This window comes from Dipteris shenzhenensis, chromosome 14 (assembly GCF_047967505.1).
Source record: "Dipteris shenzhenensis isolate YYH24624 ecotype China chromosome 14, Dip_SZ_1.0, whole genome shotgun sequence".
Taxonomy (NCBI): Eukaryota; Viridiplantae; Streptophyta; class Polypodiopsida; order Gleicheniales; family Dipteridaceae; genus Dipteris; species Dipteris shenzhenensis.
In genome coordinates this window covers 33,651,045-33,723,133 of record NC_141609.1, presented here as the reverse complement: position 1 = coordinate 33,723,133, position 72,089 = coordinate 33,651,045, and the positions used below count along the sequence as shown (strand labels likewise).

Below are 72,089 nucleotides of genomic sequence, written 5' to 3'. Positions count from 1 at the left end.
GTTTGACAATTCAAAAGAGATATGTAATGCATTCCTAACAATATAAGCAAATGTTCTTTGGGATCCATTTCTATCTTTGTTGACCAAGTGTTACATCCAATTTGTTTGTCATTGCACACAAAATGGACTTGTCCTTTGAAAAACAACTTCTAGAAAATCTTGATGCATTTGATCTTTATGCTAACATGAATTTTCTATGAAGGTACCCTCAAAATACAGACATTATCAAATGCTTAGTTGATCTAATTCCTTCACACTCATACTCATCATTCTTGCAAATCCTTACACAAGGCATTGAAGAAAGTGCAAACTCGAGAAATTGCCCTTGGAATGTACTTCATAATGCTAACATTGATTGGACAGATGACATTGCTCATCCCAAAGAAGTTGCACACATGGCAGGCACCCTTTCGACATCATGATCTTTATTATATAGTTGCTTGACAAAGACAAAGATCTTTATTTTGTCTAACAACAACAAATGCACAAAGCCCTTCATGTTTGCTACCTTGGTAGTATTGGCTTCTACACCATTTTGCTTGATGAAACAACTATTCCGATGCAAATTTCTCCTTTACTTGAAATTCCATGTAAACATGTATATGTGTATACTTGAAATTCCATGCAAATGTTCAAAGAGTTAATACATTGAGTATGCAACATACAATAGCTACCATAGAGCATGCTATACAAATAGAAAATTCGATTGCTAAGGTACCTACAATGGTACATTCACATGAACAAACACAATCAAGAAAGAGAAAGTTTATTTGCAATAATGCTTGCGCTACGTATTTAAAAATAATACAAGATTCTCCTCGACATGCTTGCAAATGTTGCAACACTTTAATGTTTCTCTCAAAGCTAAAAATGGTAACACCATAGATGACTACCTTGTTTCTTCAAAATCATATCATTGAAGGTGAAGTGCCTTCAAAAGAAAAAAGTTTGTGCTCAATTTGTTACAAACATATTAAGAAGAAAGTAGTAACAACCTTCTGCCATAAAAACATGCCCCTTTCAAAGAAAATAAAGTACACAAGTACAACAAATGATATCGAAGCATGTCTTCTTTCAATACGAATCCCTTTTGCTCAAATATGTGAATTAAGCTTTGACGTTCAATACAGTCTCAAGGAGAGCATGTTGAACGTGTTTTCGGATATTGACAAAGCTCAACATGTGCTCCCAATGAACTTTTACTTACCCTATTATACAAGCAGGAATGTGTGATGTTAAACAACACATGGGCCCAGCACATTGATGCACTCCAAAAAGAGCAATTGCAAGAGCACTCACCAACAACAACATTATATAACGATGGGAATGATGACATAGAGACCGACACACTAGTACATGGAATTTACAGTAGCCAACAAGTCATTGACTTTGAAGACAAAATAATAGTTATGGCTCCTTCTGAAGGCTTTTCACCTCTTAGCATCTTCAAGGACAAGCACTACAAAGGACTTGCATTCCCTAGGCTCTTCTTTGGTCACCCATGCATGTATAACATCCCAGGCTGTACTTCGTACCAAGAGATTACACAATGGGAACTCACAAACAAAGATTGCCAGTTTGCATTCTCCATAGAAAACCTTTTCTTCAAAACCATGAAAGGATTAGTGTGCCAAGTTTTATCCTGAACTTGGGTTCGCATGCGTAAAGCACAATTTTGTGGACAAACATTAAAAGAAAACGATGCACTACAAAACACAGATGTAGAACATTTTCTTCATTGAAACATTGGCTAGCATGACTTTGCTTCCATGGGCACATCATCAGACTACAAGATGAAACTACAAAAAAATCTATTCGCCATGGTAAGGCAACTTGGCCCTCCAACTTTCTTCATCACTTTCTCAGTAGTAGTAACTGAAAGACTATGGAAACCTTTGCTTGAATGCTTGGAAGCCCTTACAATAGAATTGATAGGCGATACCCATGCTTCTTTTGCTACAAAAACATGAAACTTAATCTGCAAAGATCCGCTAACATCAGCTCAATATTACATGCATAGATTCCAAGCTTTTAAACGATTATTTAAACAAGATTCATCTTATCATAAGAAAAGTGCTCGAAAAGTGATGGACTTTTTCTTTGTCTCACTAAGTTTCAAAATCGTGGTATTCAACATGACCATGGGTTAATTTGGATCAAAGGGTCACCTACTTATGGTACATAAACAATTATAGAATTAGAAGAATTTGTGGATAAATACATTTGGTGTGACATGTCAAAGCTTGAACTTCCTAACCCAAACATCCAATCCCATAAGCATAGAAAAACTTGCAAACAAAGGGGTAAAAAATGCCATTTTGGATTCCCTCGTCCACCCATTTGTACTACAAGACTCTTAACTCCTATAAATAGAGAAGACATTGAAAGTACTTCGAAAGGACAAATGAAAAGTATCACCATGCTCTTAGAAAAGCCATCAACACTTGAACTAACATTTGATGAGTACCCCATTGAACTTAAACTCATCAGTGAAGAACAATATACTTTCGCATTACACTCAAGTATTAGCCAACCTACAATGTCCCTAAAACATGAACCAAAGGATGTCTTCACTAACAACTTCAACCCAACAATATTGAAGTTATGGGAGGCTAATACTGACCTTCAATTAATTTTCAATCCATATGGACCGGCATCATATTGCATATTGTACATGACTAAGATGGACAAAAACACTATTGAAGCAATTCGAAAGCATTCACTGAGTGCATGCAAACAAATAGACCTACAAATGAATGAATACGCAAAGTTGGCGATGCAATACTCAACACACAACATATAAGCGATCAACAAGCTGTATACTTATGCTTATCCTTGCTGCTAACCTCCAGTACTAGCAAATTCTCCCACATTAACACCAACCTTGCTGAGATGAGAGGACCTTGCTCCTTAAACGAAGAGAAGAGTTGCAAAGGTTAGACCATGAGAGTAATGACATCTTCTTTTTAGATGTAATCACAAAGTACTTACAATGAAATGCAAGTATGCAAAATGTCTGATTAGCGTCATTTGTTAGTAACTACGGCAGCAACAAAAATGCCACAAGAAAACGCGAACGAATAATCCATTTCAATAACTATAATAAGAATAAGGATCTCCAGAAACACTATAGAGAATTGTGTCTGCTCTATATGCCTTTCTCTAATAACGAGCTTTCTCTCGATGAAAACATAACAACATGGTACAATCTCTATGAATACAATAAAGAATCAATAGATGCGATTAGAGCTCTATTCAACAAACTAATGGCATTTAATGCAACAATTTTAATTTCCGCTACAATGACATCATAACTCAAAATTTCAATGACCATAGCAAAACCCAAGAATTCGACTCAAAAGTTGAGCTTCCTTCAACAATGAAGCAGAAACAATACATTGGCAATGCACACTTCACTTAAAAAATGCAAGCCAATGAACAATACCACATGTCAATTTGAACATTGAATTCGGATCAACCTGCAATAGTAGAGGACATTTTGCTAAAGAAACATCTAGGGCCACCAACCCCCTTACACTTCTTTCTATCAGGCAATGCAGGCACAGGGAAAATATTCACATTGCTTGTGTTAATCTAGGCATTGCTAAGGCACTATGAAGGCCTCATCAAGTGCTTCAACTACTCCATTGGTAAGGTACGTGAGGAGATGACCCGCATGGTTGATGCCAAGACCTCGCCAAGAGTAGCCATCGTAGACTGCTACACCCTTGCTGAGGCTTTAGTGAGATGCCAACGATTGGCCATAGCGGCCCTTAACATCTTATCTGAAAAAGCTCACCAGAATGGTGGAAATGGCCTAAAAGCTTGCCACAATGGTGACAATGGCCCCTAAAAGCTCACCGCGCTTGAAAAAGCTCTCCTAAAATAGGCCTCCAAAAAAATGTTCCCATTTTGTATTGCAATACTTCAGCAGATTTGCCATTTTGAACTTCGGCACTTTTGCCATTTTGTAGTGTAAATCATTTTTTAGTCCTCTTTTGTAACATTGTAACATGATTTTGATGTATTACCTCCATTTCTAACATGTTATACTATAATTCTAATTAAAAGCCAAATTGTGCGGTAGAATGGGGCTGAAACAATCCTGGCCCACAAAAATAATTTTAATATTCGATAAAAGCATCGTTATATACCAAAAATTATAGTGCTGGTATATACCAACGCTAATACCGACACAAAAAAAACTCAATTACTGATGCCTGCACTGACTGCTACGAATGCATCCATTGCGATGCACACCCCGAGGACATTCTGATGCTTTCGACTTGTTTGAAAAAAATCCTTTGTATTTAGCATTGGTATTAGTGTCGAAAAGTGGCCCATGTCTTGTAGTCTCTCTCTCTCTCTCTCTCTCTCTCTCTCTCTCTCTCTCTCTCTCCCCCCCTCTCTCTCCCCCAAATGGACCACTGACTTATCTGTTGCCTTAAAGCACCAAAGTAGCTGAGACACCCATTCACACGAAGCCGAGGTGGGATATTATTTTTCATGTTCATGTTGATACTTTTGGTTATTCCATTGGTATCATATCGGCTTAGCCAAATGGGAATTTAGATTACCCTCTTTATTAATCAAACAGATTGATGACTCAACCCAAGTGCAACTAGAACACAAGTGAGCGTGAAGCTCTTGGTATGGTGTATTGTGCCCATAAGTTTAGACACTATTTACTCAAGAATTAGTTTGTTTGATATGTGCAATGTACATGATGAATGTGATTGCCCACAAGTTCAAAGAAAAAATGTTGTTGAGTAAAATGTTGATGCCACACAAGAGGAATTGTGACAGAAAAGAGAGAAAAAAAGAAAAAAAGAGGAGTAAGGTGACTAAGGAAAGGGACAGGGGCGGGGTGTGTATGGTGAGAAAGATTAAAAAATAAAATTAATAAAGGAAAGTGGTGTTAATAAAATTAATAAAGGAGAGCGGTATGAAAAAAAAGAATGAGGGGGGTAGGGTGGAAAAAAGGAAAGGGGATAAAATGAAGAGGTGATAGGGGGTGATGTAATGGGTGAGGGGGGGGGGGGAGAAGGGAAAGGGGGTAACTTAAGGACGACAAAAGAAAAAAGAAAAAGGAAAAATGAGGGAGACTCCTTGGGGACTCTATGGACCCTATTTCTTTGTTTCTAACTAAATCATTACTTCCCCACGCAAAAGGATCAATGTTCTCAAAAGAAAACTTCTCTTTGCATCCATTTAGGTGACCCAGCACTTGAACAATACACTTCATAAAATTTCACGTAAATTGAGCATTAATTATATGCATCTAATTTGAGATAAGAATTATAGGTTATATCTTTTTTAGATCCTTCATCATTTTGAAGATCAGATAAATCATAAAATGTTTCCCACATTATCATTACTATGGGAAGAATGTGGTTTTCATAATCAAGATCCTTTCAACCTTTATGATTTGGAAAACAAAATTACCTGCCTAAGTGCAAGCCTTATATTTCTTCACTATTATAAAAAAGGGTTTTCCATTACATTAAACATTTTAAATTTTAACCTTTCTAGCATTTCAAACATTGCCATGAGTCATGAATGGCTAATAAGGAATCCCTTTTTATAGTTGAAGCTAAGTTTTCCTTCAGTGATCCTATGAGAGACCTCATTAGCTAATGAAGTAGCACTAGTCATTGTCCAAATATTTGAAGCTAAGTTTTCTTCCAGTGGTCCTATGAGAGACCTCATTAGCTAATGAAGTAGCACTAGTCATAGTGGTCTGTCCAAATAAATAAGGATCACACAAGTAAATTTCATTTATGCTATAAGGTACAACATGCACAAAGTAGCAACACATTCTCAAAGGATTAGTTTTGCTTGTATCTTTGAATGCGCAAAAAGCACATGGCAAAAATCACATCAAATATGATCAAACAAGGGACCCAGCTTAGGTTCATATGCTTGAGCAAGATGGAAGAGATTAAGCTCTAATTGCATGTTGACATCATGGAAGTAAATGTAATGACTAACAATGAATATTGCCTAAGTGAATGATGTATTCATAGCGATGATATTATTGAGATAGAGGTGGGAATCGCCATATTTGGCAACATTTGTTACCATAGATCCACCCTAATATGATATTGGACATGTGAACACCCTAAATCCGTGATAATTTAATTGGTTTGAGGAAGGAATCAGGAAAGAAGAGCACCAGAATGTGCATCCAAATGTTCACTTGATCGGATCTAGCAAGCAATATTGCAAATAAATATAGGAAGGATGGCAGTTCCATCCAACTAACTATACTTTGAAGGCTGGGACAAACCAGAAATCATACCATTGTGTTATATAATTGAAGTTTGCAAGAGTTTCATTAGGCCACTCATTATGGTGCGTGCCGAATCATTGTAGCATCTAATTTGTTAGCAATTTTGTTGTTTTAGTGTTCAAAAGTTGAGAAGAATAGGACCTAGAGAATGGATCCTCGACTGCTGACGTAGAGTCTCTACATTGAGAAGATTCAGCACTCATAGAAGTTGAAATAGTTGAAATTCCATAGCTGTACGAGTAAGGGAAGTGCTCCATCCCCTTGATTTTACACTAGTCCTGTGCAAAGGATTAGTTATAATACTCGAAAGAAGATGGTCACCATGTACGAGCGTGCAGCAATGAACAAAGGTCCAATAGTAAAGAACAACATGATTCTGCTGGAAGGATTGACACTTCAAAAAGTCTTGCAAGAGTCAATCAACATAGAGGCCATCAGGAACAACTTTGACACCATGTTGAACTTACAGGAAAGCAATGTATCGAGATCCAGTGTTGCATAATTGGCAGGACATACCTTCTCCACCACATCTCATTTGGAGCTAGTTGGAACGTTGGGTGGCTTCTAAAACTTGGGAAAGCTTGTTCCCAGGGCTTTCAAGAGAGCATGTTAGCATCATGATTGTTCCCAGCGTAGAGGAGCACTGTTTGTAGAGCCTCATGCCCAAGGGATCCAAACACTCGTTGCATAAGAGAAAGCCTACCAATTCATTCTATCCTCTCTCCTACCAATTCTCTCTTCCTCCCAATGCTTAAGAAGCTCAGTTCTTTTGGGACTCAGGCAACGGCCACTCCCCCTACTAGCTTCATTGTGGCCTAGGATTTCAAGTGACCTGATCTGCTCAACTCTAGTCCAAGTCGGTTGGCAATTACGATGCCCACTACAACTTCAGTAACTATATCGATTTGATTGGCCTCTTTGTTTTTGGAAAGATCTTCACTTGCCCAGAAGTTCAATCCAACTCCAATTATCATGGGGCCTATTCCAAAGAGTGAGAGACTCGATGGTGGAATGGCTAAGAAAAATAAGGCCCTAGAGGCCACTGAATTTGAGCAACTATTGAAACAAGATCATGACACACATGACATAGTGTCAGAGGCAACAACATGTGATCAAGCTTACGAACAAGTAGGAGGAGCCAGAATTGTAAATTTAAAATTATTTCTTCAACTTTCATGTCTTCTGGGTCTTTTACAGAAATTTGGGCTTCAGCAAGATCTGACTAAATTAGTTTCGTCTATTGTGTTTAGCTTGACCAATCCTATAGAAATGTAAGCATCTGCTCATCAGATTAAAAAGCAATTGTGGAGAATAAAAAGCTCTTTGTCCAGGAAGCAAATGGTTGAGCTTATGATTGAATGCACGCAAGAGGATCCATAACAATTTAATCTTAGGATTGCTTCCCAGAGCTTTCCCAACTCACCAAGCTACACTTCCTATAATTCTGCATGGTTCTAAGATACTTTCATATAAATTTTTAACTACCACTTACATTCAAGGGTAAATATATCTTCTTAAAGGGAGCTTAAAGGCTAGTGTATAATTTGAGAGAAGTGAGAACCATCTTTTAATTCATGGAAGGTAGCTCTTATGAATCTAACCAATGTCGGAAGTTAATCTCACCTCTGGGACTCCAAAGTAGTTCTTGAATGAGAACATTCTCAGGGATGTGAGTAACTTCCTAGATTTATAGGATCGGTTTATTCTTTTGAGAAATGGAACTTGCTTAAAGGCCTTTTGAAGTTTGACCCCTGCCAATCTCTATAGTACATTCGACAACATCCACGCTAAATACAAAGTGCCATAAAGCAGTACCAGAGAAGTCAACTTGGATACAAATTACAATGGCTCCCTTCAAAAAAATATTCTTGATGAGAATACTTGAAGACAAAGTTTTTCGATTAGACAGTACTAAAGGAGCAAGAAAAGATGCTGCACCATGTGGTCACTATTGATTTTATGGCCATCAAGGCCCATCACCATCATATCATGGATTACGTTCCTATCCTAAAATATGCCACAAGATCAAGTGCCAACAACTCCAAAAGTCAACAATAAATTGTCTCTAAAAGGGTTCCTTCTAGCAAGGCCATTTTTTAGTTTAATAGGAAACATATCGTTCAAGTTTTGGCTTTGAATCCAATGATCCACATACGAACTTAAATCTAAAGTATTGATAAAAGCTAAGTTTTGCAAGTCCTTTGCCAAATTTGAATTTTAGCACCCTCATATGCTTTGCTCGTTTTCTATTTGTGGACGCAAGCTAACATGGGAGTCGTTATACAACCAATATGCAAAAATACGATTATAATTTACGACTATTGACATCCAAGTAATATGCCAGTATCTTATCTGTTCACGAGACTTATTCACGGCACTTATATTCTTGGCGTTTATATTCTCGACACACGGGAAAGGGCTTGTTCCCTCGGATTATAAGAGGATTATAACTTTTTGGGAAAGGAAACGCGCTGCCTCCCTAGCCACACTTTGTGTGGTTATAATAATTATATAATATACATTATCATACAAATATTTTCAATTGCTCGTCCATTCAAAATTGCTTGTTTTTAATCCGAATTCTAACAATATTCATCTCTTTTGATGCATGTTCTCGATGCGAGGGAGCAAGGAAAGCCAAGCTGGATGCAAGATTGAAAGATATCAAGAACGATTGTAGTCCATGTGACAATATTGTATAGACTGTAATGAGGATAATTATGAGCTCGAGTGTCGCCTTATTCATGTATTTGTTGGGCTTCAACTCCTAAAATGCACAAACAATATAAACATCTTTGCACGTCAATAGTAAATCACCACCCTTGACATTTGCAAGGAGGAGCAGGTCCTAACAGACCCTGTGCCTTGTCTCATGTTCACATTTTTACTCAATTTCTTTTTCCCTTTAAAAATTTGACAAAATGCTAGGATTGAGGCTCAATTTTTGAGTTAGTAGTTACATGCTCCATGACGGAAGGGCTACCTACCGCAATTCTAGTTAATATATTAGGTAATTGTGGAGGCAAACTATAGTGTTGCTATGCTTTTATCCATGCATCCTAGAATTGCATTCCATCCTAAATAGTCGATGTCATGCATAGGAAGGATTAAAAATTGTCCATTCTTGTCAATCACTTTTGGCTTTATAAGACATTCTTCAACTTAATTCAGCCCTAAAACTACTCTTGTACCCTATTATCCATCCTAAATACTTGATGATATGAAGGATTAAGTTGTCTATTCTTGTCAATCACTTTTGGTCCTATAAGACATTCTCCAACTTAATTTATCCCTAGAACTACTCTTGTACTCTATTATCCATGAAATTTACTTCTCCTCTTGAGGAGGTAATAGCCAATTATAAAGACAAAATTACAAGCCACTTTTACATAATTGGTTGGCACCACGTTTTTAGCAATGGAACCAACCTATCAAGGTTGTGCACAATTAGCCATGGAGTAAGAGAAGTATGTCCTATAAATCCTAAGTGAAAGTACACCAATTGTTCTATACATTTCATGATCTTAAACTTAACAATCTCTTTCAATCATAAAAGACACTTCTTAAGTGTTTGATATCCACATGTAACAATTAGGTCATGAAAACCAAATAAAATATCATAACATAGCTCACACAAACTAAATTCATCATAATCAACTATTGTCAATTTTAATTGCTATCTTTTTTAGCACAACTTAATGGTACACATGACTCGGGGGGTCTCTACCCACACCACATTTAGACAAGATAGCATAATTGCGTGTTGGCATTGCTTCCTACTATAGTAGTAAAGCAAATGCTTTTGGATGCAAAAGAGAAAGCAAACGATCTAAGTGCTTTTGGATGCAAAAGAGAAAGTAAATGATCTTTTAAAGGGTGTTGGGCTATTAAAAGGTAATTTTTCTCCATAAATGGCAATTTGAAACACAACTTAATTATTATTATTTAAATATTACTAGTGGAAATTCAACTACCTCTAAGGCTCCACCCTTGGTGAAGCAAAAAAGCAAGATCTAACACATTAGGTCGGATTGGTGGCGGTATTTCACGTTTGCCCACGGACACTTGTCCAAGGCTCAATGTCCAGCATCCCAACCAGTGCACGCGAGGTGTGTTGGGGGACTTGGACCAATGTCGCGCGTGACAAAATCGCCTAGTTGGAACCGTGGATTGCGCCAGACCACCTCACAATTGGTAGCCATTTTGTCACCTAGTTGGAACCTGTATGGCGCCAGACCGGTAACCAATTAAATATCGTTCATAGTCAATTGGAACGCCTTGGTGGGAGGACGTGTGTGAAGCCACGCTAAAGGCACAAAAGATCATCCATCGTCAATTGGAACGCCTTGGTGGGAGGACGTGTGTGAAGACACCGTAAAGGCACAAAAGCAAACCTGAGAAACTTTCATGGTGCATGGAATAAGAACCTTTCGTGCTTTCATGGTGCATGTAGCTCTTCTCGTCGGAGGCAAAAGCGCAGTGGAAACATGGCCAAGAGAGCTTTCAGAGCCTTTGGAGAGGTTCTCGACGCCAATCGCGATGAAATTCGGGAAACTAAGCGTCGACGTCCAAGGTCCACACGAGTCTTCGACTGTGGAAAGAGGGCTTTGTCCGGACCAGAGGTCGAAGACTCCCCTCCGGCAGAAAGAACGTTTCTCATGCTCGAAGCTGTCGACGAGGCCGCGCGAATTAACAAGCTCGAACAGAAGGTAGAGAAGCTTCAGGAAGAGATAGAGATTCTGAAAAACCGGAATAGTGTATTATATGATCAGCTTTTGTGTACTCGGGAGGTGGTGATTGTCAGCATGCTGAAACGAACTGCCTACAACCTCAACACGCATCTCAACCAGGCCTTGGAAGAGATGGCGAACAGATTGCGCAACAAAAAGTCTAAAAACGAATTTTACAAGATGTTTGATGTCTGCCGGGACGAGGAGGTGCTGCGCTACAGAAGTCACAGTTATATTCGTCTTGTGAGGGCATTGATTTACACTGAATCGCAAACAAAAAGAAGAACCTACCTTGATGCATTGAAAAAAGCAAACGAAAGTTTCCTGGAAACATATCAACACGAAGGGATACAAACACAGGAATGCACTTCGGACGACATCCTAAACGGCATCAGCGTTTACGTTAAGGTCAAGAGAATTCGGGATACGGGCTGTCATCTCTTCGACACAGGCGAGCCGGATCAGCGAGTCGATGCTGACCTATTAAACGAAGTGTTGATAGATTTGAACAATGCAATTGAAAACAAGTGGTTTCTGCCTCGCTTTTCCGGATGCGAGCCACTAGTAGGACTCGAAGTCCATAAGCTACTTCTTGACCATGCAGGTAGTCTTTAAAGCGATCATTTCAAGTGTTTTTCAAAGTTCTTTCATCGTATCAAGCGATCTCATCGTCTATTGCAGGGTAGCAGCTTTGGAGCTCCTCGGGCCTTGATCTGTGGCTGCTTTGATGTGTATTTCGTCTCTGTTTCTGCTTTCTTCTCCTCGAACATTGTAAGTCATCCAGTTGAGAACACATATGGTCAACTAATTTTTGGCCAGTCTCCTGGAATATCCCTTTCGTTCTCGCTTACTTGTTCTCCGTGGGACTATATACATTGACTCGTCTCCTGTTATTTGATAAACCTGATGGCAATGTCTTGCGGTTCGGAATCGATTCATGTTCAGGTTAAAAATGGAGGAAATTCCTTTAACGATCGTCTGTATTATACTTTTCGCTTTGCTGTTTTCTGTTGCCAATTGCAACGTGTGTTTATACTTGTTCTCCGTGGGACTATATACATTGACTCGTCTCCTGTTATTTGATAAACCTGATGGCAATGTCTTGCGGTTCGGAATCGATTCATGTTCAGGTTAAAAATGGAGGAAATTCCTTTAACGATCGTCTGTATTATACTTTTCGCTTTGCTGTTTTCTGTTGCCAATTGCAACGTGTGTTTATACTTGTTCTCCGTGGGACTATATACATTGACTCGTCTCCTGTTATTTGATAAACCTGATGGCAATGTCTTGCGGTTCGGAATCGATTCATGTTCAGGTTAAAAATGGAGGAAATTCCTTTAACGATCGTCTGTATTATACTTTTCGCTTTGCTGTTTTCTGTTGCCAATTGCAACGTGTGTTTATGAAAGGATCACTTGGATAATCCAGGCACAGGTTTGAGACCGAGATGAGCATTGCATTTTCTTCGCTTATCCGTGCCTTCTTTTTATTGTCTGGCTGAAACATCTTCGAGAGAACACCAGACAGAACACCAAACAAAAACATAGGCACATGGTTAGAGATATGTTCCTGTGGGCAGCCATGCAGCGTCTGCTTTGCTGAGATACTTTTGAAGTTTGCAGTTTCTTTGTGGTCTGGAAGAAACAACGCATAGCACATGGAAATTTTCAGCGCAGAAGGAAATATTTTTTAGCAAATGTATTTTCCTTCGTTGCATCATGCACGAAATCGGGGGTGGGAAGCAAGAACAAACATCTAAGAATGGGAACTGTAACAGGCAGAGGGTTTGTCTTGTGTTGTGCATTAATAAAATCGCCAAACGAATTGACCTTACAGGGGTGGGAATGAAAACACATGGGATGAAAGCCCCTGATTGTAGACCTCATTGTGAAGGAACCTTAGGTCTTCTTTGAAAAAAAAAAGGAACCTTAGGTGTTTGATGCTCCACTTCCTCCATCACTTCATATTGCTCTCGTTGTTGTTGGGGATGCCACTATAATATCACCTTAAGAGCGTTCGTATATGCTAAATAGAAGAAGAGGAAAGCCATGCAAGCGGAAAAAGGGAAGGAAATAGTCATCATAAAATTGGATCAAAAGAGGAGATATCCATCTTGTCATCAAGAGTGATTGATGAGTGTAAAACTTAGCTTTGTGAGATTATTTCCTCAACTATTTGTTCATTGCCTCGACATACAATCACATGATTCCAATTAATGAAGCTATTGGAATCTTTCCCCATTGGGGATATCTCGAAATGTTGAGACTTGTGGTGTTTTGGTTAACCATACATGTCCCTAGCCTTCTTATTAGCTCATAGGATTGGTTTCTCAAGGTTAAGCTTGCTTGGATGAAATTAAGAGCTCCCTTCAGCAATGTTTTGGAAGGAAACTCTGCAATAATCTCCTTGAGTAAATCTACCCACATCACCACACCCTCGAAAGATGCCTTCAACAAATTAATTGCAAAGGCACTTAATCATTAGTGCGTATTAAGAACCTCTTTCAAGTATTCTTCAGATATTGAGAAGTATTTCTTGTGTTCTTGACGAATGACAAAGGGAAGGTGCTTGAGCCCGCTACGTCCCATGTAGTTCCACAGGCCTCCTCAATAGAACTCCATGGACATTAGGCACCAGGCATTGAAGAAGATGAACTAGAATAGTAATTGACTTTGGTGGTCCACATATGTCCATGTGCGGTGGGCCATAGTGATGAGATGGTATTCATCCCAAAGTAAGTGGCCCCTTTATCAAGTTAGGCACAACCACTAGTGAAGGAAATGAGTGGAAAGAAAGAACACTACCAATTTCATTTTAATTTTTTTATCATGAAATTGCAACTTGTATACACTCTCCAATCATGCACTACATGAGCTATATCCAACCATTTTCTACTCATTGTCTACCTAGCAATATGCATGCAAGAAAGCTCCCTCTCGATAGATGATATGACCTCTACACACACACACACACACACATGCATGCACCCCTAACCCTAGCTAGTGGGTTAAGTTTGTGTGTGTGTGTGGCTTAATCCTAGTTGGGTGGCCATACTAGGGCTTTGTCATGCTGACAACCCTTGTATGCTTCATTCTTCATTTTGCACACTATTTATTTTTCTAGATATAGTCCAAAAATAGTATAAAATGCTAGAATAGTCTCATGAATAAATATTCAAGACAATGGTTTGATGGAAGCTATGTGCAAACGCAAGAATGATGAAGATTTGGTGTACAAGTTATGTGTTAGTGACAAGATGTTCTTCTTGAAGGCTGTACCAGTACCAGATTAAGTGTGATGATATCCAAAATTACTTCATGCCTTGGGATCTTTGAGAAAAATATAGGATGCATTACCGAGTGTTTTTGTAGTACCTATAGTAAGTGTGCCACTAGTACCATCTCGTTCCAGGGTTGTACTCCCCACAACATCTCCGGCTATAACTACAAGAACACCACCTTTAGCTGTAACTACAAGAACATGAAGGAGTCGTTCTAGGACATGTTTGACTTGTATAGCTATTCTGACAAAGAAACCCAAAACAACTCGAGCTCCACATGTAGGCCATTTGAGTGCAGCTTATTTACAAAATGCAAGGATTTTGATAGTGATGAAGAGAATGCAAATGAAGAAGATGCAATTGTGAATTTTTATTTAAGCATGGCAGACTTACATCCTCTTTGAAGAGGAGGGATACATTGGGAAATTGTCATCTTAATTGTACCAGAACAGATATGGGAGTGAAACCGACAAGAGATATATGATGGCAAAGAGCAGGTTCTTGGACAGATGCAAGTTTGAGCGCATTGATGGGCAGCATTTTTGTGAAGCTTGCAGGATCACCCTTGATGAGGGATGAAAAGGAAACTTACCACAGGTTGAGTGGATAGAAAGGTTTCAATGAGTCATTTGTTATATATGCCTATTTAAGAACAATTAAAGTACATTCTTGAGTCATATTGGTTGAATTTGGTTCATTTTCAATGAAGAAAAGCTCAACCCTTTATGAGACCTAACATCTATAATATCTTGTTATCAAAGGATGATACAAAATCTGCACACATCAATGGCATTGATACAGAGTGCTTCATGGCAATGACCACTGGTGCTTGGGAGAAGCATGTGTGTTTTTCATGGATGAGTTATAGGATCTTGGAGTATCGGGGATAGTTGATCTTGTATAGTTTATCATACAAGGTCCTTTGGCAGACAAGAAAATATCACGTTGGTCCTCTTTGTGACAAAAGCACAAAGGGATCCCTTGTATGCTAGTTTGACAGTTGTAATTGGGTATCCAATTTCAAAAGTATATCATGGTATAGTTCATCATCATCCCATGAACATCTTAAAAGGCACGGCCACTCAAGTCTTGTAGCCTTTCTTGGTTTGTTTCTTAAAAAGGCGTTTTGGTCCTCTAATTTAAATTCCTATAAAGGTTGTGGAGCTCATTTACTTTGAGTCAAAAAAGGTAGACTTGGATGCGGCAATGGTGGACTATCGAAAGCCAATGGAACCCAACTTGACTAAGGAGATGCTAGGAAACTTACTGAAGGATGGATGGGTGGTAGCACTATACCGAATGGGTTTCGCTCTACTCGAAAATTTCTATGGAAGGGTGTAAATGTAAATGTCATTGATACCCCCCATCAAACCTAGTATTTTGACACGTATTACAATCACACTACGTTCTTTGAAGGTAAAAGTGCCAAAGAAGAGAGAGAGAGAGAGAGAGAGAGAGAGAGAGAGAGAGAGAGAGAGGATAAAGCAACTAGAGTGGCTCAGAGACTGATGACTCTAAGAAGTATTCCATCACGTCACAAGAAAAGGGAAACCTATAAAAGTGGAAAAATAAGAGAAATTTAAACCTAGTAAGCCACCCAACATCTCATTTGAAGGACAGGGAAGTGAAGAAGGTGGGGCAAGCAATGTGCCAGAACCTCAAAGCTTGAAGATTGATGTAAAGCATACTCCAGAGCAGCTTTGTAATTAGGACCCTAATCCTCTAGAGTAGCCAATATACCACCCTACTAGTCAAACCTTGGTGTTAGTCAAGATCCATTGAAGAGCTTGGTACCCAGGAATGTGGTAGTCAAGAGCTTTGAACTTCAATTTAAAAGAATATTGGAATCAAGCAATCTATTTTGGCTCTCATTAATATGTATGATCAAGTACTTTGTTTTTCATTTGTTTTGATGTCTTTACTCTTATTAGTGTGTATAGTAATTGTTTAAATTTAATTGATTTTATACTTAAGGGTGTATTTTAACACCAAGAACGTGTATATGTGCATCACTTTTCTAAGAGGATTGGTCATCTATTGATGTTCTTAAGAAATGATAGAAACTACAATTGATGTTCATGGAAATTTTTTGACTTGTATCATTATTGGTTAATCTTAAAAATTATTTGTTTAATCTTAAAAAATCATATCAAATATTTGGTTAATCTTTAAAACTTGGATTAGCACACTATTCATCATTAGCACAATATTCATCATAGAAAGTATTTTCATAATCTCAACAAGTATTTAGTTTTCTCACTAAACTTTGGTTTTAAAAGTTAGATTTAAAAGCGTCATTAGTAGTGTATTCGTGAATTTTAGACTTTTCCTTAGTCTAGTTTTAAAATTGGACCTTACACAAGTCCAAATATTTTGAATAGTGTGTTTATAACAAAAGAAATGTCTAAAGAGCCATCAATAAAGCCAGAGCACGGAAACATTGGAAAAAGTAAGTATAATCCTAGTTATCACACACCACTCAAACCCATATCAAATTACAAGAGAAAAATGATGGGGCAAGTATCACTCTAGAGATAGAAGCATAAAAATAAAGCTTACAACCCAAGGGAAGTAGGGAGACCTGTGTGGAGAGAAATTTACAGAGTGCTAGTGTTTTTGTTGGCTTCATGTCAGAGGGCGGACAAACTGGGGGGGCAGAGACTCTGGCCGCACAAGGCCATCACAGGGTCCACCATGTGGACGACTAGCCACAAGACGAGGCCAACCTTGACAATGGAACCCCGCCAAGTCAAGAAAAGCCTTGGCCATGTGCTGACAGCCCTTCCAAGTGATCTTGCCGACGATGAACACCATACCAAGAAACACACCATCATCCTTCCCCTGCAAATTCACTAATAGCCTCCTCACATTGCTCCATGCAAATCTTTGTAGACTCTTTCTTTGCAACAATATTCATGGTGACTTTCTTCATATCAGTGTTAGTTTAATATAACAGCAGTCATGCCCGAGGGCATAAGAGGCATTGGGCATGTGGTGGAAGCAAGCTACAGCTTGCTCTAATACTAAATGTGACAAAATGGAAGCAAGAAGGAAGCTAAAGGAGGAGGAAGGAAGCTAAATGCATTAAAAGTAAATTTCAAAATAAAATATTTTTAAACTAACTACATGAATATTTCTTTATTTGCTTAGCAATGTTGTTTTAAAAAGAATTTAGATTTAATTATAGAGTTGGTTTAAAAGTAAGATTAACATCCATCATTAAAGTTGCCCTTGCCATGAGCTACTGCCATCACTTGGATACCCAGATCGCCGCCCTCACCTCGTACCATTGCCGCCGCCGATTGCCATTGGAGAGAGAGAGAGAGAGAGAGAGAGAGAGGGGGGGGGGCGGGGGGGGGAGGGGGAGAGGGGGAGGGAGAGGGGGAGAGAGAGAGAGAGAGAGAGAGAGAGAGAGGGGGGGGGGGAGGGAGGGAGCGGCCAAGGGATGGGAGAGGGGGAGGGGAGGGGAGGAGGTGGTGATAGAGAGGAGGAGGGGGAGAGAGAGAGAAGGGATAATCTATGAGGAGGAGGAGGATGCCGCAAACGAAGGAGAAGGAGGAGGATTTGAAAATTAGGAGAACGAGATTGAGAGAGTATGTCCCCCCATACATTGAAAAATGGGAAATTCCTTTTAATTAGTTGTGGAGAAGAGAACATGGGTGAAAAGGAAGAGGGAAAGGGCATGATTACACTAAGGGATAAAGGGGGGAGGGAGGAGGGAGGAGTTTTAATTAAGAGGGACCACTTAAGATGGGGGCATTAAAGAAGAAGGCACCTACTAAAAGGAGAGGGGAAATAGGGACCATTTGAAGGGGGCCTTAAAGAAGAAGGCACGTACTAAAGGGGGAGGGGGAAGAGGGACCATTTATAATATTTTAGTTAGCACTAGGTATGCTTTTCCACTCTATAGCTTAGTGGTAGGGCTCACACGTGCAAAAGATAACACCATGGGTTCGAATCCTTCCCTCTTGAATAATGTGAACTACTCTTAGACATAGCTTAAAATAAATTAATTAACCCAAATAGATAAATTAATCCATGGACAAACATAAGTTAATTAGCCTCCATGGTCCAAAACAAAGGGAATAAAATAAAGTTGAGCGAGTATGTCCCCTCATACATTGGTTAACTATAAGTGGCGTAACCTTCACTCCCTCCTTCATTCCACACCTCATTCTTCAATCCTCTTGGTTCTCTCTTCATCTGAGGCTGTTGCATGAATTGGAAAAATTTTTGAAATGATGCAACAGGTGAATTGTTTTCCAACCTATTGAATATGCAACAACTTCTAGCCTATTAAGATTTTATTTTATTTTAATCAAAGATGTCAATTCTCTCTCCCAACCTATTGTATACGCAACAACTTCAAGAAGATTGCTTTGGTTTTCATTTTTGAAACGTTTCAAGATTTCTCAAGAAACTCTCCAAACTTATTGCGTACACAATAGGTTCAAGAAGGTTGCTTTTGTTTGCACTTTTTGAAACTTTTCAGGATTTCTCAAAAAACTCTCCCAACCTATTGCATACGCAACAACTTCAAGAAGCTTGCTTTTGTTTGCACTTTTTGAAACTTTTTAAGATTCTGCAACATCAAATCTCTCTCAAACTATTCCATACCCAAGTGCTTTGCTTAGCGCTTTATTAATATGATACATGTGTTAAGCTCCATCAGACGTCTGGATCCATTATTTATGTATTTTATAAATGTTTAGTGTTAGCACCAGACATTTCTGAGGTGCAGAGTTCCCCAACTCCATGAAAGGCTCTGATGTCTTTCATGTCCCATTTAGTCAATAAAAACCCATTTCTACTCTCCCCTGTTTGTGGGATTACTTACAAAACGTGTGGTAGAGGTGAGATAGGGGAGGCATTGATCTCCATCCCATGCTCTTCATGCCTCCATGTACAATTCATCTTATCCACCCTCCTAACATTTCCTTTAATTCTCTGGTATATCTCATTTCCTTCGAGGTCATGTTGCCCAATTAAATGCCATACTTTGCATATTGTCCTGCATACTGGCTAATTCTGATGGTGGTTGTTTTGTCCATATTAATTAGTGTCTATTCAAATCTCCTCCTGGATAGAGGCACCCTCATAACAAGGGTTTTGCAGTGATTATCATGGTTTCTTCTATTATCTCATATTTTCTCGTATCCATAATGCCACATAGGGTCGTCTCACCCCCCTTTTTAATCTCGGTTACTCTACGGTGTCTCATCACAGTGCCACATGTCTATATAATATTTGTATTCCCCATAGATTTTGTTCCTTATGGGGGTGTCATGTATCAATTACTTACATCCCTCTTTATATATAATATTTCTACCCATTCAAATTTATCCCAACACAATTGAAAGTGGGGACCTGGGGGGCCCTAATGTTGCTCATACACATTCCAACATTTATTTCAATTATTGTTGATATCCTCGAGCTGCATGTGGGCTGACCACCCACATTTTCCAATGCGATCAGTAATGAGGTGGAAGGAGTTGCATTTTCCAATGCAATCAATGGACCCTTCTTCTCAAAGCCAATGGGCACGTAACCACTTCCTTCTCCATCCCCAAGTACCAAACTTTCACCCTCTCCATTACACGCCATCCAGGCGTATTTATTACTCAGCTTGTAATACAAAAGTGATAAGAGTACATGTCCTTAATTGTAGACATGGGCCACTTAGTCCTTCTCATGCCATTGCAAAAGACCTCCACAAGTGTCCAATAAACCACTCCCAAAACTCATCCTTGCAAATCTTGCTTGTAAACATATAGAGGTCCATAGCATGATGGTCCACCAACCCAATAATGAAGCCTCCACCATTACCTAGTTGTCCAATACCTACTAGTGCACTCCATGAATCAATTTACTTGTAAATTCAAGTCCAAAATGCTTGTATAACATCATCATATCTCCACAATATCAAGGATCATAATGCATTTCTTAGAGAATTATCATAAATAATTCAAGACCAAATGAGTCCTATACATCCCTGTGCCATCCATTAAATAAGTGTCATGGCCTTAATTTTAGCCCTTTAGTAAAAACATATACCAAGTAGATCCAACCTATTACGGGTAAGAGATGTTGAATCCAGTAAACTTAGACAGACATTTACTCCCTCATCGGGTCGTCAATGTGTGTGCAAAATTAGGTGTATATAAACACACCAGAGAACGTAAATTAAAATATATCAATGCCCATTTGAGTTATACCCCTAGAAGGCAGGGTTTTCAAAGGGGAGTGTAACTTGCCTCCAATGGGAATCTTTCCTATAACCTTGGGGGGACAGTTCACTATAATGCTTAGGCTAACTATGTCCCAAGGAAAATCATTGCAGAAGGAAGGGTACATGGTCTTGCCCCTCTTCTCAAACATAGAAAATTATAGTATAAGTGGGGGAAGTTCTTCTCTATTGCCGGTCTAGAACTAGACATGGTTCCCACACAATCTCAGAGGCAAGTGAGCATGGCTCAGAGGCTAGTGAGCATAACATAGAAATCTCATGTAGCATGGCTCACAGGCTCATCATGCAAGCTCGGAGTCTGCACCTGGTCGCCGTTCGAATGCCCTTCAGACACACAGTTCTGTGTAATGCTAACCTCTCCCCCGTGCCCATCAGTTCTCCTATCGGTACTCCCCCCCCTTCACGATGATGCCCCCCCAGGTTCTTCCTGCTCAGATGGCTGACTGGTCCCTCTTTCAACCCCCTCACACTAGCTTTGGTTCTCTTGCCTTACCAATGTCAACAACTCCCTCCCCTCCACAGGGCCCCCAGCCTTTTCCTCTTTTCAAAAGGCTGACTTTGCTTTGGGATTTTTAGAAGCTCCCATGAGACATAATATAGTCTTCTCTTTCCATCCTCTTCAGCCCAAAGAAAAGACCTACATTTTCTCACTTTCTCCCTAATGCGATTTTTTAAAATTCCAAATGGTAGCTATATATGTAGTCATAGCTAAAAGAATATGATGGGTAATCAAAACTCGTGCATTTCACCCTAGTGGTAAGCCACTTCAATAACCTAGCTTCTATTTAAGCTTCTCTTTCATCCAATTACATCTCTATCTAATGGAGAGACTGTCTGAGGGGGGGGTTTCCTAACACTTTCGGAAGTATTACCGGAGGCCTAGGGCCACTGGTGCGAGAAGCGAGTAAGACGTGCCATAAGTGTCACTGATGGTACGTAGGTGAGTGCTTGTCGATGGTGTCAACTATGTGCAAGCGGTAGATGGTGTCAACTATGTGCAAGCAGTACAAGTGCTGAAGTGATGTGAACAAGAAGAAGACCAAAGCGGAACAACATCATGAAAGCCATCCCTCGACATGAACAGCAAGGAACTTCAACCACATGACACAGGTCCGTTGTACCAGGTGAAGGGAGAGGAGGGGAGGAGAACACAACGAAAAGAGATTTTGGAGTAGCGAGCAGAGATGGGAAGTAGCATAACTCATTAGAAAGCAAGATGACTGATACACTCCCCGAAGATACACACGAGGCGAGCTCTTGACTCTAGCCTCTCACTCCTTCACTCCCGCCTCTCGCCCCTGCCAGAATGTCCTTCTCCCTTTCCCCTTTCCCCCTCTTCACCTTCTCCTCCTCTGCTCCACCCCCCGCTACCCATCTCCTCTCCTTCTCCCTATTGGATGTCTTCTTGCACCCTTAGCCATCCTTAGCCATTCCACCGTTTGTGGGCCGCTCTGTCCTTGATGGCTTCCGCAACACTCCAGCCTGTCCTGTGTCAGTGAATCCTGTGCTCCATGTGTTCTCCTGTCTATTCCATGCACTCCTAACACTAGTTGGTTGAGAGGGTTGGTGCACCACCTATGCCTCTTAATTGTTGGACTGCTTCCCATGTGCACCAACAGGTGTATCCCGTGTACCATTGCGCCAGTACTTCCCTCTGATTGACTTTGACCATGGTGAGTCGAGGTTGAGGTTTGGCACTCTTCGGTCATGTATTGCTTCCGTCATACCCAAGTCATGTCCAGGTCAAGTCATGTCCAAGTCATGTCCATGTCATGTCCATGTCAAGTCATGTCCAAGTCTGCTGTTCCATGTCAAGTCATGTCCAAGTCTGTTCCATGTGTCCAAGATGTGAACATATGTGAACATGCTGCGACTAGGTATGACCAAGGTCTAACAACTTGGCATGTTGCTGAGGTGACCATGACGTGACCCAGGTGTGACTCTTGGTGGGTCGCCATAAACTTTGAGTACAACAGATCCCCCGCCACTATGATTCACCATCCCGGTGAATGACTGAGGATCTGTGTGAGAGAAAGTTAAGTATAAATTACAAATAAGAAAGTGACCTTGTGGCTGATATCCCAAAACTGAAAAGAAAGGGCTCATGGCCTTACAACTGTAAAACTGAAAAAAAAACTGGCTCATGGCCATACAACTCCAAAATTCCTTATTTACATGAGACTGCAGAATCCAAATGGACAGAGCTCGCAAAAAGAAATGCCGAACTAAAAGATCTAGGAGCTACTGCTTGCTGGATGAAGGTCAGGGAGGGGGAGGGGATGGGTGTGGTGGGTGTGCTGATGTTCCGGGGCTGGTCCTTGCCTCTTCCTCGACTGTGTCCATGAGGTTGCGGATGTCCTCGTATTTGGATTTATACCTGTGGTAGCCAGACCTGTAATGTTCACATCGAGATTTGAGAGCAGCATTTTCATCTTGCAGCTCATGGAAGTTGTCCTGCAACTTGGAATGTGAAACTTGGAGATGGTCTTTCGCCTCGCGATTCTGCTTCATTTGACTCTACACCACCTCCACCTGTTGATCCACAGTAAGCTTATCCGCAGCCAGTAAGGTGTATCTGTCCTGTAGGGCAGCAAGCTCCCGCTGAATTTGAGCCTGTTGGGCTGAATGGTGGTCCTCCAAAACTTTCTTGGTGGCTGTCCACTCTGCCTCCTTTGCTACAAGACTTTGCTGAAACTCGTCGTGCTGAGTTTTCCACGCAGCCTCCCTTGCCTGTAGAATTGCTCCCCACTCCGATTTTTTCATTTGCAATGTTGTATCCCATTCTTTATGCATGCTGGCTACCTGCTTCTCATGTTCCAAGCGGAGGTGTTGCTTCTGTGACAGAAGCTTGCAAACCTGACCCGTAGTATTAAAGAGGGAGGCACCCATCTGAATGAAGCTGTCATCTATAATGCGCTGAGCCATATGAAGGGACCTTTTAACCCATGCATACCTGTCCCGATAGGTCATTCGGCCAGCCATGTCAATAAGTTCGCCATATTCCTCGAAGGCCGCTTTCATCCCCTCTTGCTTTGGGTCCTCAAGAGCTGCCACTAGAGCCAGTGTGTCGATGTCTAGGTAACAGCTTGGAGCTTGGGATACCTTCTTGTTGGAAGCGATTGTCTCTTGCAAGGGAAGTGTGAAAATTTGGTCCAGGTCCTCCTCCTCCATGCAAACAGGAGACCGCTTCCGCTTTAATGCATACAGTAGCCGTTTGTGTTCCTGGCTCTGTTCCTCTATCTGGGCCTCATGGGTGAATAGATCTCCCGAGGAGGTTGCGAAGTAGGTATCCAACATATCATTTTGAGGAAGTGGAGGACAATCCGCTGGAAAAGGTATCTTACCCCCAGCAAAAATAACCTCGCCAGGTCGAGTTTCCAGTAAGTCCTGTCCAGCAGCCTCCATACTTGGTTCAGGGGTCAGTCGTCGAGACACTCGGGGTGGTGTCTTCGCATCACTAGTGGCTCTCAAAGTAAGATTCAAGTTCAATAACCTGTGTCGTTCTGATGCCTCTCCATCAAGAGATTCCAAGGCAGAGGTGCCTGCTGCCGTAACGGTGCCTGCTGCCGTAACGGCTGTCGAGGGATCCCCCTGAGTTGGGGGATTAATGTGCATATCTTTGCACCCTACTGACCCTGATGAGATGATCGGAGGGGAAATGGTCATGACTGCAGGTGAGGTAAGTGGTAATGTCCTGCCATGGTGGGTGAGACCTGAGGAGGGCAGGGGAGTGACCGGAAGAACATCATCAGGGAAATCACAATCTGCCTCAAAGGGGATGGATGGAGAGGCGACTCCTGCATGAGCAACTGATGGCAAAGCTCCAGAGGCTGGCCCAAGAGGGAATGGCTCAGAAACCTGTTGTACAGATGTGGGTGGAGCAAGAGTGGGAATGGGGATTGGAGATGCAGATGTGGGGGGAGCAAGAGTGGGAACGGGGACTGGAGATGCTGATGTGGGGGGAGCAAGAGTGGGAATGGGGACTGGAGAGGAAGAGAGAACAGAGACTGATGCAGCAGAGGCCGAGGACGTGGAGCCGCACGAAGGGCCAGTGGAGCTGATCTGAGAGGATGAAGCATATGAAGGTGGAGGAAAAAGTGCAGGCGTTGCAGCCCGCCACTGGTGCAAGAGGTAGGTGAGGTGAGGTCCACAAGTACAGGTGTGTGTGCTTCGACGTGTGCGATTTCGAACAGTGGCCCGGAATGTTGAATAAAAGAGGGATGCAAAATCATACTGAGTGATGGTGAAGAGAGCATTGAGAGCAGGACGGATACCTTTCGTGATGTAGTAATGCCCGGGTGCTGAATAGAAGTGAGTGAAGAAGTAGCGTGTGATCACTGCTTCTCTGCTTCCACCTTCCAAAACCTTTTTGCAATCATATCCCCTCCTGTTGGGTTTGCACTGTGAAAGGAATGAAAGGAGATGTGGTGAATCGTCGGAAGGAGTCTGAATAGGGAGAGCAGGGAGCCCCATTTACTGTGAGACCAAATTGGGTGTGAGAAGCTGCCTGGAGCCCATGAACTCAAAAGTGTCTGTGACATAGTCATAAGATCTGATGAACCCTGTACACAGTTCCACATCCACCGGAGGGAAGATGACCTTTTCGAACTCAGTTAGACTGAGGGTCTGGATCTCGGAAGATGTCAATACAGAGGATAGTTTGAGGTTCGGATCAAGAAGAGGTTTAAACATAACCCGAATGTGGGAGACAGGAGGGGTGGTTACCGAAGGGCTCTGTATCTTCGTTGGCCCACCCGACCCTTCTGAATGTGGTCTCCGTGCAGAGGGGGTGTAATTTGAGCCCCCATGGTCGAAAGAGGAGGCACTGGAGCTCTGAGAGTGGAAAAGAACCCCCCGCTGCTGTCTTGATTGCGGTGGCTCTCCATCCGAGATGATAGTGATCTCCGAACCAAGATGGGAATGTATCACTGATGAAGTCGGTCCTGCTAATGAAGTCGGCCCTACCGATGAAGTTGGCCTTGCTGATGAAAGTAGCTCTGCTGATGAAGTCGGCCTAGCTGATGTAGTCGGCCCTGCTGAGGCTGTAGGCATGGGTGATGTCATGTGCACTGCAGAGGCTGCCTGAGATGTCATGGCAGTATAGAAAGGAATGAAGAGCTTATCTCTGGGCAACCGTGGCTTATACTTGGACTTCTTCTCGAGCATGAAGAAGAACAAGAGGTAAAGTAAAAGCTAATGACGAAGCAGGAAAGGAAGCTGATGACGAAGCAGGAAGGTGAGTGATGACAAGGCAAGAAAGGAAGCAGGAAGGGAAGGGGAGCTGGTGACGAGGTAGGGGAGCTGTTGTCGAGGGCTTGAAGCAGGAAGGGAAGGGGAGCTGGTGACGAGGTAGGGGGGCTATTGTCAAGGTGTTGGCAAGCCCGCTGAGATAGAACGAGATAGTGGGGCAGGTGGTGACATGAGGGGGAGCTGATGGTGATGAGAAGGGAAGCTGATGGAGAAGCACGGAGGCTAGAAAGGAAGCAGGAAAGGAAGGGGCGTTAATGACGAGGCGAGAAGGAAGTTGGCTAGATGATAACGAGAAGGGGAGTCGATGTCGAGGTCCAGAGAGGAAGCTAGCGAGGTGCTAGTGAGGAGGGGAGCTGGCCAGGTGATAACGAGAAGGGGAGTCGATGACGAGGTCCAGAGAGGAAGCTGGCGAGGTGCTAGTGAGGAGGGGAGCTGGCCAGGTGATAACGAGAAGGGGAGTCGATGACGAGGTCCAGAGAGGAAGCTGGCGAGGTGCTAGTGAGGAGGGGAGCTGGCCAGGTGATAACGAGAAGGGGAGTCGATGACGAGGTCCAGAGAGGAAGCTGGCGAGGTGCTAGTGAGGAGGGGAGCTGGCCAGGTGATAACGAGAAGGGGAGTCGATGACGAGGTCCAGAGAAGAAGCTGGCGAGGTGCTAGTGAGGAGGGGAGCTGGCCAGGTGATAACGAGAAGGGGAGTCGATGACGAGGTCCAGAGAGGAAGCTGGCGAGGTGCTAGTGAGGAGGGGAGCTGGCCAGGTGATAACGAGAAGGGGAGTCGATGACGAGGTCCAGAGAGGAAGCTGGCGAGGTGCTAGTGAGGAGGGGAGCTGGCCAGGTGATAACGAGAAGGGGAGTCGATGACGAGGTCCAGAGAGGAAGTTGGCGAGGTGCTAGTGAGGAGGGGAGCTGGCCAGGTGATAACGAGAAGGGGAGTCGATGATGAGGTCCAGAGAGGAAGCTGGCGAGGTGCTAGTGAGGAGGGGAGCTGGTTAGATGATAACGAGAAGGGAGAAGGGGAATTGCGATGGAGGGAGGGCTGCAGGAGAAGGCTGCAGGAGAATTGCGATGGAGGGAGGGCTGCAGGAGAAGGCGCTGGAGGGGAGGCTGCAGGCTGCTGTAGGATGGTGATGGAGGGAGAGCTACAGGAGAAGGCTGCAGGAGAATTGCAATGGAGGGAGGCTGCAGGAGAAGGCGTTGGAGGGGAGGCTGCAGGGCTGCTGTAGGATGGCGATGGAGGGAGAGCTGTAGGATGGCGATGGAGGGAGAGCTGCAGGAGAAGGCTGCAGGAGAATTGCGATGGAGGGAGGCTGCAGGAGAAGGCGCTGGAGGGGAGGCTGCAGGGCTGTTGTAGGATGGCGATGGAGGGAGAGCTGTAGGATAGCGATGGAGGAAGAGCTGCAGGAGAATTGCGATGGAGAGAGGCTGCAGGAGAAGGCGCTGGAGGGGAGGCTGCAGGGCTGTTGTAGGATGGCGATGGAGGGAGAGCTGTAGGATAGCGATGGAGGGAGAGCTGCAGGAGAAGGCTGCAGGAGAATTGCGATGGAGGGAGGGCTGCAGGAGAAGGCGTTGGAGGGGAGGCTACAGGCTGCAGCAGGAGGATTGCGATGAAGGGAGAGTCTACAGGAGAAGGCGCTAGAGGGGAGGCTGCAGGGCTGTTGTAGGATGGCGATGGAGGGAGAGCTGTAGGATAGCGATGGAGGGAGAGCTGCAGGAGAAGGCTGCAGGAGAATTGCGATGGAGGGAGGGCTGCAGGAGAAGGCGTTGGAGGGGAGGCTGTAGGCTGCAGCAGGAGGATTGCGATGAAGGGAGAGTCTGCAGGAGAAGGCTGTAGGAGAATTGCGATGGAGGGAGGCTGCAGGAGAAGGAGGGAGGCTGCAGGAGAAGGCGCTGGAGGGGAGGCTGCGTATGGTTTCGTTGTTTGGAGGGGGACAGCCAAGAGATCCAAATTTAGAAAAGTAAGCCAAAAATAGCATGAGGGGGCTGCAAGATGCAGTGGAGGAGGTGGATGAGCTGATCCCAAGGATCCACGCTGAGTTTAGCCAGATGCTAAATATAGCACTGGTTGGAATTGGGAGATAAAGGACAGACGCTGAATTTGGTGGCTAAATATAGCCTTGGTGGGAGGGGGTAGGTGAGAGAAAAAGCGGTGTGGGCAAGAGGAAATATTTGAATGAACACGGTGGAAAAATTGGAATATGAATTTTACTCTCTCTTGTATAGGATATTGGATGAGGGTGTCATAGAGGTGAATGAGGTTGAATGAGGCTGAAGGAGGGATGAACCAAGGGTGAACCAAGGATGAACAAGGGGTGACATTGGTGTGCCCATAGGTGACTGAGGGTGAAAGCGGCAAGAGGTGACCTAGGGTGAACAGGGGAGGAACAAGGGGTGACATAGGGAGGAGCATAGGTGACAGAGAGTGAGCTTGGGGGGTGACATAGGAATGAACAAGGGTGAACTAGGAGTGCACAGGGGTGACCTAGGAGTGAACATAGGTGACCCAGGAGTGAACATGGGTGACAGAGAGGTCAACATGGGGATTTGACATAGGAGTGAACAGGGGTGACCTAGGAGTGAACAGGGGTGACCTAGGAGTGAACATGGGTGACCTGGAGGTGAACATGGGTGACAGAGAGGTGAACATGGGTGACAGAGAGGTGAACATGGGGAGTTGACATAGGAGTGAACAGGGGTGACCTAGGAGTGAAGAGGGGTGACCTAGGAGTGAACATGGGTGACAGAGAGGTGAACATGGGGAGTTGACATAGGAGTGAACAGGGGTGACCTGGGAGTGACCTTGGGTGACAGAGAGGTGAACATGGGGAGTTGACATAGGAGTGAACAGGGGTGACCTAGAGGTGAACAGGGGTGACCTGGAGGTGAACATGGGTGACAGAGAGGTGAACATGGGAATTTGACAGAGGAGTGAACAGGGGTGACCTAGAGGTGAACAAGGGTGACCTGGAGGTGAACATGGGTGACAGAAAGGTGAACATGGGGAGTTGGCATAGGAGTGAACAGGGGTGACCTAAGAGTGAAGAGGGGTGACCTGGAGGTGAACATGGGTGACAGAGAGGTGAGCATGGGAATTTGACAGAGGAGTGAACAGGGGTGACCTAGAGGTGAACAAGGGTGACCTGGAGGTGAACATGGGTGACAGAAAGGTGAACATGGGGAGTTGACACAGGAGTGAACAGGGGTGACCTAGGAGTGAAGAGGGGTGACCTAGAGGTGAACATGGGTGACAGAGAGGTGAACATGGGGATTTGACATAGGAGTGAACAGGGGTGACCTAGGAGTGAAGAGGGGTGACCTGGAGGTGAACATGGGTGACAGAGAGGTGAACATGGGGAGTTGACAGAGGAGTGAACAGGGGTGACCTGGGAGTGAACAAGGGTGACCTAGGAGTGAACATGGGTGACCTGGAGGTGAACATGGGTGACAGAGAGGTGAACATGGGTGACAGAGAAATGAACATGGGGAGTTGACATAGGAGTGAACAGGGGTGACCTAGGAGTGAAGAGGGGTGACCTAGGAGTGAACATGGGTGACAGAGAGGTGAACATGGGGAGTTGACATAGGAGTGAACAGGGGTGACCTGGGAGTGACCTTGGGTGACAAAGAGGTGAACATGGGGAGTTGACATAGGAGTGAACAGGGGTGACCTAGAGGTGAACAGGGGTGACCTGGAGGTGAACATGGGTGACAGAGAGGTGAACATGGGAATTTGACAGAGGAGTGAACAGGGGTGACCTAGAGGTGAACAAGGGTGACCTGGAGGTGAACATGGGTGACAGAAAGGTGAACATGGGGAGTTGACATAGGAGTGAACAGGGGTGACCTAGGAGTGAAGAGGGGTGACCTGGAGGTGAACATGGTTGACAGAGAGGTGAACATGGGAATTTGACAGAGGAGTGAACGGGGTTGACCTAGAGGTGAACAAGGGTGACCTGGACGTGAACATGGGTGACAGAAAGGTGAACATGGGGAGTTGACATAGGAGTGAACAGGGGTGACCTAGGAGTGAAGAGGGGTGACCTGGAGGTGAACATGGGTGACAGAGAGGTGAACATGGGGATTTGACATAGGAGTGAACAGGGGTGACCTAGGAGTGAAGAGGGGTGACCTGGAGGTGAACATGGGTGACAGAGAGGTGAACATGGGGAGTTGACAGAGGAGTGAACAGGGGTGACCTAGAGGTGAACAGGGGTTACAGAGAGGTGAACATGGGGAGTTGACAGAGGAGTGAACAGGGGTGACCTGGGAGTGAACAAGGGTGACAGAGAGGTGAACCTGAGTGACAGAGAGGTGAAGAAGGATTAAGGAGGAGGTTGTGTCAGAGAAGGCAAGGGCTATCTCCGTCTTGCCAGAGAAGGAAAACTCAGTTTTTTATTGGTCTCTCACCAAAGAGTGCAACGGGGTAGAGAGTAGAAGCTTGACAGGGTTAGGAAAGGGAATACATTGTTGTGGTTTGAATAAATAGAAATTCAACTAATAGGAATGGAAATCCTTATCCAAAGAGAGAGAGTCAATGTGGATGATACTTCTTTACCCGTGAGCCATTTACAGGTGCTGGTAACTTCTTGCCCTCCAAGGTGGCCAAATAAACCCCTCCACTGGGAATAATCCTTGTGATAAAGAAGGGCCCTGTCCAACCACTGACAAATTTGGGTTTATGCTTCAGGAACTTACTGGAATATAACAAGACCAAGCTGCCAACTTGGAATTCCCTCTTCCTGAGATTTCTGTCATGCCATGCCTTCTGCCTTCTTTGCCAGACTTCCTGAGCCAGGATCGCTTCACGACGATGTTCATCCAAGCCTTCAAGATCCCATAATCTCTCAAGTGTGCATGCCTCCAAGTTATCATCCATCTCTGCCATGACCCTAGTGGTCTTCATGTGGAACTCATAGGGCATAACCGCCTCCAAGCTGTAAACTAGCTAGAAGGGTGAATATCCAGTGCTAGCCTTGTATGCGGTTCTGTAAGCAAAAAGAGCAGCTGGTAGTAGAATATCCCAATCTGTCAAGGAATGAAGGCATAACCGAGCCACAATATGAGACATGGTCCGATTGGAGCTCTCGGCCAAACCATTGGCTCGAGGGTAGTATGAACTAGAGGTCTTGTGAACAATTTGCAGTTGGGTGATGAGGTCACCGATGACATCATTGAGAAAGTGGGTACCTCTGTCACTCATCAATTCCACAGGACATCCAAACCTAGAAATGATTTGATCATACAAGAATGAGGCCACAACTTGAGCAGTGCAGGTCTTCACGGCCTTAGCCTCCACCCATTTAGTGCCATAATCAGTAGCAATCAGAGCATACTTGTTCCCTCTTCGAGTTGCAGGAGAGATGGGTCCAACAAAATCCAATCCCCATCTATAGAAGGGGGGTACAGGGCTGGATGGCTGAAGGGGAAGGTACTCCCGTCGGGTAGAGGCTTCGGCCCCCCTCTTTGACATGAGTCACAGCAGCGCACATAAGCATAGCAGTCTTGGAATAGCTTTGGCCACCACAACCCAGAGCGCATTATCTTTCTAACAGTGGCCTCTGGTGCCATATGACCTCCCCCCATTCCTGAGTGAGCCTCCTGAAGGATGTCTTGTGTTTCATGAGGGAACACACACCTCCTCAAAATGTGGTCCTTCCCCAACTTGTACAGCTGACCCGCGATCAATTTGAAAGGGGCAGCCTGAAGAATCTGCCTCCGCTTTTGTGCTGGAGTTAACCCTTTGGAGAACTCCCCTGTAGACAACAAGTGTACAATGTTTGCATACCATGGGGGAAAGCTATCCACAGCAAACAGGCAGTTATCTTTTGGTATTGTGGCATCGACACGGAAGAGGCCCACATCTGGAAGGTCATCATCAACTCCTATGGCTGCTTCACCTGAAGAGATCCTTGACAAGTGGTCTGCTGGTTGATGTAATCGGCCTGCTCTCACTAGGATGTCAAAGTCAAACTCTTGAAATAGAAGAATCCACCTACTCACTCTCCCCCCAAGCGTTGGTTTGTTCAATAAGTACTTGAGAGCTTGATGATCAGTAATGATGATAAACTTACTGCCCAAGAGATAGTGCCGATACTTTGTCATGGCATAGACCATGCCCAAGCCCTCGCGTTCAGTGGTGCTATAGTTTCTTTCTACTCCATTGAGTTGTCTGCTTGCAAAGTACACAGGTAGGTCGAGTTTGTGCTCTTCATCTGGTTGGGCCAATATCGCCCCAATGGCCAGCCCACTTGCATCTACATGCACATGAAAAATGACATCCCATTGAGGTTGCCGCAAGATGGGTGCCTTTACTAGATGATCCTTGAGGTTGTCAAACGCCAGTTGTTGAGGTGCCGACCAGTTGAAGGACTGCTCCTGCCGAAGGAGTTCCGTCAACGCCACCGCTATGTCGGCATAGAACCTGATGAATCTTATATAATAACCCACATGTCCCAAAAAAGACTTGACTTCTCTGGGTGTGCGAGGAATAGGCAAGGTCAATATCACTTCCACCTTTGCTGGGTCCGTGGTCATTCCCTTAGCTGAGACGATGTGGCCAAGGAGGACCCCTCGCAAGGCGAGGAAGAAGCATTTGTCCGGATTCAAGCACCACCTAGCTTCTCTGCACTTATCAAAAACCCACCTCAACTTACTCATGTGATCAGTCTGAATAGCAGGTTCGAGGTGAGAAGCATTCTTACCATTGAACACAGAGAAGTCATCCAAGAATACCTCAAGGAACTTTTCGATGTTCTCTTGGAAGAGTTTGGTGACAAGATGTTGACGGTGCATTGCATAGACCAAAAGGCATCATCCGGTAAGCATAAGTTCCCCATTGGGTGACGAAGGTAGTCTTTAACTGATCTTGCTCTCGCACCCGAACCTGGTTATACCCACTGTATCCATCCATGAAGGAGTAGAGAGCATGACCAGCTACGGTTTCTAGCACCCTGTCAGTGAAGGGGAGAGGAAACCTATCCCGACGTGTGGCGGTATTCAAACTCCTATAGTCGACACAAACTCGGAGTTGTCCAGTCTCTCTTTTGGGTACCACTACGATGCCACTAAGCCATTCGGAGTACTCAACAGGGTAGATCAACCCTGCTTGCTCCATCTTTTGAATATCAGCATGGACAGCCTTGCCATAGTTAGGATTCATGCGATATGGTCCCCTGATCACCGGCTCAGCTTCCGGATATAGATCGATGCGATGTTCCATGAACTCAGTGGGTACTCCCTTTAAATCCTTATATGACCAGGCAAAGACATCAACATACTCTTGAAAAAAATCAGACAATGCAGCAAGGAGATAGTCATGTTTCCAGACCCAACTGGCTACCTTAAGATGTCGCGGTTGGTCTTCTGTCCCTATGTTCAGATACCTCCTATCCCTGGCATGGTCAACCTGAGGTATGCTTCCTGATGTGGAGTTGTTCGGTTCTTCTACTCCCACTGCTGGGTGCACAGGAGAATCATCTAGAGAAAAATTCCCCACTACTTCTTCCATCCAAGAGCTCGGATAGGACGGTTGGGTGTGTTCTCGAAATGGTTGAAATGTAGAGGCAACAGTTGTGCCCATTCTCTTCTTTCCTTTTTGTGCTTGCTTGAGCATTCCTCTATATGGTAGTCCAACCACCTCGTATGTAGTGTCATGAACCTCCTGTGTCGTTGGGGAGTCAGCTTCTGACATATATAAGTCGAGTAGAACAAGGTCCGTGACATCTTCTTCTCCCTGTATGCTGTGGGCTTGCCTTGAAGGTCTGAAGTTCCAGACTCCAGTGTGAATGTGGACGGCTCCTTCAAATTGTCCGGCCTCTTGACCCCTCCTAGGTTGGTCAGATTGCATAATGGATTCAATAACCCTTCCAAGAGTCATTTCCGGTACCTCCTGCCTTTGAATGACATCAGTAAGTAGGTGGTCATCCTCTTCTTCTGCAGATCCATGAGTGTATTCTCCAATACCATCATTGTGCTCAGCCAGCCCATGATCTATGTGGTCATCTTCTTCTTCCATAGATTCATGAGTGTTCTCTTCAGGACCATCATTATGCTCCGCTCGCTCATCATCTTCTTGCATAGGATCCTCTTCCTCCTCTGTTGTGACCCCATGGTCATTTTCTTGGTGTGAGGCATCCATGTCATGTGCATCCATTGCTTCCATTGCTGCTTCATGGTCTTGTCTTTGAGTCACCCTGGTGACCTCCCCACCACTTGGTCTGGTACTTGCGGACATCATTCGCTGATACATGTGGGGATTATTAAGAAGGCCAAAAGGCATCCGTTCATACATGAGATCAGCCAAACCAGGTGGGGAAGAGGCTTCCTGGCTCACCTCCTGCGCATTCCGTGAAGTACCAAAATGGGCTTCAGGATCCTCTTCTGGACACAACTCCACCATGTTGATGGCTAAGGATCCCAAGGCCCCCATCCAATCCAAGTTGACAACTTCTTCCTCATCTGGTCTAGCATGTTCCAACAAGTACATCAAGCTCTCACCAACATCTCGTGCCGCTGTTACATCGGTTTCACCTTGGAAGGGTGAGTCCTCCACATAGGCCAACTCTTCTTCCTGTAGGGGCCAATCCCCAAGTGCCCATCGCTCCTCTTCCACCCCTTCTTCTTCTTCAAAATCCTCTTCCCCAAGTTCCACAGGTCGGTGGCGGGCCCTTCCAGTAACCATGTCTATTTCTAAGGATGTGGATCCCAAAGGTAGTCGAACTTCATCACTTGACCAATCTTGAATGGCCTTTGCTGAGCGTAACCATGGTCTACCAAGAAGTAGAGGATAAGTCTGCTCACCCTCCGTCATATTAAGTACAACAAAATTGGACAGGAATGTAACTCCCCCAATCTTCATGTGAACACCTTTTACAGCCCCCATAGGCTTCACCTTGCGTTGATCCGCCATGCGTACTTGGAAATGTACGTCAGTTGTCAATTTCAAACCCAGTTGTTGAAGAGTACCTCTCGGCATGATGTTTACTGCTGCCCCACCATCCAAGAAAACATCTTTCAGCTCCACCCCATTGATCTCCACTGCGAGCTTGGGACTTTGTTCACATGTGAGGGCAGCATAGGCTGAGCAATTGTCTAGTGTTACTCCATCTTGAACTGTTACTGTCTCTGGTGTGGGTCCGCCCTGAATAGATCCCCTTTGGCGCTTTCCTAGCATGCGATTCAAAAATGCAATAGTCTGATGCTTGATATGTGGAGACAATTGACAGAGTTGTCGTAAGGTGATATTGGGCCTAAAATCCATCAAGTCATCCATCAAAGAATAGGGCTGGACAGTAGCAGCAATCTTTTGTGCCTTCATCCGCCGAGCTTCTGGCCGAGGGTCGAAGCTTACGCGAGGGAGAGGAGGTGCCTCTGGATTCTCAGTCAATATTTCCTGTGGTGACTCTCCCATCACCCATTTCCCCTTTTCTTTGGCACTACTAGGCTTCACCCCTTTTTCCTTCTCTTGCTTCATTGTGCTTCCTGAGTGGAAAAGGTGGATGGGCCTGCCTGCGACTCTTCACGTTTTTGCCCTGAAGTTGTCACTTCTGTTGCAAACCTCACTATTTTGGACTTGCGGGAAGGAAACTGAGGTGTGACTCCTTCATCTTCAGAACTAGATTGAACATCTTTGGTGACACTCCTGATCACCTCCTGATACCTTGAAGGCATAGATTGCTCACTTGGAGCTGAGGTAGTTTTAGAGCTATTGATAGGTCCTGATGGCTGTGGGGCCCTTTGGGTCCTTTCTAATCCAGTTACAGGAGAGGACAAGGGCAATGTAGTCTTGTGCCCACTGTCCACCTTGGAGGAAGGAGGTGGGGATGCTCTTCTAGTGACTGAGCTGGTATTAGTTGGTGATGAGGCCTCCGATATTGATGTTGAATCATCCTTACTACTGTCACCCTTCATTTGTGACCTAGTCACAGCTCCCAACACTGCACCAATCAAATGGGGTTTGTCACCCTCCCCCGCCACTACTACGTCAACCATGTTGACTTGCGATGTTAATTCCCTTCTGCCATTGGGACAATCTCTGGTGTAGTGGTCATTTGTGTTGCACTGTGTACAAGAGGGTCCCCCAAATGGTTGTGTACAATCATCTTGGTAATGGCCGTACTCGCCACATCTATAGCACATGATGGGCGTGCGAAAGTTGGTACCTCTGCCTCCACGTCCACCTCGGAACCCACCCCGTCGACCGCGAACATAAGGGGGGCCATATCCACCCCCTGACATAGGTGGTTGATACTGTGCATAGTAGGGCGGAGGGTAGAAGTATGGAGCCCCAAATTCACTAGGAGTAGGAGCTTGGAGCAAAGGAGGATTAGGAGGATTAGGAAGTAGTGGAGATGGAATGATAGGGTGGGTGGGTGGTTCAGGCGCCTTCACAGGGGCTGAAGCTAGGGGTACTGGCCCTGAAGTGGTCGGTGCAGCTTTGTTGATTGTAGCCACCAGTGGCTCCCCAATTGGATACTCCGGCAAAAGCTTCCTCAACCCCTTAAGATACCTACACTCGGAGGCATCATGTCCATGAATTTCACAAAATGTGCAAAAGGAGGTTGGGGTGGGTACCTTACGCTTCGATGGACATTCCCAGTAGCCATGGCCAGAACCCTTGCAGTCGGTGCACCAGAGACCACTTCGTAATCTGAGCTTCAAAGGGTGACGGTCCATCCACTTTTGTTCTGTCTTTCAGACCTTCTTTGATTTCTTCTAATTCCTTCTTGAGTTGCTGCCATGCCTGTGAGCCCTCTTCTCTCGGAAGTTGGGCGGTCTGAGCGGGTGTTGAGGCGAAACTTAACTGGGACCGTTCCATCTTCACCGCTTCCCTCAGAAATTCTTGTAGTGAGGCATGCTCAGGAAGTTTGTCAACCAGCCTTATAGCAATGGTGGAGGGTAAAGCCTTCAAAAACCACCCCTTCATGACGGCGTCATTGGGTGGCACCGACATCTTTGCCGCCAAGACCCTCATCCTTGTGTACATCTCAGAGATGCTCTCTCCAGGCTTCATGGTGTCAGTGGATAACTCTTGGACAATCATGTGTTCGAATTTTTCCAACTTGAAAGTGCGTAAGAATTCCTCCCTTAGGTCTGTCCACGTCTGGAAGTGGTCCGGAGGAAATTGACTGTACCATACATCCGCAGCATCCTCCAATGACGAGGGAAAGATGTGAAGGAACGCATGCTCATTCTCCACACCTTTAGCTCTACATGCTGTGAGGAACTTCCTCACATGAGCTTCCGCATCTTCATGGAGGTGGCCTTTGAACTTTTGAGTCTTCACGTGGACCTTGTTGAGTAGCTCGAGAAGTCTAGCTCTGTCTGGAGGACTGAGAACGGCCATCCCCACCTGAGAGGTTGGAGAGGGGGCCATCCCCACCCGAGAGGTTGGAGAGGATGCAAGAGTTGGAGGGAGTCCCGATGGGGCTGTAATGAGTGTTGGTGCTCCCGAGGAGGAGACCACCCCGACAACCCCTCCTGTGGAGGACCACAATGGAGAAGTCACTACTAATGTAGTCATAGAGGAAGTGTACCCAGATGGTAGGGCGTAAGTGGGGGGTCTCGGTGTTGCAGAAGGAAAGGGTGAGAACATGGAAGATGTGGGGGTGAAAGAGGATGGGAGAGCATTTGGGAAAGAGAGGGACGGAGTTGAAGTCATGGATGAGTAAGCAGAAGGGAAGGAAGAAGGTGGTGGAAAAGGCAACACCGGTGTGGATGGAAAGGGAGATGAAACCATCATGGCAGGTAAAGGCATGGCCGGAGCAAAAGTACCCCCCAATGGAATAGATGTAGAAGAAGGATTAGCAAGGAGCCCGGAGCTATGCATAACAGATGAGGTAGCAGCTTGTCCACAAGAGGTTGAGGCGGGAGCAGATGGAGTCACCACTCCGGTAGAAGAGGTGGTTGATGAAGACATCATTGCAGGAGGAGGAGAGGGGCTGCCTTGACCTTGATGAGTCCCTGAGGAGGCCTCGTCCTTAGTACCCTCTTCTTTCACCTGTTCTCCGCTTTGCACTTCTTCTTCTCCGGAGTCCGAATCTGACCACCAGGGTTCTTGTTGGTCCAAGTCAATGAGAGTGTCGATGAAGTTACTTGCTCTGGCTACTGCTCCAATGGGCTCACTTTGTGCTCGAGTTGAGGACTTCGCAAACTTACGTCGCACGTAATGCTTCTTGTACCTAGTTTGGTCTGCCAGAAGTCTTTTCTCCACTCTCCTCAAGTACCTCCTAGTTCTCTCACTAGCTCCTTCAAATGTTTCAGAACTACTCGGCATAAGACCTCTCTCTAGGACCCTAGATCACCACTTCACTCGTGCTACTCAACACCAGCAATGTCCCACCGTGATCGCCATAAACTGTCTGAGGGGGGGGTTTCCTAACACTTCCGGAAGTATTACCGGAGGCCTAGGGCCACTGGTGCGAGAAGCGAGTAAGACGTGCCATAAGTGTCACTGATGGTACGTAGGTGAGTGCTTGTCGATGGTGTCAACTATGTGCAAGCGGTAGATGGTGTCAACTATGTGCAAGCGGTACAAGTGCTGAAGTGATGTGAACAAGAAGAAGACCAAAGCGGAACAACATCATGAAAGCCATCCCTCGACATGAACAACAAGGAACTTCAACCACATGACACAGGTCCGTTGTACCAGGTGAAGGGAGAGGAGGGGAGGAGAACACAACGAAAAGAGATTTTGGAGTAGCGAGCAGAGATGGGAAGTAGCATAACTCATTAGAAAGCAAGATGTCTGATACACTCCCCGAAGATACACACGAGGCAAGCTCTTGACTCTAGCCTCTCACTCCTTCACTCCCGCCTCTCGCCCCTGCCAGAATGTCCTTCTCCCTTTCCCCTTTCCCCCTCTTCACCTTCTCCTCCTCTGCTCCACCCCCCGCTACCCATCTCCTCTCCTTCTCCCTATTGGATGTCTTCTTGCACCCTTAGCCATCCTTAGCCATTCCACCGTTTGTGGGCCGCTCTGTCCTTGATGGCTTCCGCAACACTCCAGCCTGTCCTGTGTCAGTGAATCCCGTGCTCCATGTGTTCTCCTGTCTATTCCATGCGCTCCTGACACTAGTTGGTTGAGAGGGTTGGTGCACCACCTATGCCTCTTAATTGTTGGACTGCTTCCCATGTGCACCAAGAGGTGTATCCCGTGTACCATTGCGCTAGTATACTTCCCTCTGATTGACTTTGACCATGGTGAGTCGAGGTTGAGGTTTGGCACTCTTCGGTCATGTATTGCTTCCGTCATACCCAAGTCATGTCCAGGTCAAGTCATGTCCAAGTCATGTCCATGTCATGTCCATGTCAAGTCATGTCCAAGTCTGTTCCATGTCAAGTCATGTCCAAGTCTGTTCCATGTGTCCAAGATGTGAACATATGTGAACACGCTGCGACTAGGTATGACCAAGGTCTAACAACTTGGCATGTTGCTGAGGTGACCATGACGTGACCCAGGTGTGACTCTTGGTGGGTCGCCATAAACTTTGAGTACAACAGAGACCAATGCCCAAAGGAGCACTTTCCTGTACCCACCCTGCAAGTGTGTCTTTCAAGGTTCAAAATGAGAATATATCAAAAGAAAGTTTCTTGGAATCTCTACAGAGGATGACGGAGACTACTACACAACCCACAGGTGTTACCCCCAAGCACAGAGGAAGAACAAACCATTGCCTCTACCCTATCGTGTCGGGCATGGTTGTTATTAAGGTTATCACCCATGTGGTACTCAAAGAGGAGACACAAGATGCAGATTCACGATTTATACTTCTATCCTACTTCTATTCTTGAAAGCTTCTTCTCCCCTTTTTTATTGACCAAGGGTAGAGAACTTATCATGATGTAAAAAGTTATCTTGACAAAATTATATAAAATCGCATTTTGGGGGGGAAAAATAAAAGTCGGCTACTGTTTATTATTTATTATTTATTATTTTCAAAGATACACCATTCTAGAACAAAAGTAACCCTCAAGGCCTCTAGATGCAAAATTCTCAAAAGTCCATGACTAGTTCCCGCTTGGCACAAACGTCTCTAATGATGGAATGAAGCATACGAGATCCAAAATCCCACTCATAAAGAGGCAACATGATTCTTAGTAGAAGCCATAAACATAAGGGGAGTGAAAAACACTTCATATCAGTCTGTAAGACTCTCACCCTTGTGAGCTGACAAGTGATGTAGGACTAGACAAGGCATGTGGTAGTAATGTTGCGCATATGTGAACCACTTATAATGGAAAAATATATATTTCTCATATGTTGGAATCAATCATTAGCATAGATCTATGCCAAGAAGAAGCCTCTATAGTAGCCTCACTATAGAGAATAGAACATTTGGATCTTCACCTATAACTTGTACGAGAACTAGAAGCCCCAACAACACTAAATAAGATATGGAAGGCAAAGATATTCATTGCAAACTACTATGGATGACAATGAGGAACTCAGAAGAAAAATAATACAACTCAAATGCAACATCACTTCATATAGAACTAGACGTGACAGACATTGCACCCACGCAAGCTGTGTAAGAGAACACTATGACGACTAAAGCTGTTGATCCAAGCACACATCAACAATGGAGCATTCCACAACTGAAAGCATACGAAAGTTGAGACAAAAAAAGGGACATGATCCACTATAGATGCATGGGAGCCAATTGTACAAACAATATGGACAAGGAAGCCTTCCAATTCATAAATTCAAGTTACACAACAAATGTTAGAGCTATTCACTAGTATGTCATTAGAAGAGTAGCAAAGGGAAATGGAAAGCAGTAGTGGGACATTTCATTTTTCAAATAATATTCTCATGCAATAACCAAAAAAAGAAATTAATGCAATTCCAAGAAAAGTTGTTACAGAAAGAGGAAGAGAATAGAATGCAATTAGGATAAAAACAAAAAGTTCAATGTGAGCCATGATTGCAACCTACAAGTGCAAGAGTTGCTTCATTCAAAAAATAAGATGGGCAGCGCTTTTTAAGTGACTCTTAAGATGGAACTCCAGCCGAAATCACACAATCGATGCCTCTTGCCAAATCTGTTGTGGCTTGCCAGCATCGTTGATCAGCATTCTGCCCTTTGTCTCCTACATGTGCACGGTTGACCCCTTGGGAGGAAAATTTTCGAGGGCATGATATCTTCTTCTCATATGAACTTTCTTTTTCTTCTTCTTCTTCTTCTATTGAAATCACCACATTCATTTGTGAATCTCATCTTCTTCTGTATTCTTCCTCAATTGTTGGATGTTTTCCGCACTTCCTCTATCATGTTGAGCTTGTTTGGCGAAGGAAATTGCCTAATGTTAAGGCGCTCTCCCTTGCCGTGCCCTCTTGGAATTCACAAAGTGCATATGCAAGTGAGTGCCACATCACCTTTTGGACCCCTCTTCACTATGGGAGATATTTGGAGGGAAAATTGGATATGTCCTTTCTCATATGAACTCTTGTGTGCACTAAAATTGGATATCTCCTTTCTCGAATGAATTCGTTCTTCTCATATTTTGTGCACTAAATTGGATATCTAGTTTCTCATATGAACTCGTGTGCACTTAGGCGTCTTCTTCTTCTTCTTCTTCTTCTTCTGATATGAACTCTTGTGTGGACTTAGTCATTTTCTTCTTCTTCTTCTTCTATTATTGAAATCACCACATCATTTGTGAATCTGATCATCTGCATTCTTCTTCGATTGTTGAATGTTCTCTGCATTTCCTCTTCTACCATTTTGAGCTTCTTGACGAAGGAAATTGCCTAATGTTACGGCTCTGCCTTCCTCCCCAGAAGCCTCTTTTTGTCGAAATGGCTTCCTCCGCTAAAGCCATCGCAGGCCTCCCCAAAAGACTCCGGTTGCCCGAAGACCTCCCTGGTCCTCTCCTCCGCTCTTGCCCCATGCGAGATCTTGCCAGTTCCCATCACCTTTCTAGTTCCATTACTAAGCGTGGGCGAGTGGATGTCGCATACGGTCATGACCTTCGCCTTCAAACAATTGCTAAGCTCCAATCAGTGAGGAGTGATTCTAAGATGAGGAAGGAAACCGATTCGGCTCGAGGTAAGAATTCTGCTCTACGAGATGAACACCAGCTTAAAAGCGCAGAAGAATTGTTTGTGGACGCAGTAGTTGGATTGCCCGAGAGTTACGATGGCGATGAGCAGCTGCGCCATCCTCCCCCGAGGATTGGTCCCAGGATGAAAACAGCAGAAGAATTATTTCTGGAGGCAGTTGCTTGTTTACCTCCGAGCTGCGCGGAAGATTATAGTGATGAAGCATTTGACGATGGTATAGGAGACTCTGTCAATAATACAGAGCCAATAAAGGAGACGCCCCCAGAACATGGTATTAGGTTAGAGACCGAGAAGGCCTGCGAGTCAGATTGTGCTGAAGTGCTGCATGTGGACGCAATTCAAGAGCTTCAGACAAGTAGGGATGCTACTTCGAGCGACCGACATCAAATAAAGTTAACTGAAGATCTGGAAAGAAAGATGGAGATGGATGCGCTAGACGAGAACATCATGACAGCAGACGCGAACGTCATTCTAAGCCAAGGGCAGAAAATAAGGATGGAGTTGAACAAGGCTGCTGCACTTGCAAAGCGCAATTTGAGAGTTTGCGAAGAGAGGGTCGCCGAGGCCCAAGGTACTTGCGTCTTTGTGCTCAGAAATAAATGTAGAGCTGTCTTTTTTTAGTGGTAGCACTATTTCTGCTCAAGGGTGTCCAACAAACTCCTGTCTGAGACTTCAACCGTGGACCATTTGAACTCTCTCTGATAGCAAACTCCATGTTGCTTTCCTTGTTTGAAGGCTTTTCTCAAAGGGTTTACAGCCTTGTTAGTCTGATGCATCCTCGTTTGCCTATTATTGATTTAGTTCTTGAAGAGTCATTCTCATTAGACATGGCTATAGTAACGTCTACTGATGTCTTCACATTGTGTAATCAGCAAAAGGTCTTCCATTTCCAAAATTGGAAAGTTTACTTGTGGAGAAGACATGGATAGAAGCCCTTCAAAGAGAGTTTCAGAAGCCCTACATGGAGAATTTATACCAATTTGTAAGCCAGGAAGCAGCTGGAAGAATTTCCATTTATCCACCACCTGCTAAATTGTTCAGTGCCTTCAATTCTTGTCCGTTGGAAAAAGTAAAGGTGGTGATTATTGGCCAGGTTAGTCCATCTACATATACGAGAAGTCTGAGGTGGTTTTTTACTAGGTCAGAGATTCTTGTCCCTCAGTTTACCAGCCTGATTGGAAATATTTGAGTAGTGGAAGTGTTTTGAGAAAGACTATAGAAGGATCCCTTTGTAGCTTCTTGAATTATATGCATGTATTGCAGGATCCGTATCATGGTCCAGGCCAAGCCATGGGCCTTTCTTTCTCTGTTGAGAAGGGTATGAAAGTCCCATCAAGTCTCTTGAACATCTTCAAGGAGATTCAAAGTGACCTCGGATGTTCACTTCCATCACATGGAAACCTGGAGAAATGGGCACATCAGGTGTGAAGCTGGTGCTTAATCTTTTGAAAGGCAGTTCATGTTTTTTTCACTTTTAAGATCGTGAATCAACTTTGCAAGTTAATAGTCAGTTTTGATTCATTATTTATGAATCTCCACTTGGGTGTCATTCTCTTTCTGAAACTTCTGAGCTTGTACCAAACATGTTGCTTCGCTTTGGAAATCAGAGTCAAATATCTTACTTCTGATTGGTTTTGAACAGGGAGTGCTTTTGCTGAATACTGTTCTTACAGGTGAATATGATTTCAAATCGCAGGATGTGTTAATGGCACATCTTCTCGTAGCCTTGTATCATATCCTTAGATGTTATATTTGTCTGATCTGGACGGTTTGCTCATGGCTGGAATTCCCAACAGTAGGCTCATATGATTCTTTGAACTTGCAGTACGTGAAGGCCATGCAAATTCTCATGCAAAGAAAGGGCAGATGCTGCCATTCGAGTAATAGCACAGCAAAGATCTGATGTTGTTTTTCTCCTGTGGGGAAATTCAGCCCAAGAGAAAACCAGGTGCTTTTTCGGTCTGTGGATTGAATTTTGAGGCTTTTCATCGTCTTTCCCAGTTGATTATGTGTGTATTATGGACTTTTAACAGGTTACTCAACAAAACAACCCATCACATCTTTAAGGCTGCTCATCCATCAGGCATTTCAGCCCACAAAGGATTTTTTAGCTGCAGGTACTCTAGAATTCATTTTTATTATATTGAGGTAGACAAACTGCAATAATGCAAAGAGTTTGTTACTTTAAAGCTAAGTTAGTGAGCATTTACCTCATTGAATGTTTGAGTGCAGGCACTTTTCTATCACAAACAAAGTCCTTGAAGATCAAGGATTACTTCCAATTGATTGGCAACTTTGAATATTCTCAACAACGACATTGCATAGATTGAGCATTCTTTTCTACCTCGAAGGACTTCAAATAAGCTGTAGTGAGCATTCGGATTGAAGCACCATTTAATACAATAGATGAGAAATGTATTGATAGATGCACGTTTTACTGCAGCCGCCATGAAGTGGCATGGCTTGGGGTTTTAATTGCACGTACAGCATTATTGGCATGCGAATAATAATACTTAATACAGACTTGTGTGTCCCTATAGAGGAAAATAAGCAATTTTTCCCAAGGCAAAGTTTAAGACTATTACATAATTCCATAGCTAGAAGCATATAGGGATTTGTTGTTCAAAACATGGAGAAATCCTAAGAGAACTAACTTATCAAACTGGTTCTTCCTTCACATCAGTAGCACAAGAGCATGTGAGGCTAAGGCATGGTTTCCAATCTGGCACTTACATTTCATATGAACCAAAGGGCATGAGCTTTGATCTACACCCAGCTATCATGTTTGATATTTAGGGCATCACCTAGAAAGGTTCCCCTGTGTGAATCTGCACCAACTCTTGTGGCATAGGGGTAGGCTACAAACCAGTGAAAAATATCCTTGTTGATCCTGAGCACCTCTTGCAATTCCTGTATTCATTTCCAATGACAAGACCTCTAGCATTAGTTCAAACTGCCATGTGCATTATGAGCTAGAGAAGTGTGAACATGGCCTTACTCCAGATTTAGAAAATATGTGTTTTTGATAGGCTTTACTATCAAGGAGATTCCATATGCTATTAAGGACTCTAAAGACCTCCTCAATGGTAGAGGAGGGTGTAGGGATGACCTAGCTAAATTCCATCTTGTAAAATAGAGAAGTGCCCACATTCCACCAGCTGCCCCCCTACCATGTTTTCCACCTCATGTTTGGCATAGCAACTTGTTCAACGTCCACAACCCCTAAACCACCTTCCTCCTTTGACTTGATACAGAAGTCCGACTCTTACCTATCATAATGACATATGAGGATCTAATCCCATATCCTAAAGAGATTGAATGAGAAAGTACCACTAGCCTATCATAGGCCACCTTTAAGAAGCAAATAACTTGCCTTGTTTCTTGGCATACTTACACTCCTCCCATATATTGATTCTCTTTTCTAGAAGGTGTCTACCCTTTATGAAGCCTTTCTGCTCTTCAAGGATCCATATATCCACCTGAAGGGGAAGAGAATGATTAGCTATAGTTTCTTGGCACACCAATAGGAGGTAGCGACCCACCCAAGGTCCCAAAATGTCTTTTAAAAATTCAATTAGAATCCCATCTTTTCCTAGTGTTTAACCCTCTACCATCACACCCACAGCCCCACCCAAGGTCCCAAAATGTCTTGTAAAATTAGAAGCCCATCTTTCCCTAGTGTCTTACCCCCTACCATCACACCTACATGAGTTCCTCCAAGGTCGAGGGGCTTTCCAGATAGAAGAAGTCAAAATTCTAGATTGTTTTTTCCCTTTCTTCTTGACACATGACTCTTGCCCTCTTAACTGCCTCATTTGGGACAATAAAGGTGGAGAGAAAGTCCTAATCATGCTGCTTGATAATTTTCAAGTTCTCTTCAGAGCTAGCAACAAGAGTTGCATCACTCGTTATGAGGAAAGGAACTTTCTCATTAGCTCTCTTCCTTCTGATGATCTCCAAAGTTTCCTTTGTATGCTTGTCTGTCTTCCCTGTCCACCATTCATGTGTGTCGTACTTTTTTGCCTTGCCTCTATTTGAGGTCTCTCTTGCAAGTGCATCAAGGTGCCTCTTGCATGGCCACTATGCTGCTCTTCTTGTCTTTTGGAATCTTTGCTTGAAGTCAAAGCTCTCCACCTTGACTTCTAGTTTCACTCCTAGAGCTGGAAGCACTAGCTCCACCCTTGGTCTGTCAATCGGGGATTGCAAAAAACCCGACTCTAGATGCCTTGATTGCAGGGCTTGGTGGGAGGGCCCCGTTTTTTCCTCCACTGGTGCATGGATGCTCTACCCGTCCCTATTGCCAAAGAAGTCTCTATCACGTTTAGTAAGATCACCACTGCCAAATCCATCGCTTTCCCCTGGGAAAAGTTGTGGCCTTTTGGCAAAGTGCCAGTCACAGTCTTGCCAAGGATCAAGGAAAAGCCAATTGATTGGCTAGATTCGCAACCCAGAAAAAAGTTATGAGGAGTTGAGGAAATCTTAGAGAGGCTGTTACCCCAACTTTGTCACCATCACATGTGTAGTTTTTGCTTAGCGCTTGGAGCTGAAGTAAGATAGTTGAGAGGGAGTGGAGAAGATGGGCTTTCCCATCCAATCACCTCCATCTTCCATCTCTTGGGGGCTCTTGTTGTACCTCCCTTAACTCCCACTTCTACTCAAATTATCCCTTCCCCAAAAGGCAAGAAGGCAGCTGAAAGACCGTAGCAGTTTGGTGCCTTTAGGATAGAGTTGTGGCAGTGCATTATTGGCCTCATGCCCCACAAGAAATCACTTTTGTGATTGGATGTAGACAAGCTTGGCTCATGAGGGTGACCACATTTTGGAGGTAACAATCCTTCTTCAGCTGATCTCCCGCGACACTTCCCAAGCTTTAGTGGAGAAGAGCCCCACATTCAAATGGTTACAATCTATGGCAAAAGATTTTTCCTTCTCCGATTGATCTCCCTTGACACTTCCCAAGATTTGGTGGAGTAGAGCCGCATTTTCCTTTGTCTGCACTTGGTTTTTTTCATTCCTTGGTATCATGGATTAATAGTTGATTATATGGGCTCGATGCATTTGGTGCCATGCTTTTCGGTGACACTTCTCTTCTTGGGGATCTTGAAGGAGTAACAACCTATCCTCCCCTCCCTTGGGGATGTTTTGGCATGGTTCTTGAGTCCCCTCCACCTTCAGTAGCCTCGATTGCAACAGATGACGGGGTCCCTCAACTCTAGGAAATCTTTGAGTGCCCAAAGACTCTTTTTGAGGAGATCTTCCTCAAGACTCTAGATGGTGGGGAGATTCGGTAGGGAGTTGAGGTATCTAGTCTACTAGACCAATGCCTTAGGTGTACACAAATAGACCATTTGGTGTGAGCTAGTCATAGAAGTAAGGCCAACTTTCCCCCCTTCTCAGGCTCATGTAGATACAGTCCAACCTCCATCCAAATAGCAGGAAGATTCTTGGACTCCTTGGGTGGACCAGGGTAGAGAGAAAAAAAACTTGCAAAGAGGGACACCAAGAATCACGGGCGGTGAGCGAGACTCTGACAATGCATGATGGCAGAGTGGGCAACAGCTTCTTTGATGCAAGGAAGCAGACAATGGCTCCCCCTCAGGATGCCCCCAGATCTCTGAGGGTGAGATCTTCTTTGATATCCAACAAACCCACCAGAGACAATGGCCTAGGGTACTCGGGCTCCTATACAACGGCGACAGGTTGCCAAAGAGGCCATTGGTCTGATTCCCCCTCCTCCTACTCGTCCCCCTTCCTTCCTTGGATCTTCCTCCACTCCTCCCTTTGCCTCCCTCCACACCCCCGCCCCCTCTTTCCTCTACTGTTGTAGTTACTTTTACCACCTACCCCTCACCCTCCTCTCACCACATTTTGGTCCCTTTCGTTTCCTCCTCTTGTTCTCCCTTGCCAAAATCAGTGATTTGTGGATCTGGAGGTGCTCTCCTTTGGGGCACATGCATTGTATCAGTTGCCTTTATAAGGGCCTCTCCACTCTTGAATAGAGTCTCTATTCTCTTCATTGCTTGATCCTTCCTTGTTGTTCCATCATGTGGTATCAGAGCTTGGTTCACCCTCCTAGAGCCCTCTTTGAGTGCCATGCCATCATCTTTCCCAAATGAAGCTTTTCTTAATTCTCTTCCCACAAAATTTGCTTAGGCTTGTTCTCTCCATTCTCTAAGCCATTTCCCATGCCCAATGAGTTGAAGCATCCTTGTGATGGGATGAATCCTTGGCTAGGTAGAATTAGGGAATAGTTACCTCTATCGCCTGTGCCAACACACTTTCCAAGCCTCCATTGTATCAAATTCATAAACTTGCTTGTCCATTGCATTGTACTTGGTACCAATGAAGCAAAGTTTTCCTTCTTTGTGTATCTTCCTGGTATACCAAAGCATAATCTTTTTGTAAATGTGAAGCAAAGTATATAGTTTTGTGATGGGAGGTCATTAGGTTCACCAGTAGCCACCCTGGTTACCATGTAGCTGGATATCATCTACACCTTCCATGCCATTTGGAAGCATGAGACTCTAGGTTCCGGAGCGACCTTGGATGGCAGGAGCATTTTTGTAAGGCTTGGACTACTGGTAGCCTCTATGTCATATTGCAAGAGGTATTCACTAGCTATAAAGACCCCCCCTAGTTATTAATCCCTCTTTTAAAGATCCTATAGGCATTGAGTGCGGTTCTCTAAAAATAGCTTGGTTTTTTTAACAAGCAGTTATGAGTTTTTCGTTTCCCCATGATTTGTACCTTTTGGATGGTACATTCGCATGGTTGATTCTCAAGTTTTTATGGAAGGTCCTTTTCTTGGGGGGGGGGAAAAACCTTTATGTGGCAAATCATATGTAGAAATACTCAATAGAGCACATCTCAGCAATGGATCAATTTCTTAAGTATCCCTTGTCAATATTTTCACCACCAATTCTTACCATTACATTGACTACCAAACTTAAGTAAGCAACCCATGCTTGTTTATGGCATTCTTGTTTACATCAAGAGGAGACTTAGAAAAAAGACCCTGAGAAGTATTAGGAAGTCTTGTTTGAAAAAAGGCCATGAGAAGTATTAGGAAGTATTAAGAAGGGGGAGATTCTTGATTCCTAATAAACCAACTTATACTAAGGATTGTGTTTACAAGCAAGTATATGAATACAAATTTGCACTAAGAACCGTTTTTAGAAAAGCCAAACAAGAAATTGTTTGAACACTTGGAAAAACACACATAAGTAGTGAGGAAAGGAGTGAGTTTCTTATTGAAAGTGATGCTTAGCAATTACATGAGATGAGATATGTAATTGATGTTAATAAAGAGATCCCATAAGGCCATACAAGCAACTATTATGATTTGCACACTCACAAATGAGAATGCCCATTAACTATATTACAATTCGCACAGTCATAAATGAGAATTCCCATTAACTATACAACATTACATGCAAGCAACTATCATGATTTTCACAATCACAAATGAGAATGTACATTAACTATACCACATTAATGTCGGAAACCATGAACATATTTACACTCGCATCGGAGGAGATATTTACCATGACAAAAATCATCATCTGTGAAGAGACAAGAACCCCAAGGACTGCAGCCTCCAATGATAATCAAACTGACAATCATCCTTAGCAACTTCATTAGGGGGGAACAATCCCTCTAATAAGCTCTAGTTCTCAACCTGATTGGCCATTTCCTTCTTGAAGGAATGCCAATAATTTCTCCATAAGGCTAACTATTATTTTTTACTTTCACAACTTAAGCAATCTAGAAACCAAGAGCTAACTACACATCATATCAATATGGTTATGTGTGTGGCCTACAAGAAGGAATTAGAACTTGACTTTCCAAAATATGTCATTATCCACTATCATGTAAAGGTATGCTAACTCAAATTGATATTGATTCTCTTGCCAGTCGTAGTTGGTTAGACCCAATTGGGAGACCGACCCAGTCGATCCAAAACGGTCGATTGGAGGTCGGTCCCGAAATAGGCCACTGACCACACGTTAGAACCGTGGTGCAGAGAATAGAGCAATTATCCTACGGTCACCGTTCGGCCCAGAGCCATCCGGGATCATCTGGGGCTCCAAACGGGCCCCGTAACCCGAGAGTGGGCTGCCCCAGGAAATGCTCCATCTACCCTTAGTGCGGTCAGTCATGGGATGCCTTCCTGCACTTGCATGTAGCCTAGTTGGCAATGTGCCAACTCTATCTGAGGTCGTCCAGCCATCAGGCCACACATGGCCCCCATCTGGTGTCCAAACCAGGACCTATCGGATAACCGAGCTACTCAAATGCCTTCTCCTCATATGGGGGGCTTACAAGTAGAGTTAGCTGGTTCCCGCGTAGTTACACGTGGGTGGAGCATTGATATCTAATAGAAATGAGGGACAACCTCAAAATACAAGATACATCAAATGCAACTGAGAGGGGTTTTTTTTTTTTTTTTTTCCTAACAATATCCTTAGAAATCATGTACATGGACCAATCTCTTTTGTCCATGCTTAGATTCTATTAGCCCGCTCTTAGGCTACACTAGCTACATCACTGATAAGGATTGTTTTGTGAGCCTATGCATGAGCAACTCTATTGAGGCAAGATTACATTGATACTTCTCATTTCTTGCGAGCAATTGGTCTTAATATCTCACCAAGATAGTTCTCTCTAGAAGTAAGGAATCACTACACAAACAAGGGGATCCCTGACCAACATGTCTCCATTGAATTCATGTACTCTAAGGGCACGCGCCCACTCTTTGACTCACTCACAAACACTCATTAAACACCTTCAAGCGTCTCTTACTTGGCAAGACTTACAAACCTGTAACATAATGATCTCTCAGCTTGTCTTGTGGTGTAGGATCCATCTTATAAGTAATTTGTTTTGAAATTTCAATAAATAATGTAAGATGGTGCATGCAAACAATTTCTTATGAAATTCCTTTACTCTAAGGGCACTTGCCCACTCTTTCACTTACTCACAAACACTCATTAAACACCTTCAAGTGTCGCTTGCTTGGCAAGACTTGCAAACCTGTAACATAATGATCTCTTAGCTTGTCTTGTGGTGTAGGACCCATCTTATAAATTATGAACATGAGGTACTTCTCATCGGTGCTCTTCATACAATGATGCTTTCTAGTAACTTGTATTTCTTGTTGATTTTGCAACTCTGAAATTGTTTGTTTTGAAATTTTAATAAATAATGTAAGCTAGTGCATGCAAACTATTTTCAATAGGAAAAAATTTATGTCAGCATTATATAAACCTCCCTCTATCCTTGCCTTCGACTATGCAAAGCCTTCAAGTACACCGGTAGAGAGCACATGCCAAAGTGACAAAGCTTTGCTATCTTCACATTGTTAAATTCATTCTTCCAAATCTTACAAAAGTGCTAGCACTTGACTTGTAGCTTCCATGCCCTACTTATACATGGAATAGATTTCACGCTTTGAGAAATTAATGGGTAACTACTGCCAATCACCATTTGGGAGAACCTTGGCATGTTATTGTATAGTCTTGCAACCATGACAATAACATATTGCCATGTGGTTTGGGAACTCTTGTTTCTCCTACTCCCTAAACACTATGAAACTATGATAGCATGCTTTGTCTCCAATCCTTTCCCCTCTTCCTCCCATCCTTTCACTTTCCCACTCTTTATCCCTCTCTCCCTTTCTCAAATTTGCTATTCCCCTTAACTTCAAACCTCATTCTACTTTCACAATCTTTCTCTCCCACATCTAATCTACCCTTGCAACCCTTAAAACTCCTAGATTACATTTCTCAACCCTTCCCACCTTTGATCCATGAAGGAGACAAGCTTCCACTTCTCCGCTTGAACCTTAAAATTTTATTCCTAAACCCTACCATTCCTTCTTACACTAAAACTCTCAAAGGAGGTGAAATTTTTTATCAACCATGATGAACAATCATTATTCTTCACTAAGCTAAGTGTGAGAATTTATTTCCATGCTTAAGCCTACATGTCCAACTAGAATATGACCCGAGGCCATGTGTTAGACTAACTAACCATTTGTAGATCCTCAAAATTTGGAAACCAGAGAAAAAGTAACACACGTATCTCCCCTCCACACTTAGCTATCATGCCTGCTCGGCACCCCACATAGTCCCCCCTGTCATACAAATAGTAGAATTCCCACCTCTCCCTTGCCTTGGTCCCCCCCCCTTCCCACCTTTCCCACCAACCCCCTTGTCTCAATCTCCCCCTATGCCAATGATCGTGCCTCTCACCCAATTTGATGCTCACTCCTTCCCCCTCAATTTCCCTAGTCCCAGTGCCTCCCCCCCCCCAAAAAATCCTTGTCCTCCCAATCCTTGCCCCCCTGGCACAGTCTCACTACCAACTTCCCCTCCCTTATAATCCCTTTGTCTAAATCATTTGCCCCCTCACATAGTTTCATGATTGATCCCTATCCCCCTTACACGAAGTTTGGTAGAGCATATTGTGATCTCACATATAAGGTCAAGACTGTGTAGTCATTTGCCTTTATAAAGGCTCTTCTCATGAATAAAAATAGTCAAGTGATTGAGTACAATGTTCTCATCTCCTTTCATGGTGCTCCCTTATTACACCCCATAGTCCTGCTATTCTAGCTCTTTCATTTGGTATCAGAGCTAGATGTGTGTTGCAATAGCTATAGTCATTGTCGCTCCCTACTTAGTCCATAGCTAGGTTTGTTGTGTTACATTTATTTCTAATTAGGACATGTTTTCTTGAAGCTTTCGCCACTCAAGCTTTGGTACTATTATTCCTATGGAAACTTTGCTAGCAAATTGTAGCCTATTCAGGTTTCTTCTTGGAACACTCAATCTACCTCTATTCCATGCTTCTACACAAGACCTTTCGTATTGGATTGCCACCTACCTCTATTTGGCTTCCACACAAGGCTGCTTTAAATACTGAGGTATATTGCCTAATAACTCTTGTGTTGCATAAATTGTATCATTTCCAAACTTAGATATGATGTCTCAAAGATAAGCAAGATGTCGATTTGTTTTTACAACAAGTGTATTTAACAGTAATCTTGATCACAACAGACAATGTTGGTCACCACTTTTGGCTTCTCTACAATATCATCTATCATTGCTCTACAACAACAGAACTCTGAGAAGCACTAGCATATCAACATACAGGCCGAGATCTTTGACTTCAAGAGTAGTTAAATTAGTAATGGCTAAAGTTTGAGGGTGGTTGGTTGAAGGAATTACAAAAAGGTGGGGCGGCAAGAGAGTTTATGACTATTAAGTAACAGGGGGTGTTTGTTGGAATATAGCATGGTGTTATGCATGTATATAGTTATAGAGTGATCTGTCCAATATGCATATGCTATTTCATAGTGATTGTTCATGTTTGGTATGTTAGTCCAAATGTGATCTAGTTGTGTTTCGTATATTGTTGTAATGTGATTCAATTGTACCATGTGATCGAAAGTGCTCATAGTTTCTTGTAAGGTCTATGGCTCTAGTTTTTGTTACAACATGTCATGTTGAAGTTCCCTATCAGTATAATATTGGTTGTTCTCAAAGTAGGTACTAGTAGAATTTATAACAATTCTTAAAATTTTGTAGTCTTTGGATGGTGGTCTATATACATTAAAAATTAAATACGTTTTGTTTTTTGGTCTTATGTGAGTTGTTGTATTTTCAATGCCGTAGTGCACGATTTTTTCTATTTTTTCAATGGTAATGTCGTTTTGTATTAGGGTACATGTAGAACGACTGTTAATGCATTGGAAGTTCTTTGGGACATGTGGATCACAATGTTTGATTTTGGTTTCTTGGAAGCAAACATGCCAGAGTTTATAAGTGTGTATGTGGCTTGTATGTCTTCTTTATACCTTTGTAATGATCTAGTGTTTAAAGATTGTTACAAAAGGAACACACAGGTTCATATAATGTGCAATTAATTCCCATAATGATCAACACACCACTTAGTACAAAGAAAAGAAACTACACGTTAATTACTGATAAATTATATTATGTATGAAAATTAAATGAAGCACGGCTTGAAGATTGAAGGTCACATGATTTCCATCTCCAATTTGATGGATATGCTCGTGGAATACTTGCTGATATTGTTGGTGCTAAGATAGTCAAGTCTAGCATATTTAGGTCAATGGGCTAACTATTCTTCTTAGATCTTACATTGCTCAAAACAAATTAACAAAAACCAACCGTCTTGAATCTCTCTACAATCTTGACATAATTAGATTGACAGTTACTCTAGAACATCAGATGTAGTATTTATGTGATTAGTGATCTTATAGTCTAATAATACAAAACTGATTATGATTCATGTAACATGAATTTTCAAGCACAACACATTTAAGATTAAAATATTACCGTGATCAAATCATCTACATCTTCACAATTTTCGACAATCACCTCGTCCATCCGTCTCATTTAATACCCTAACTTATACAAATGTGATCGTGATTGTACCTAGAGGAACTTAATTTCTTAGCCTTGGTTAATCATATTCCTACATAATTCTTTGTACTTTGAGATGGTTGTTTTTTGGAAGGAATATTGGGTCAACTATGAAGGGTTCAGAACACTCTATTCTAGTAGACTGATCAAAAGTCAAAGTAGTCACACATGTACCACCGTCATTATGGACGTTCTTATTGGAGACTAAGAAATTGGTGATTTTTATACAATCCCCAATATTCAAGGCTTTTACAAAGTTTGCATAATATATTTCACCTATAGCAAGAGTGATACATCCATCTTCCTCCTCATCAACTACGTCTAGTTTCAAAGTTTTTAGATAAGAGACATTATGTAAAGCCCACATTTTGTACTTATTCAAGAACTTACCCTCGAAGATTCCATTCCTCATAGACAAGTCTATTTTATGTATTAATAAAGCTTTTTCACATACATAGTACTTAGTCTATTTTATGTATTAATAAAGCTCTTTCACATCCATCTTCCTCCTTATTAGCTAAGTCTACTTTCAAAGTTTTTAGATAAGAAACATTTTGTAAAGCCCACATTCTGTACTTATTCAACACCTTACCCTCGAAGATTCCATTCTTCATAGACAAGTCTATTTTATGTATTAATAAAGCTCTTTCACATACATAGTACTTAGTCTTATCACTTGGTTGCTTTAGAAGATTCCACACTCTCTTACCCTACAGTTGAAGTATTTGGAACTTCTCCTCCTTAGGAGATTCCACTCTCGGTTTCTTCTCATCCCTACTATCAACTTCATCAAAATATCTTTTTATTTATGACTTGTTGATAGTTACGATAGCACAAGTTGATGATAAGATAACACTCTCATCTGGAACTACTGCTCCATTTTTTTTTTAGTGAACACTTGCATCGGAAACAATCGTGTCAATTATTAGAGTTTCAATATACTACATATTTTTGAAAATTACTACTACTCAATAAAATCTTTATTTTACATACTCTTCATAGACTTGTAAATAAATCCAAGATTAAACATATGCTTATATACTAAACATGTAAATTCACACTCCCAATATACTACATTCTTTTGAAAATTACTACTATTTCAATATACTACATCCTTTCGAAAATTACTACTACTCAATAAAATATTTATTTCACATACTCTTCGTAGACTTGTAAATAAATCCAAGATTAAACATATGCTTATATACTAAACATGTAAATTCACACTCCCAATATATTGCAACAATAGTCACATTACTTATTAGATCGTTTCTAGCATCTTGTAACAACCTAAGATACTAATTAGATCTGAAACTTCTACACCAACATATCATTGGATGCACACAATCGTTCAAAGTGAGAAACTCAAGCCAATGGACTGCTTCATCACACTTTCGATAATATCTAAAAGGCTTCACTACCATATTTTGAGTCTAAAAGAATTTTAATAGAAAGTGAATCTAGTAAAAAGACCAACCAAATGCAAGAGAAAACATTATATAATATGATCGAATGTATCACACCATGTTTTGAACTTTTAATCAAGAGTTCCATTTCTACATTATGACATATTTGAGATCTATTTAGTCATAAATCTTGCAAGGCAAATATCTATTATACCAGCAAATAAAATAATACGCCATACTCTTCAATCAACTAGGACTTGAGTGTATCAATTTGCCTAGAAAAAACACTCATAAGTAGAACGTTATCCAATAGTTGTTGTAGCTACAATCCATTTGCATAATGAATTGTCAATTACTTAAGTGCATATGTGTGCACATCCACTCACAAAAGCCTGATGCATTGGTAGATTCATAGTACCAAGGCTTACTTCTCCTCTTACTTTGCTTCATCTTGTTCTTCTCTTTAACTTTAATATAGTTTGAAGACCCATCAAAAAGGTCATTTCATAACAGCTTGTCACCAATAATGAAAGAATCCTATAATGTACTTGCACACCTTGGTACAAAGCACATAGAAATATTTGAGGTTAAGACAATAATATCATGGGCAACCAACAAAGATGTTGGAAATGAACTCTACATAGAGTCGAGATAGCTGTAGAATGGTATTTGTTTAGCTTTATATGTTCATGATCTCAATAATCATTTCACCATTCAATACTAGGAGCCATATTTAAAATTTACCCACTATGCCAAACCTTTCAAATAGAAATAATATAAATATTGAATTGATTTCATTCTAACCTAAAAAATAAGATCCTACATTTAAAGAACTAACTATCATGCATGCCTCATTAATATATTAAACATGTTTACACATGCATAAAAACAAAATTTATATTTATTGTGAATTTGAACCTTTATGATCCAAGTTAGATCTATAATGTAAATTACACCTGTCTGACTTTGTCTCCTTTATTTTAAAGTATGGTAGGATAAAGGTTACCTGGATGTGTATGTGCATGTCTACCATCTACTCCAAATATAATTATGTGTTTACTAAAGACTAGCTCATTTGAGGAAGCTCAAGGGCCCATAAGATTTTCCTACCACAAAGCCTTTCAATTGGCTTTAAAATAAATAAATACTACATATTCACATTTGCAATGTTTCACATGTCTCCATGTGAGGATAGGAGTGGATTGTACAAATTGGACAATTAAGTAAGGGGTTATGAATGTATATCGGGAATGATAAAACTAAACAAGCAAGAGTCTTAAGATTTGTATACATGCCAATTCATAATGGTGTCTAATGTAGCAAGCGCAAATCATGAGCAAGTATTATATAAAGCAAAGAAATATAAGTATGCTAGGTTCAAATTGTAGGACAAATTCATTTCCATATTCCTTTGCTAATCCTATGCAATCATTAACATGTTTCATTGTCAAAAAAAAAAAAATGATGATAAATAAAAAAGGACATGTATTTAATGTTGCATTCTTATGCTATTTCTATGTAATCATTAAGATATCTGAATGCCAAATTGCATTTATTTCCAAATAGTAGTAATCACAATAAGAAATCCATACTTGACTAATCATCATGTATCCCTATTATCACTATTGTTTTCTTAACGATTAACATGCGTAAGTGCCATAACATTAAAAATCCTTATGAATAATAACTATTATTAATTATTACATTCCTATGCCTATGGAATCATTAACGTGTTTCATTGCCAAAAGATAAAAAATGATGATAGTAAATAAGAAATATGTATTTAGTACTACATTCTTATGATGCTTTGATGCATTAACATATGTCAATGCCCAAATGTAGAAAACAATGATGAATTAGAAAAAACCAATTGATGAATAAGAAATCCATACTTCACTACTCATCATATATGCCTATTATCACTATCATTTACTTTAGTGCCATAACATTTAAATTCCTTATGAATAAGAACTATTATTCACTACTACACTCCCATAATAATATGCAATAATTAACATGTTTCATTGCCAAAATAAAACGTAGATATGTTAATTCCAAAATCTAGAAAATAGTGATGAATTAGAATAAACTACTTAACCAATGAAAGCCACACTGGATAGCAGCTATAGCTAGTAGGCTAGAGATACAGGCTAGAGACATATGACCTACTATGTAGCCTTATGTAGGCCCTAGAACAAACCCATAAAATGCACGTATAGGCTAGCATAGGCCTAGTAGAAGAAAACTACGATGCAAGCTCATGTATAGGCAACAAACATTGGTCCACTAGACAACACCCATATCTCATAGAGCTATAGGCTTATGACTTGTTGTGTAGCTTTATGCAGGCCCTATAATAAATTCATAAAATACAAAGACGGGCTGGCATAAACCAACACATATGCCAATGCCAAAAATGTAGAAAATAGTGATGAATTACAACAAACTATTGAAGCCACAGTGGATAGCATATGCAATTGGTACTGTGTAGCCTTATGTAGGCCCTAGAACAAAGCCATAACATGGACACATAGGCTGGCATAGAACAACCACAAGAAAATTACAATGCAAGATCATGTACACAAAACAAACATTGGTACAACATCAACAAATACTAAGCAACAATAAAATGTAGTCAATCACGTAGCATATGGAAATGGTGAAGGTATAGGCATGTGAGCTACTTTGTGGGCCTATATAAACCCTGGAACAAGCCCAATTAATTGGTAGACGGGCTAAGTCTTTGTAAAAGGCTTTAACACAGCATGCAAATGGTTGAAAAGTCTCTAACACAACATGCAAATGGCTAAAAATAAGTCCCCTAGCTAGGAAGATGCTCCCCAAGGCCTTAAGTCTTCAAACAAATGCTTCATTAGCCATTAGAAGTGGTGGTAGATAGCAAACGTTAATCAAACTTTTGATTTTTATAGAGATTTAGAGTTCCATATCCTCTAAAAGGCTCGTGGAAGCCTTTGGAGTCTTTCAAAGGGTGGTTGATCATTAGCATAAAAATCATTACTTCCATCTAGTAATGAATGATGGCCTATAGTCATCTTTGAAAAATCGAAGGTAACCAACAAACTCCTTTCAACTTCAACCATGTATACTAATCTCAGGTTGGTTTCAAACCTTGAGAGTCTAGGAACTGCAACTGGCCATAAGAAGTTTGCACAAGAATCACAAATCTTCTTGACATTACCTATAGGAAGATACACTAGTACTTCTAAAGAAGGCAAAAAAAAATCCCGTAGCTAGAAAGAAGCTCCTCAAGCACTTAAGCCTTCAAAAATTACTCCAAAATAGCCCGTAAATGACTAAAAATAAATCGCACAATTGTAATGAGGTTCCCTATCACTTAAGTCTTTAAACAAATGCTTCATCATCCCCGCCACCAGATGAGGTTATAGATAGCAAACCCTAATCAAACTCCTTTGTAGGGATTTGGACTTACATATGCTTTAGAATACTTATGGAAGACTTTGGAATCTTCAAAAGGGTGGTTGATCCTCAATGAACGTGCTACTAGTGGACAGCCGTGGGATTGCACAAGATCCTAAAACCTCAAATCAATATAGAGCCTATTCTCAACCATAAGTGGCAGAAAAAATCTATGCAAACATTGCTACTGCCCAACCCTGATAATAATCGATGGTTGTCTACTTGATCCAAAATATCACCATCACTTTCTCTAGTCAAGCTCTATTTCTAGCCATTATATGCAAGAAAAAATCGCCTACAGACTACATTACATGCCTTCAAGGAGATGATCACTAGAAATTACCCTTAGCATACATATGCACACTTAATAACTATTGAATCACTGCAATGCTACTACTGAAAGTGATATAGAGATCATACCTCAATAATGTAGCTATTGATAGCAATGTAAAAAATCTTAAAGTAACGACATCTATGAGGAAATAGCTTCAATCATGCAATGTTGGGTTGTAGAGATTATATAGTAGCTTGTAGAAGCAATAAAAATCACAATTCAAGGCTACTTCATTCTCATGCTAATCATAAACAGTGTAGAGTAGTTCAACATAGAGGCGATAGCACAAACACATATATGTAGTAAAAAGATACCACATTACCACATCCATCAACAACTGTAAACACTGGTCGCCTACAACCTAAAATTTTGGTTCATCTAAAACTACAATCACTACTCCAAAAGTTGCTAATAATCTACTTCAAACAACCTCCTAAAAAGAGCCACAATTGATCCTCATAAAATTGCCTCAATAGACATGTACATTGATCAGCAGCATTAGTCAAAAAATCACATATATGAAGTGCTATTCATTGCAAATCCTTTTAGTGTAAGTAACATTCAAATCTACCTTCACATTGCACATCCAACTAGTAACATTCAAATCTACCTTCACATTGCGCATCCAACTGAATTGAACTACTTTCCCAACACAAAGGGGATCCATGAACCTTTTCATATGACATGTACAATTTTGACCAAAAGATGGAAGTTGTGTAACTAAGGCTTGTTAACACCGTCCCATTCTCTCCTCACTATTGTCAACAATATTTTGAAAACTAGCAATGAGAGATGAACATGTAGTTTTTTCATAAGGGACAGCCAATCAATCAACTGTACTACTTACGCTAGACACTTTTTTGCATGGCAAACATAGTAAAATCACATGAATATAATGCGGGGGTTTCTATGTAGCATATCAACTTTCAAAACCAACAAATATATCATGAACATTGACAGTTCCTCTAAACACAAACCATGACAAAGATTCATAAGCAAAGAAAGAGACGACAAAGCTGCACAAGGGAAGCACCTCCTCCCATCACCATGTTGATGTCTGACACACTCATCGTACAAAGCTCTAAGCTCAGTTTCAAGGCAAGAGACTCCCATGTCGGTCCTTATATAGGAAACAATAAATCATCAAATAAACAATCCAATTAGCACATACTATCCTTAGAACCACAAGACTCTTCTCCAAATGCTACACCTATCGCAATAGCACCACAATAACACATTACTAGCCTCTAAAATCTCTTGCAATTGCTGCATATATGAACACGCCACCAAACATACCATAGACAACACAAGACGATAATAGAAACTCCACTTTGCTATATCCCTAAACACACAGCATGCAACAAATCAACATTTTGCATATAAGTAGTTCAAGGAATTCAAAATCCACATCAAGACAACACAAAATAATCCTCCGATGATTCTAGTGTAAAGCTATCCAAAATATAGTGCGAAACCTTGTGGCCACCTTGCAATACACTACTCAAAGAATAATGATGATTTGTTGAAGAAGTCACCTTGCTATCACACTGTCAAACGACTACCTTGTGATGATGAAATCATAGAGATGTTAAGGGTTGAAAGAGAGTCCTCATGAGCGGATTCCAAGAGTTGACAAAAAATCATCACTTGCTACAGCTAGAAATGCTTATGGATAGTAAAGTAAGCTGATAGACATTCGTCATCAAGTTGCACTTCACCACTCAATTGACTAGCATGATCAAAGGGCTCTCTCTATATAAGGAGCACTATGTATTGTTGATTATATAGATTTGGAATAGATTGATTCATAGTTGCTCATCATCTCTTTCATGGAGTTTCTTCTATGCTTTGGGCCTCCGTAGTTCTTATGCTCATCTAGTTGCACTAGGTTTAGCATGATCTTACATTCTTTGACATGGTATCAGAGCAGGTTTAACAAAGCCTAGATAAGGTTTAGGTCATTGAAAGAAACATCTAAGAATCCTTAGGTAGATAGAGATTTCTGTTCTTTGAGAGAGAGATGTTTTTCTTGGTTAGGAAATTCTTTGATTAGCATTGAGATTTCATTGTTAGGATTCCATTTCATCGTTTGAGAAATCTCATTTAAGAGAGTGTGTTTGTCTTAAGGAAAAGACTCTAATCTGTGAGGCGGTTTAAAGAAAGGTTCTCCATCAACAAGCTTCATCCACGATGGACTTCCCATAACTTGATCTCTTACGGCTCCATAGCTCGTTCGACAAGACCTTTGCAATGGTAGTACGCACCCCAACTATTGAGAAGTTCCCTGGGGAAGGATTTCACACCTAGTCTACACGAATGAGGTATCTCTTAATGCATCAAAAGCTTTGGAAGACTATAAAAGAAGACATACCCACTGCACAAAATGAAGCTTGGAAGGAAAAAGATGAAGCATCACTATCACTCATTGGTTTGCACTTGGATCCAAATACAATTCATGATATAGACTCCAAGGATCATGCAAAAGATGCATGGGATGAGTTGAACATAGTGTTTGGTGCAAAAGCCAAAAACCATGAAATTCATCTTAAGATTGAATTCTATGGTATGCACATGAGCTTCAATGAATCGATAACACAATTTGTCAACAAAATCAAAAGCATTATGACCCAACTAGAAGGCAGAAATGCAAAAGCAGGAGAAAAGGATGCACTTGCAATCCTTTGTAAGAGCATGCCTGCAGAGTACAACGCACTGAAAACCACTTTGAAGAATCTCCCAGATCCAAAGTTTGAGGAATGTGCTTCCTCTCTTCTTGGAAAAGAAAGAGAGTTGAAGGCATCAACATCAACATCAACACGCTACAACAATAATGAAGAACAAGCATTGTTCAGTAAAACATCAACTAAGTGTTACCATTGTGGAAGGATGGGTCATTATCAAAGTGACTGCAGATTGAAGAACAAACCAAAGTGTTACCATTGCAAGAAACTAGGACACAAGGAAGAAGATTGCAGATTGAAGAACCAGCAGGTCAACTACGTGTCATTAAGCCATGAGCACAATGAGAAGAACAACATGTATTGAGAAGCAAAAGCCTTGCCACTTTTAGCCCACATGTTTGTAAATCAAATCTAACCACCTGAGAGTAGCCATGTAAGCACCCAGGGCAGGATTTGATCTTGTAACTCACATCTGACCACCTTGCAGTAGCCAATGGATCATGGCACCAAGGGGAGGTGTTGAGGTATGGTGGCATGTGCACATAATTAGAGGCTAAGGTATGGTATAGGAATGTATTACAGTAGCCACCCTAGGATGTGGACTACATGATGTGAGGATGTGGATCAAGGACACCCATAAGGACAGATGTGGATCAGAGGATCCCACAAATGTTGACTATTCAAAGGGCTCTCTCTATATAAGAAGCCTATTATGTATTGTTGATTATATAGATTTGGAATAGATTGATTCATAGTTGCTCATCATCTCTTTCATGGAGTTTCTTCTATGCTTTGAGACTCTGTAATTCTTATGTTCATCTAGTTGCACTAGGTTTAGCACGATCTTACATTCTTTAACAACCAATTGGTGCTTCTTCCAAGAATTAAATTATTAGATTGACTTTGGTCAAAAGAAAGTTGACTTGGGTTAACTAGAATAAGTTTTTACTTTGCTTTGCATTGGTAGGAAAACTGTAGGAATGCCCACAAGGGACTAGGATTAGTCCAAGAACTAGAATGCATGCATTTCACTAACCTTTAATAGGTTAAAGTGTTGGTGTATGTTTAAGTAATATGTAGGAAGATTGCAAAAAGGCCCATAATTAATGTGGCAAGTGCCAAAAAGAAAATCCCACAAAGACAAAAAGCACCAAGAGCTCCTAGAAAGTGGGCCACCATTTAATCAAGGGACCACTAGTGTTAAAAAGGCCATGAAAAGTGCCCTAAAAAAGGCCTGGCCCCAAAGTTCTTCATTACAATAGAAATAACTTTGTACAACTAGATCTAAGAACAACATGAAGCTAAGTAGAATCTTAAAGGAGGGCAACAAGACCCTCCACGTGGAAGGAGGGCAAAGGTTTTGGAGGTTCGGGGGAGAGGGAGGGAGGCTCGACGAGAGTGGAGGAGCTTTGGAGGTTCGTGGAGCCAAGGCTTGAAACTTGAAGCACCCACGTGGAGGTTCGAAAGACGATGTTCAAAAGCGGAGCAAGGGGAGATTGCGGCCCAAGAGAGACATGTGGCAGAGACTACAGCGGTCGAGTGCTCAGTTGACAAGTCCGGTGACTCCAAGCCTGCGCAGTTGCACCACGTGGCGGAGACAAGAGGCCAGAGACCAGAGCTGAGTGCCACGTGTTGCAAAGAAGGGAGCGATAGAAGGGCTCTAGGCTCTAGGTCCTACCACATGGCAAACTATAAACAAGTTTGCCCACAGAGTCAACCACGTTCTGCCAGGTGTCACAAAACCTTCAATGACCCTTGGTCCAGTCTGTCGTGCGTCCTGCTGCAATTTGCTAGAAGAAACTGAGTGCCGAAAGTGGAGACGAAAGAAATGGCATAGACGATGCCATAGACATGAACGTAATGTTCCTTGCCTATGAAACCGACAAAGCTTCGGTGCTAGAGGGAATCAACTCGGGGATGGCAGGAAGGGGGGCGGAGGAGAGGCAAGAATCACGAGGGGGGCCGCCATAGCTATGGATCATGGAAGCATGGGATGAAGAAATTGGAGGATGCTCCATGAGGTGTGGCAAACACATCAGGATCAAAGAGCAGGGAATTACAGAGATGGTGATCTGCCCCAAGAGATCTATGGTGTGCACGCCCAACTATTCATCACTGCCCGCAATCCTCTCCATTCCTCCGTCATCTTCCCTCTGGCCAATTTCTACTCCAGCCATTGCTGCCAAGTTCTCCACCATTATGCTCCAAGAATCGCGGATCTCCAGTTCTAAGTACGTTGCCATAGCCGCCAGCATTCTGATCCTAGAAGAAAAATCCAAAACCGAGTTCTCAAAGCCAATTCATAGCACGAAATAGGATTATTCTTCTAACACACTGACGGGGCTGGCAGTCTACAGCTAACACTGTAGGCAAGAATCCACACGGGTAGTAAAGAGCAGCCAGAAATGTTATCGAGCAATAGCAGCATCCGATAGCCCCAGTAGTTAGCTACAACAAGGAATAGTCATGAGGCTAACACGCTACGATAGAAAGCAAGCTACTGGAAAACTCAAGCCTGCAAGCAACAAATGACACACAGTAGAGCCACAACCGCAGAGTAGTTATAATTTTCTTTTTTTGTTGGATTCTTCCCCTGTGAATAACTAGAGTGCTTGGCCAGCTGGGCTCTTGATGAATACTTCTCTCTTTTGCTATCTTGTTGAGGTTCACATGAGTCACGTTGTCAGAAATGATGCAGAAGATTGATGTTCAATTGCATGCAACCTTTTCTAGAGATTTCGTTATCATCCAGTCCTGCTTGCACTTGATGTTGTTCATGTAAACAGTAAAACGTAGTTTTTCTTTTTTTCTGAGGAAGACTAATTCCTATTCTTTGCATTGTAAGCAAATCTATTGTCATTCCACTTCGAGCGAACGACGGGGAGATGTATTTCAAAAATGTATAAATAATAAATCAAAACCAAATTGAGCCAAAAGCATGCAACTGTGACAGGAAAAATCCAAACCCAAAGCTGCATTGCATGTACGACAAAAGTTCCAGCATTTGTGCCTTTTTTCGAAGGCACAAATGTTTATTTTTTGGGTCAAATTATGTTCCTATGCTTTAGAAAATAGTACTTCCGCGCTCTAGCCGGATGGCCCTCGAGCGTGTTGTAACCTAATGGACCTACTATGTTGTGGCTCCTTATGTAGTACTGCTCTAAAGTTCGTGCTTTGTCTACAGTGTCTGTTGTTTCCAAAACTTTGATTTCGAAATTTTCTTCGAAGGGCTTGTAACGCTGCAAGTCCTCTTTCATTTTCGCCGGTGGTTTTTTATTGTGCTGTTTGATCCTCCGCGGCAGGTCCGTCGTGCTCCCTATGTATTTTCTGTTGTTGGGCTTGCACGTGATGCAGTAGACGACGAGGCTCGCGCGATTCCCTTACGTGGGCGCTTCAGTGGAGGCTCCTCCTTCATCTCGAGGCTCGCGTCTTTCAATGTCGTACCTGCGTAAACATTGACAATTACGTTAGTCATCAAGGTTTTCGGTCTTTTTTTTTTCCGTTTGAGGAGCGTTTGAGGTCCATAATAGAATGCATTTATTTACTTGCCCTGGTTTTTCTCTGTTGGCGTGAAAGGATCGTTTCCAATACCGAAGCGCTCCTCGTATAAGTCCCTGTCGAAAATATACGTAAGCTTCTCCATTGTCGTCACCGGGTGCATCGCATCGTGCGTCCCTCCAAATTGTTCCATGAATTGTTCGAGTATAGCCGTTGCTTGATCGCGCGTCGTGTCCCTCAGCAACTCCAAGGATACGTTGTACCCGTAATGCAGCAGCTCGCACGCATACGCTGTGATCCCTTTCGTCTTCGTGTCTAGTAGCTTTTGCCCCTCCAAACTTTCCATCATCCTATCGGTCTCATTGAACTCAATGTCAAGCTCGACAAGGATCTCTTTGAGGAGTCCTGCAGGAGAAGTGCAATCCATGATGAGTTTGTTGTTCTTGCAACTCGTTAATTCTTTTTCTCAATTGTTGCGGTTTTTTTTAATTTTCGGAAGCATTACGCACCATTTGCGAATCTCAAGCCTCCCGGCTCTCTTTTAGCTGGCAAACGCCTATTGCAGTTGTCAATGAAGTCGCGTAGTTCCGCATACGTGTTGAAGCCGTTGATGTAAGCTCCCGGACGTTCTCCTGCATTGTTTGCTAGCCGGAATTGCTTTGTGGTTAGGAAGAACCTCCTCTTTGCTGGTGGAGGTTTTGTTGCCTTCGCGTTGCTTTTGTATAGCTCAAATAGCTGCTTGCAGGCATGACTTATTACACCGTCTTTTCAAATGAGCCGTCTTTTTAAATCTTCAAGAAAAAAATATTCTTTCATGCTGGTGGAATTTACCTTGTCTGCGTCCATGTCTTATGCTGCAATGTCCCGAGCTTTCTGATTCTCTGCACCTGTTCTCGACAACAGACAAGATATTAAAACCATTTTCCTTGCACGCATGTTTGATGTAACATATTCATGACTTGTCTCTGCCTTGTTCAATCTCTGGTAGTGAATACCTTTATGCGCGTGGTTGTGTTGTCGGCTGTGAGAACTCTCATGGAATTGGTTTGAATATGTCTGGATGTGGGCAATGTAGTATGCGCAGCCTCGTTCTCTCAGTCACTCTGGACAACATCACGTATGCTAGGCCAGGGGCAAACACTCCTCGGAATATGAGCAGCGCTTTGTTGGATATGGTTGCATCTTGGGATTTGTGTCCCGTGATAGCGTATGCTAGGGTTAGTGGAAATGTGGACTTGTGGAACCATTTTCCATTTATTGCCTTTCGCTGATGCTTCGAGCGTCGTAATGTGAGCACGGCCGCTGTTGTGTCCACGACGACAGTGATACCGTTGATTTCTCCCTTGCTAGTTGCATTGATGCTCTTGATTTTGCACATTGCTCCATTTGCGGCACTTATTGCGAGGTCGATGTTTTCCGTTATCATTGCCTTCGCCCCCACGCAAATTTTTCCTATCTCGTTGAAGCTTTTGTCCTCCAACCATTCTTTGAGAGCTGGTTCGCTCGCGGCATTACTGTGTATTTGAACATGCACAATCATCTCGAGAGTGTTGAATTTCTCCACAAGCTCATCGTTGAAGGTAGCGACATCGACTCTGTGCATGCAAATGATGGTTGTTTCGGCATCGATGAAGTGACATGCACCTTCCTTGTCGACAATGCACTGCCCCAAACGGTCGGAAATCTCGTCCATTGTGGGCGTCCTGAGTCTTATGGTATGCAAGAATGCCAGGAATGGCATGTCTCGTGCATGTCGCACCGAGAATTACATGTGGTACATTTTCGCTTGAGCCCAATGCGCGGAGGACGTGATGTGGCACGGCTCGCAGAGATCCTCGCGGTGTTTGCAAACTGGCGGTAATTGCGCCAGGTCACCAAAAATTATGAGCATTTTGTGTCTGAATGGCTCATGCAATGTGCCATTAGTCACATTGACAATTTGTCTTACCACGAGATCGAAAGTCATCCTTGTTAGCATGGACATCTCATCAATGATAATCGCGTTGGCTTCCTTGATTGCGAGGTGTCGCTCATCCGTCTCATGGATGTTCAGTGGGTACTGACTGCTGCGCACAGGGATCTTGAATTGGTAGTGTACAGTGGTTGCAATCCCGCTCCAGCCGCGTCGCAACCGCTCCTGTTGATGCACAGAGTATTGCCGTTTTGTTTTGCGCTACCAGATGCGAAACATAGTACCGTATCAAGAAGCTTTTGCCGCTACCTGGTGTTCCACAGACAACGTGAAGCCCCGAGCTTGTTGAAGCTAGGCTTTCGAAGGCTCTTTGTTGTTCTACTGTCAATACGGCATTGGCGACGGTGCAAAACTCGGCCATTTTTTCCAAGATCCTCGCGCGTGTTGGCCCTTCGACGGTTTGCTGGTCGATGTTAGGCGCTTCCATCGGGCAGTCTCGGATGATCGCAACCTTTTGCAATATCATATTGATCAACTGGTCCGTGTGGTCAGTCGCTAGCAAGTTCCTTTGCATGTATTCGGTCACATACATCTCGAGGTCCTCGTTGCTCAATATGAGGCCGCGCATTTGGCATTCGACAAAGTAGGATCTAGCTGTGTTGGCAGGTGATATGAGCCCCGTTTCATTCCTGAAGCTGAGTTTTCGCAAGAGCACGTTGTAGAAGTACCCCTCTGGTTGATGTCCAGGGTGGTAGTCAGTGAATCTGACTACTTGCTCACATTTTGCGATCCTGTTGCCTAAGAGGTCAAGACCGACCGTTCCACGTTGAGTTTCCTTGGGCTTTCGGATCACATATTGCCTATGGTAATCGTAGAACGTGCTATCCTTGATGACGCTCGGTCTCCCGCAGTATATGTCGACCGGGTGCAGGGGGACGTTGTTGTTTCGCGAGACGATGCGTTGTCTTAGAGATGGTGGGGAGGAGTCGACATAGTGAACGGTCTCGCTCCTTGTGATTGTTGGTATCTGCATGCAGTTTAGCGCGGCCTCTGTTGGAGAGGTTGGTTTTGATAGGAGGCTCGCGGCGATGAGTTTTAGCTTTACTTCGTCGAGATGTTGCAACCCCAAACGCGAGGCATCTTCTGAACGGATGTTCAGTTTGCCCATTGGTTCAGATTTCATCGCGTACTTGAGGAGGTAGTGAGAGATTGAAGAGTTTGTCACCCGCTGTATGTTCATGTGCGCACCCCACAACAGTAACACGGAAGGGTGGTAAGGGACGACGTTTCGGTGCTCATGTCCCGGCCGGTAATACAACCAACGTTGCGTCAGAGGGTCGAGGATGGGTTCATATTCTGGCTGTGTTGTGAAAGGGAAGCCGTGCTTGCAACTGTGGTGTGACGGTCCGACGTAGCCCGCTTTCTTGCATACGTGCAACTGCTTCCTGAGAACTAGTTCTCGCAGCCTTGTGTTTCGAGGATCCAGGGCCTCGTCCCTGGGGACGTAAGCCGCAATCTCATTTGCAATTCGCTGACGGTCATCATGGTGGACCCACAATATGACATGGGCGTGTAGGGAGCCCCTGTTTTGTATCTCATAACGAACGACATGGTGTTGTATTCGGCCAAGCAGACCGTCGGATGAAAGCAAATGCTTGCGCATGAACATGTGGAAGCGTGCGTGGAAAAGTGCCACGCATTCAACAGGACAGTCCTTCCAAGTGAATTGCGCATTATAATGTGTTGCGATGCTCTCGATCACATTAATTTCTTGCCACCATGTATCGGTGACCTCGTCTGCAGTGAATGTCAGAAAGAAATCTGGGAGGCCCCAAGCATGGACCATCGTTATGAGGTCCTTCAGTTGCCGTCGATGCCACGATGGGGACCCCGGCATTGTTGATGGCATGCTGTAGCGAAGCACGTGTCTCATTGCGTCTTCATCGGTCGTGGCAGGGTTGGCTTTCCTATATTGGTCGATGTCTCGTTGCAAGCATGTAGAGTTGCTTGAATTGGCAATCATCACTGCCTGTTTTAACTGGAACATGATCAACAAGTATGGCTTGTAGAGCGTGTAGATAGAGAATAAGGTGCATATTCTCATTTTCACATAGTTGCTGAACTGTATGCAGCCATCACAGTAGCCCCGTCCGAAAGGGAACAGGAAGGGGAACACTGCTGACTCCATGGTTATGTCAACGCACGCACTGCCAGCTGCTGCTACTCCGTCGACGTGGAATGAAGCGACCCTCTCTGAAAGCATTTCTGTACCCCGTAGCTGTATTGAGGCAAACTCATTCTTGTCCCTTGCATCAAAGGTGCGACGGTTCGCGGGGTCCACCATGTTTTGCAAAAGCAGGAGCTCAGGCTGAGATTCCGCTATTGACATTAACTCGAAGGGAGCTGTCTCATCGTGTAGTTCCAAGATACCTGCAATGGTTTGAGGACTCAAGATGCACATACCCATCTTGATGTCCGCACGCTCTGCTAAAGAATTGTACTTGCGCAATATTGGATTGTTCTCGATGTTGTATGCGAGCACACCTGACAGCTCGTTCGTCACGATGTATCTGCTCCGCTGGGCATCTCGTGTGCAGCTTTGGCATTTCCAGTAAGTCACTTGCATGCCCATATTCTCGCAGGCATCCAAAAGTATCATGTTTCCGAGTGCGACGCTGTGGCTTGAGATGCCTATGCCTTGCGAAGAAACGATCCTTTGGTTTGTAGACAGTAGCGTGGTTATGCCACAAACACCGCAGATTTGAAGGCTAGAGAAAATAGCCGCGCAATTACTAACCCATTGCTTGTATCTATCTGCGATGGTCAACCACGATGACATAGCTGGCCTCAAGGACATCTTTCTTGATGTTATATCAAGTTGAATAGCTCGACCTCTGGCTGCTCTGAGCGTTGACGAATGGTCATGTTCGAAGGAGTTTCCGGTGGTCATTTCTACATCGTGACATGAATCGATGTCTTATGTTTGGGTTTAAACACCTACAGGGATTAATAATAAAAACCGTCCGAAACTTTGCTACAATTTCACTCACGTGGTTTTGTCTAAACGCAACAGGAAAAACAAAATGGACTAAACCTCTATCTTTAGAAGGTGAAAGAATTGATAAAATAACTTGAATCAAGCAAATACATTTTGTTGTGCGTACCTTTAGGAGAAGACACTCGTTTGGAGGCTGCAAACATCTCGAAAACAGAAGTGTTGCAGACATGATTAGTATGTTGGCCGAACCAAGCAAATGTAATGTTCCCTTGCAGAAACAGAATGTGCGAAGAAGTGTGCGTGCTCAAGATGAGGTGTTAAAAAAAAAAAACCATAATGTATGGTGGAGAGCTGGCACATGTCTCTCCAAAAATTATATATCATAGGGGAACGTGCCATCCCCCCGTTTCGAATAGTCACCTCCAGTGTTGGAGGTGTAGCGCATTAATGCGGACCAGAGCAACAGGCGGTGCAGTAACATTTCAGAATTGAAATGACAGTACATTCTACTTACGTGGAGTATCCTTTGTGACGTCCACAGCTCGACGAGAAGTCGCCTATTTCTTTGCTGGAATGTTGGAATCTGAAAAACAATCATGATTAGTCAATATGCATTCCTCATGTTCTGCATGTTTGGATATATGTGCAATTTCCTAAAGATGATAAATTCAAGCACAAAAGCTATACACAATCTAACGATCAAAGATGTTCAAACCATCAAGGTAATCATCTTCACACATCTTCGAGCAGTTGTAGTTACAATTTTTGCCTTTGCAAGATTCCAAAAAATTACGACTATGGAAATATAAAAGTGCGTATAAATAACATCTTATTATATCTAAAATGATTCACTATGTCCATGATCTTATGAGTTGGCAATAGTTATCATTGACACTTTTGCAAACTTTGATCAGATCGCAACAATTATTGATGTTTGCATCCCATCCACCTCCAAACTCAACAATTATTGATGTTTGAAGTGATAGTGTCAATTGCCTCATAGTAGCAGACAACAAAATTCAGTAGAAAGAGACCAAAAGCTAGACACACCCTCTTGGAAGAAGAGATCTATAGAAACAACACTAGTCTTGAAAGATGACTGCCAAAACAACACTAGTCTGAACCACAAAGAAAGCTCACATCCACTCTTCTACGTGTTCTCAACGTCAAGGAATCCAAACACGGTAGAGAGAGTCATAAAGCCAACAGCATAACCAACAGCATCCGGCTGATTGCACTTTCCACTAGATGAAGCACGGCAACTAGACAGAGAGCAGCGGTACCTTGAATGAAGCACACCACCCCACAGCTACTAGCAAGAACAACTCCGTCAATCATGAAGTAAGGGCTAAGAGCCTACCAGCTCGTTGCCAAGGATTCAATGGCCATGCAAGGGGGGAAAACCCAAAGCTAGAGCTACAGACGATGAATACTCAATAGCATGAGTCGCCACTAATGCTCACAGACAAAAGCTAACGAAAGAATGCGCAGATACTAGTAGAGATGACAAC

General features: G+C 42.9%; 1 pseudogene; it reads left to right on the top strand.

The window, feature by feature from the left end:
• The first annotated feature begins 41,595 nt into the window (after positions 1–41,595).
• LOC147894509 (uracil-DNA glycosylase, mitochondrial-like) lies at positions 41,596–44,169 on the top strand (annotated as a pseudogene).
• The last annotated feature ends 27,920 nt before the right edge of the window (positions 44,170–72,089 follow it).